At 42.1% G+C, this 53,801-nt stretch overlaps 1 protein-coding gene across 1 annotated transcript; it reads right to left on the bottom strand.

The window, feature by feature from the left end:
• Nucleotides 1–10,443: 10,443 nt before the first annotated feature.
• On the bottom strand, nucleotides 10,444–50,469 carry SLC5A4 (solute carrier family 5 member 4). The gene is made up of 15 exons (XM_003944893.3): nucleotides 50,335–50,469; nucleotides 49,590–49,661; nucleotides 47,531–47,635; nucleotides 44,939–44,998; nucleotides 43,616–43,720; nucleotides 36,489–36,594; nucleotides 34,864–34,944; nucleotides 32,515–32,735; nucleotides 26,582–26,717; nucleotides 24,226–24,333; nucleotides 22,601–22,751; nucleotides 18,792–18,960; nucleotides 17,402–17,617; nucleotides 13,819–13,921; nucleotides 10,444–10,803 (listed from the first exon to the last, which is right to left on the bottom strand). The coding sequence occupies exons 1-15, from the start codon at nucleotides 50,467–50,469 to the stop codon at nucleotides 10,592–10,594; spliced, it is 1,980 nt and encodes a 659-aa protein (XP_003944942.1). The 3' UTR covers nucleotides 10,444–10,591.
• Nucleotides 50,470–53,801: the final 3,332 nt, after the last annotated feature.

Below are 53,801 nucleotides of genomic sequence, written 5' to 3'. Positions count from 1 at the left end.
TAATTTATAAAGTCCACTCCTTTTCTGTAAGAAAAAAAGTAGAATTTCCTTTTGAAATCGCTGAATTATGTAGTCATTACAGTACAGATACAGCGTATTTCCACCTCCCCCCCCCCATTTCTTCATGCTTTTTTAGTAGTCAAAGCCTGTCTGTAACCCAGCCGTGGAAACCACTGATCTCTTTTTGATCCTATAGTTTTTCTTTATCCATAATAGTATAGAAGTACAATCGTAAAGTATATAACCTTTCTTTAAAAAGTTAATCTTGTATTTTGAGATAATTGTAGCCTTCCCATGCAGTCGTGATAATACAGAGGGATCCTTGGTGCTCCAGCCAGTTTCCTCAAGGGTAACACCTTGCAGCACTATAATAACAGATCACAGCCAGGATATTGACATTAATACAGTAAGGACCAGAACATTTCCCTCTCAAACTTCCCTCATGTTGCCCTTTTACAGAAACACTCAAGGCCCAAACCCTTCCTTAACCCCTGGCAACTAATCATTTGGTCTCCACATGTATGATTTTGTCCAGAGTGTTACATGGATGAATCATAAAGTAAGTAACCTCTGGGGACGGGCTTCCTCCCACTGGGCACATTTCTCTGGATGTTCTTCCAGGTGGCTGGTTACATCGTAGTTTCTTTCTTTTTATTGTTGACTAGGACTATAAGTAAGTAGACTTTTGAGTCTGGCTTCTTGAATTCAGTGTAACAATGTTAGCGATTCACCGAAGTTGTCTTATTTATCAATAGTTTGTTGTCTTTTATTGCTGAGTAGGATTCCATCTGTGGAGGCCTCAGTTTGTTTCTAGGATTGTGTCCGTTTAGTACACATTTAAAATATATTGGCATAAAGTTATTTGTAAGATCTGCTTACCCATCACTGCTGCTTTTGTAGATGTGTTCTCTTTTTAATTTTTAGTTTAATCTTCTTTTAAACTTTCATTTTAGTTTCAGGGATACACCTGCCGATTTGTTCTGTAGATAAATTGCATGTCCTGGGGGTCTGATGTACACATTACTTTGTCACAAGGTAATAAGCATAGTACCCGATAGGTAGCTTTTGTTTTATCCTCACCCTCCTTCCACCTTCCACCCTCCACCCTCCACCCTCAAGTCATCACCTGTTGTTCCCTTCTTTGTGTCCATGTGTACACAAAGTTAACTTCCATTTATAACTGAGAACCTGTGGTGTGTGTTCTTGTGTTTCTGTGTCTGCATGAGCTCACTTAGAATAATGGCCTCCAGCTCCGTTGTTGTTGCTATGAAGGACATTAACTCATTCTTTTTTATGGCTGAGTAGTATTCCATGGTATGTATATACACCGTATTTTCTTTATCCAGTCTAGTGTTGATGGGCATTTAGGTTAATTCCATGTCTTTGCTGTTGTGAATAATGCTGCAGTGAAGATGCATGTACATGTCTTTATGGTAAAACAATTTCAATTCCTTTGGGTATATAGCCAAGAATGGGATTGCTGAGTTGAATGGTAGTTCTGCCTTAAATTCTTTGAAGAAAACTCCAAACTGCATTTCACAGTGGTCGAAATAATGTATTTCCCAACCAGTGGTATGCCCACAAGCAGTGTGTTTCATATTCTCCAGTCTTGCCAGCCTCTGTCATTTTTTTGAATTTTTAGTTATAGCCATTCTAAGTGGTGTGAGATACTAACTTATTGTGTTTTTTACTTGGATTTCTCTAATAATTAGTGATGATGAGTGTTTCTTCATATGCTTATTGGCTGCATATATGTCTTCTTTTGAAAGGTATCTGCTCATGTCCTTTGCCCACTTTTTAATTGGGTTATTCATTTTTTCCCTGTTAATTTAAGCTCCTTAGAGATGCTGGATATTAGACCTTTGTCAGAGGTATAGATTATAATTATTTTCTCCTATTCCGTGAGCTGTATTTAATGTGTTGAAAGTTTCCTTTGCTGTACAGAAGTTTTTTAATTCGATCCCATTTGTCAATTTTTGGTTTTGTTGCAATTGCTTGCTTTAGGCATCTTTGTCAAAAATCTTTGCCAGTGCCTCTGTCTAGAATGGTACGTCTGTGTTTTCTCCCAGGGTTTTTATAGTTTGAGTTGATTTTTTTTTTTTTTTTTTTTTTTTTGAGGCGGAGTTTCACTCTTGTTACCCAGGCTGGAGTGCAATGGCGCGATCTTGGCTCACCGCAACCTCCGCCTCCTGGGTTCAGGCAATTCTCCTGCCTCAGCCTCCTGAGTAGCTGGGATTACAGGCACGTGCCACCACGCCCAGCTAATTTTTAGTATTTTTAGTAGAGACGGGGTTTCACCATGTTGACCAGGCTGGTCTCGATCTCTTGACCTCGTGATCCACCCGCCTCGGCCTCCCAAAGTGCTGGGATTACAGGCTTGAGCCACCGCGCCTGGCTATTTTTATTTTTTTTTTATAAGAAAAAGAATAAAGAGGAAGAGGGAGAGAGGATGGGGGTATTCCTTTATTGCCCGGGCTAGAATGCAATCTAAATATGGGTATGCCTACAATTGTCATTAATAATAAAGATATAAAAGAAAATGAGGGAAGAGAATAACAAACAAGGAGCCAACCAAGATTTCGTTTAAACTTCTAAGTTGATATGATGTGGTACTGATAAGAGTATATATTTTGTATATTTAAAGTGGAGAGTTCTATAAATGTTAATACATTTACTTGTTCCAGATCTGAGTTCAAGTCCTGGATATAGTTGTTAATTTTCTGTCTCACTGATTTGTCTAATATTAATGTTGAAGTCTCCCACTATTATTATGTGGGAGTCTAAGTCTCTTTATAAGTCTTGTATGTCTGCGTATTCCTGTATTGGGTGCGTATATATTTAGGATCTTTAGCTCTTCTTGTTGTTGCATTGATCCTTTTATCATTATATAATGTCCTTCTTTGCTTCTTTTAATCTGTGTTGCTTAATTGTAACTTCTGCTTTTTATTTATGTATTTTAGCTCTCTGTTTGGTTGGTAAACCCTTCTCCATCCCTTGTTTTGAGTCTTTGTGTATCCTCGAATGTGAGATGGGTCTGGATGCAGCATACTGATGGGTTTTAGTTTTTTATTCAAATTGCCTGTCTGTCTTTGGATTGGGGGATTTAGTCAATTTAAATTTAGAATTAATAATGATATATGTGAGTTTAATACTGCCATTTAATATTAGCTGGCTCTTTTGCCCATTAGTTTATGTAAATTCTTCATTATATTGATGCTCTTTTTGATAATTTTTTTAGAAAGGCTGATACTGTTTGTTCCTTTCTATGTGTAGTGCTTCTTTCAGAAGCTCTTGTAAAGCAGGCCTGGTGGTGATGAAATCTCTGAATGCTTGCTTATTCACAAAAAACTTTATTTTTCCTTCACTTGTGAAGCTTAGTTTGGCTGGATGTGAAATTCTGGGTTGAAAGTTCTTTTCTTTAAGGATGTTGAATATTGGCCCCCACTCTCTTCTGGCTTGTAGGGTTTCTGCTGAGAGATCTGCTCTAAGTCTGATAGGCTTCCCTTTGTGGGTAACCTGACCTTTCTCTCTGGCTGCCCTTAGTATTTTCTCCTTCATTTCAACCCTGGTGAATCTGACGATTATGTGCGTTGGAGTTGCTCTTCTTGAGGAATATCTCTGTGGTGTTCTCTGTATTACCTGGAGTTGAATATTATCCTGCCTTACTAGGTTGGGAAAATTTTCCTGAATAATGTCCTGAAGCGTATTTTCCAGCTTGGATTCATTCTCTTTGTCACATTCAGGTACACCTATCAAGCGTAGATTAGGTCTTTTCACATAGTCCCATATTTCTTGGAGACTTTGCTCCTTCCTTTTCATCCTTTTTTCTCTAATTTTGTCTTCTTGTTTTATTTCATTGAGTTGGTCTTTGACCTCTGATATCCTTTCTTCTGCTTGATCAATTCGACTGTTAAAACTTGTGCATACTTCACAAAGTTCTCGTATTGTGTTTTTCAGCTCCATCAATTCACTTATATTCCTCTCTAAATTGTGTGTTCTTGTTAACGTTTCATGAAATCTTTTTTCAAAGTTCTTAGTTACTTTAGATTGGGTTAAAACAAGTTCTTTTAATTCACAGAAGTTTCTTATTATCCACATTTTGAAGCCTGCTTCTGTAATTGGAACACACTCGTTCTCCATCAGGCCTTGTTTCGTTGCTGATGAGGAACTGTGATCCCCTGCTGAGGGAGAGACGTTCTGATCTTGGGTATTCTCAGCCTTTTTTGACCGTTTTCTTCCCTTTGTTATAAATTTATCCATCTGTGGTCTTTGTATTTACCGTCTTTGTAATTGGGTTTCTGAGTGGACGTCCAACTTATTGATTCTTAGCGCCGAAATCTGAGCAACCCACTGCGCTGACTAAATCAGCAGCGTTAAGATTGATGGTGCTTTTCTGACTCTGCACCAAGAACCGACGCTCCGAGCTGCCGGCAAAACCGCCTCGCCGGTCACAAGAGTCGCGCTGGCGACCCGTGGGGCTCCTCCGCTGGGAATCTCCTGGTGCGTGAGCAACAAGAATTCATGTGACGGTGTGGCGTCCTCTCGTTCTTTGTGCTTTCACTGGGAGCTACAATCCTGAGCTGCTAGTGATCAGCCATCTTGTATCTCTCTCCCGAGTTGATCTTTTTGTGTGGTGTAAGGAAGGGGGAAACTTTCAGTCTTCTGCGTATGAGTAAGTAACCAGAAATCCAGGCATCATTAACTAGGGAATCCTTTCCCCATTGCTTTTTTTGGTCAACTTTGTGAAAGATCAGATGGTTGAGTGTACAGCTTTATTTCTGGGTTCTCTACTTCATTCCATTGGTCTACGTGTTTGTTTTTATATCAGTCGGATGTTATTTTGGTTACTGTGGTCTTATTGTACAGTTTGAAATCAGGTAATGTGATGCCTTCAGCTTTATTCCTTTGGCTTAGAATTGCTTTGGCTATTTAGGCTGTTTTTCAATTCCATTTGAATTTTGGAATAGTTTTTCTAATTCTGTGAAGAATATCATTGGTAGTTTGAGAAGAATAACCCTGAGAGAGGCTGCAGGAGATGGGCCTGATGCTCTACCAGTGCTGTTCAGGAAGGAGTGACTGTGGCGCTGAGAGAAGAGAGAAGGTGCTGTCATGGTAAGGAGGTGTCAGTCTGTGGTCAGTCATGGAGGCTGGGGCCCCCAGCTCCCACCCTACCCTGCTGCAAAGGCCAAGCAGGCGGTATCCGAAGAATCTGGGGGTTTCCCTCTGCTCTTGCCTCACCTGGCTGGTCAGACTGGACAGTACTGCCCAGAGCCCTGGTGCCTGCTGCACAGGTTGGGAAGAGCACCCCACATCCTCTTACGCATCTGCTCAGCTGGAGACTCCAGGCTCCATGTGCCAGCAAGGCAGGCAGGGCAGCTAGACGGAGCAGGCCCAGTGCCCACACTGGCAAGGACGTCTTCCTCTGGAGGAGCTGGAGGAACTATATCATCCGGGGCACCCTTCCCTGACTCTCCATTGCTGGGAAGGCCCTGTCCAAGCTTCTGCTCTCCTGCTGTCTCAGCTCAGGGGTGAGTGGCATCCAACAGTCCCACAGAGACAGCTCCAGGGCCACTGTGGGCTGCAGTAATCACCAGAGCCCCATGAGCTCTTGGTGGGGCGCCTCCTTTAGGAAGACACGTCAGCAGGTGAGGGTTGATGTGGGCCGGGAAGACCCAGGCCCGTCAGTTGATGTGATGAGCCCCAGCAGTTTGAGGCCCCTGGGAAAGTGCTCGCAGCTTCTGGAAACTGACATCAGGGAAGCCGATTAATCAGAAGATCCCTGCCCACAGCTGGTGCTTCACTCAAGGCTTGGGCGCTATCCCAACCAGCGGTCAGAAGGAGGCCTTATTCCCAGGGACCTCAGATTAGCATTCCCACGAAAGGAATCTGGGGTCACAGGGGGTCATGTCTTGGGCAGCCAGCTTGACATATCCAGCTTCGTGCCCCTTGGCTACTTTCCTGCCACAGTCCCTCAGGGAGAGCTCAGCAGGAAGAGCTCTTTCATTACTTTCTGTTTTCATTTGTGTTCCCTTCCATTTGCATTATTTGGGTTTGTTCTGTTGCGGGTTTTTCCATCTTTTTTTTTTTTTTGAAATGGGGTCTCATTTTTAAAAATTGGATTATTTTTCTGTGTCTTGACTAACTGAAGATCCTTGCATATTTGAACTATTAGAAATTGGTCAGATGCGTAGTGTGGGAACTTTCTCTCCCATCACGTGGGCTGTGTGTTTACTGTGTTGGCAGTTTCTTTCTGTGCCCCAGCTCCGTGGATTATTAGGCCACCTTGCATGTTTCCATGTTTCTTGTAATTGATTTTGGGGGCTCAGCCATATAAATACTTCGGGAAAGCCCATATGGAGAAGGTTATTTTCCAGGTTTTCTTGTAGGATTTTTATAGTTTGAGGTCTTCATTGAAATCTTTCATCCATCTTGAGTTAATTTTTGTATAGTGACAGGTAGGGCTCCAGTGTTATTTGAGGTGCTTTAGGTAACCAGGGATGTGGAGAACCGATTCTTTTACCTGTTAGTCAGTTTTATTTGTCCTTACCCAAAGTGACGTTTAAGGTTCTTTGCCCAATTTTGATTGGATTATTTGTTTTGTGTGTGTGTGTTTTCTTACTTGGTAGTCTTTGTTTCTGGTAAATATTCATTATGAACCTACCTCAGATATGTGATCACTATCATTTTCTCCCAGTTCATAGGAAGCTGCTGTTTTACTCCCTGTTACAGAAATTCTTGTGAAGAAGCTCCTCAGTCTTTTGTGTTCCAACAAGTTTAGTTTTCTTTCTGTTGGTAGTCATGTTTTGTCCAATCAAGAGAAAAATTAATTTCTGATTGATTCCTGCGACAGTGAATGTTTTTGTTCTATGTTTCATCTTCCTTTCTATTTGCACCTGTGAGCATAGGTTCAGATTTTCCAAAAGTAATGCTCACTGTAAGTTTTCTCATGGAATTTTCATACTTGCAAGGTCCTGTTTTGATTTTGAAATAATTTTGAATGGGATTTTTGTGTAGCATGAAACACAAAGGGTTTATTTCATTCTTTTGTCATGTGGATTTCTAGTTTTCTCAGAATCCTTTACTGGATGGCCTAGCCATCTCCCATTTTGTGTTTTGGGGGCTCTTTTGAGAAATGTGTTGACTATACATTCAGCTTCATTCCTTGGCTGCCTAATTGTGTCCATCAGCGTATGGTTCTGTTTTTATGACTCTCCTGTATTATTGAGATAACTATAGCTTTTCAGTGTAATTTGAGATTGGGAAGAGTGAGGCCTCCAGCTGCATTTCTATTTCTGGAACTGCTTTGGCTCTTCAGCATCTTGTATGGTTCTATGTGTATTTTAGTATCGCTTGTTTATAGGTTTAAAATTTGTTTTGCAATACATATCCAAAATTAGCCTAGAGTGCTGGAGACCCGGTCACACCGCTGGTCTAGCCAGAGTCATGCTGCTGTAGCCCTCTAGGTGGATATAGGGCGATGTCACTGAGGCTCTAGGGATGTGGGGATTCAGGGCTGTTGGGCCCCTCGGCAGGAGACAGACCTCCTGAGGCTGGGCTCTCAAAATGGCACTGTGTGCAGCTGGTTGGGTCTCAAGTGTGCGTGTGGGACTAGCATGAACTCCGTATCTGGAGCAGTGTCATTGCATGGACAAGTATAGGCAGCTCCCTGTGCTGTCTCAGGGCCCACGAGGGTTGAGGGGTTCTCCCATGGCTAGGATTGCAGAAATCTGTGGTGGGAACATGGACTCCTGGGGATCTCTCACTTACCTTTTCCCCTGCACGGGGGAGCCCATCTGGTCTTGGTTTTCTCCTCTTCTGTACCTCAGATGTTTCCTGTCACTTCCCTGCTGAATGCCAGTGTTCTCTCTTAGATGCCCTATTTGATGTGTGATTATCTACCATATTTGCTGTTTTGCTCCTTCTTTGTGGAGGAAACAAATGTCAGGTACCTCTGGTCAGCCACCTTGAAGCTCTCCTCCAAATGTTATTTTTTTCTCTTTCGCGTTTTAAAATTGGGCTGTTGTTCTTTTTATTCTGGATAGAACTCCTTTGTGAGATGTGCATACTGTAAGTTATTTCTGTTATTTTATGGGTTGTTTGGTCATTTCCTTAAAGTAGGCTTTTGCTAGCTAGTAATTTTTGATTTTGATGTAGTCCAGTATATTACTTTTTTCTCCTATGATTAGTAATTTTTGTGTCCTCTCTATGAGGACATTGTGTATTCCAAGGACACACACTGAGGTGGAGGTTGCTTCATAGGAAAAGTCACTGTTGTGTAGATGAGGAGGTTACTAGGTGAGGCAGAGTTGGAAGAGGCATTCTTTTCAAATGGAAATTTCTGGAAACTTCAGAAAGCAAGTATGTGGTAGGGCAATTTGCCTGGTGTATTAGCCTGTTCTCACACTGCTAATAAAGACATACCCAAGACTGTATAATTTATAAAGGAAATAGGTTTAATTGACTCACAGTTCAGCATGGCTGGGAAGGCCTCAAAAAAGAAACAATTATGGTGGAAAGGGAAACAAATACATCCTTTTTCACAGGCAGCAGCAAGGAAAAGTGCAGAGTGAAGGTGGTGGGGGGAAGCCCCTTATTAAAACCACCTGATCCCGGCCGGGTGAGGTGGCTCACGCCTATAATCCCAGCACTTTGGGAGGCCAAGGCGGGCAGATCACAACAAGGTCAGCAGTTCAAGACCAGCGTGACCAACATGGTGAAACCTTGTCTCTACTAAAAATATAAAAATTAGCCAGGCGTGGTGGCAGGTGCCTGCTACTCAGGAGGCTGAGGCAGGAGAATCACTTGAACCTGGGAGGTGGAAGTTGTGGTGAGCTAAGAGTGCGCCATTGCACTCCAGCCTGAGCAACAGAGCAACACTTCGTCTAAGGAAAAAAAAGATCAGATCCCATGATACCTCAGTATCATGAGAACACTGCTCCCATGATTCAATTACTTCCCACTGGGTCTCTCCCTCAAAAAATGGCAATTATGGAACTACGATTCAAAATGAGATTTGGGTGGGGATACAGCCAAACCGTATAATTCCACACCTGGGCCCTCCCAAATCTCACATCCTCACATTTAGAAACATGCCCTTCCAACAGTCCCGCAAAGAACACATTCCAGCATTATCTCAAAAGTCCAAATCCAAAGTCTCATCTGAGATGAGGCAAGTCCCTTCTGCCTATGAGCCTGTAAAATCAAAAGCAAATTAGTTACTTTCTAGATACAATGGGAGAACAGGCAATGGGTAAATATACCCATTCCAAACGAGACAAATTGGCCAAAATAAAGGAACTACAGGCCCCACGCAAGTCTGAAATTCAGCAGGGCAGTCATTAAACCTTGAGGTTCCAAAACGATCTTCTTTGACTCCATGTCTCAGATCCAGGTCACACTGATGCAAGAGGTAGATTCCCATGGTCTTGGGTAGCTCCTGTGGCTTTTGTGGGGTACAGCCCCGCTCCTGGCTGCTTTCATGGGCTAGTGTTGAGTGTCTTAAGCTTTTCCAGGTGCACGATGCAAGCTGTTGGTGGATCTACCATTCTGGGCTCTGGAGGATGGTGGCCCTCTTCTCACCTCCACCAGGCAGTGCCCCAGTGTGGGCTCCCACCTCACATTTCCCCTTCACACGGTCCTAGCAGAGGTTTTCCATGAGGGCTCTGCCCCTGCCGCACACCAGGTTAAAAACAAATAATCAGGTCATTCTGTTTTTAAGGCTTCACATATATGTGAGATCCTATAGCATTTCACTTAGCGTAATGTCCTGCAGGTTCATTCACATTGTTGCAAGTGACAGGATTTCCTTCTTTATTATGGCTGAATAGTATTCCATTATATATATATATATATATATATATATATATATATATATATATATATCACATTTTCATTATCGTTCATCCATCACAGCACACTAAGGTTGTTTCAGTATTTTAGCTATTGTGAATAGTGCTGCAATGGAAAGTGGAACTCATAGAAGCAGAGGGTAGATGATGGCTGCCTGGGGTATAGGGGTGGGGTAAGTAGAGACGTATTAGTCAAAGAGTACAAACTTTCACTCATAAGATGAATATATTCTGAGGGTCTAAAGGGCAGCATGGTGACTACAGATAATAATACTGTATTGTGTGCTTGAAAGTTGCTGAGAGTCTGTCAGTTCTCACCACACAAACAGGAAAGGTAACCATGTGAGGTGACAGATGTGTTAGTTAACTCAATTGTGGTTATTGTTTCAGAATGTATGCATACATCAAATCATCACGTTGTACATCCTAAATATAAACAATTTTCATTTGTTAACTATACTTCGATAAAGCCGGAAAAATAAAATTTAGACCTGTGTGTCTTGTTTACACACTTACGGGTCACTTTATAGTTTTATAAATTATCAACTCTTTGTAATGACACAAAGGAAGAACAAAAGCAAAATATCAAGTCTGTAGTCATCTCGTTGGATAAAATTACCAACTGCTCATTTTTTTTTTTGCCACACACATACTATAAAATGAAAATTATCCTTTGCTTCACTAAAATTATCCTTTGCTTCATTACTAAGAATTATTCACTATTCCAGTGGCTTGGATAGAGTTCAGGCATAGTAGCCGTGAATAAAGACCACCACAGCTAGAAGGAGGATGGCGTTGACATTTACTACTGTCCTCCACAAGGGCCTCTCAGACGTGTCTGTGAGCTTCTTGTTCAGGGCTTCCTCCTCCTCCTTGGTTAGCTTGGGTCCCTTCTGCAAACCACAGAACAAGTCATAAGCCTTCTTGAGGCATCCACGTGATTGCTCAGGATAATCTGGAACAAAGATAAGCAAATCATCACATAAGATCTAGATCTCAAAGGAACTAGAAATCCTTGTCATTGTAATACAGATGACTGTAAAAAAATTATTACAATCACCTGGGAGTGTTAGGAGAATCCCTGAGAAAATGTAGATAAATTTAATTATGTAAAACAGGCAAATTTTTATGGCATAAAGTTCAGTAAGCAAAGTAAAAACAAATGACAAAATGGGGGAAACATTTGCAAATTCTATTACAAAGGGTTTAATATAGGCATCCCCAAACTTTTTACACAGGGGACCAGTTCACTGTCCCTCAGACCATTGGAGGGCCGCCACATACTGTGTTCCTCTCACTGACCACCAATGAAAGAGGTGCCCCTTCCTGAAGTATGGTGGCGGGCTGGATAAATGGCCTCAGGGGGCCGCAGTTTGGGGATGCCTGGTTAATTATCTCTAATATATAGTGGGTTTCTAAAAATAGATAAGAAAGGCTATCAACACCCCATGTCAACATATTAAAGAGCTGAATAAACAGTTGAAAGAAAAAAGACACATGGTTCTCAAACTCAATCAAAAAGAGAAATTTAAACTTCTACTATCTCTCAGTGGCAATAATTCAGAGGTTTCACAACATATTACATTAGTGAGTTTGCTTGGAAACAGGCACTCTTCTATATTGTTGCTAGGCAAGCAAATTCCCTATGGAGGGGAATTAATGTATTGCAAAATTGTATAGGCATGAACCCTTTTACCATCAACCAAACTCCACAAAATCTTTCCCCAACTTATACTGGCAAAAATACAAGGAGACTCATGTATATCACTATCTGTTACAGCGCTGGAAAATTTAATATGCCTAAAATCAAATGTTTATAAAAATTATAAAGATACTTAAAAATAAATGATTACGGGCCGGGCGCGGTGGCTCAAGCCTGTAATCCCAGCACTTTGGGAGACCGAGGCGGGGGGATCACGAGGTCAAGAGATCGAGACCATCCTGGTCAACATGGTGAAACCCCATCTCTAATAAAAGTACAAAAAATTAGCTGAGCATGGTGGCGCGTGCCTGTAATCCCGGCTACTCAGGAGGCTGAGGCAGGAGAATTGCCTGAACCCAGGAGGCGGAGGTTGCGGTGAGCCGAGATCGCGCCATTGCACTCCAGCCTGGGTAACAAAAGTGAAACTCCGTCTCAAAAAAAAATAAAATAAAAAAAAAAATGATAAAATTATACAAATTAAAAGCTGCAAGATTCAAAACAGTATTACTTTGAGGGAAATGTACGTGGCCATAGTTATTTATATTAGAAAAGAACAATTAAAGAAAAAAATCAAATTTCCAGATTTCCTGGAAATGAATGAGTTAATATCCAACTTAATAAATTAAGAGAATAAACCCAAATAATATAAATGGAAGGGAATACAAATGAAAACAGAAGGGATGAAATAGAAAAGAAGAATAGAGAGAAATGACAAAGTCAGAAGTTGCTTCTTTTTTTTTTTTTTTTTTTTTTTTTTTTTGAGACGGAGTTTCGCTCTTGTTACCCAGGCTGGAGTGCAACGGCACGATCTCGGCTCACCGCAACCTCCGCCTCCTGGGTTCAAGCAATTCTCCTGCCTCAGCCTCCTGAGTAGCTGGGATTACAGGCACACACCACCATGCCCAGCTAATTTTTTGTATTTTTAGTAGAGACGGGGTTTCACCGTGTTGACCAGGATGGTCTCGATCTCTTGACCTCGTGATCCACCCGCCTTGGCCTCCCAAAGTGCTGGGATTACAGGCTTGAGCCACCGCGCCCGGCCAGAAGTTGCTTCTTTGAGAAAAGTAAACTAGACAAATCTTTAGTAAGATTTATTAAGAAAAAAGAGAAATCACAAAAATACACTAGGGATTAAAAGGATAACACAACTATAGAAGCAGCATAGATGGGTAAGTGAGCACTATGAATAACTTTATGCCAATATATTTAAAATGTGCACTAGATGGACACAATCGTAGAATAATATATAATCTTCCAAAACCAGTTAATGAAGAAATGAAAACTCTAAATAGTTCTATAAATTTGATAATTAAGAAGTATGCCCCCCATACTCACTCTCTCTCTCTCTCTCTCTCTCTCTCTCTCTCTCTCTCTCTCTCTCTCACATACACACACACAGAGAGAGAGAGAGAGAGAGCGCCCTAATGGTCTTATTGGCAAAATACCAAAATACAATGGCAACATTATTTCAATCTTATTGAAATATTTTCATGAAATTGAAAAATGGGCTAATTGCTGATTCATTCTGTGATAATTCTGATCTTAATACCAAAACCAAAGACTTAGTACAAAACCAGAAAATGATAGATCAGTCATACTCGGGAACGCTAATATAAAAAATCAGAAGGAACAGAAGGCACTGACTCTTCCTTCGCTTTGAAGAAATCAAACCAAAACATACAAAAGAATTATTGTTTAGTTTAAAACAATGTATTGTGAAGTGCTAACCCTTCTCTGTGGTTTAAAAATACTAGGTAATCAGAGTCATCAGGATGAATGATGGAGAAATTTTCATGAAGGAAGTGAGAATAGAACTTAGTTTTTAAAAATAAGCATTTTTTCTTCTCTTGGAAAGGAGATAGAAATATTCTAGGAAGGTTGGCGCATGTGGGGAAAAGTGAAGAAACCTGCCTGCCTGGAATGGAGGGTATGTTAGAGAAAATACTGAGAAATAAAGTTGGAGAGAAGGTGGTTAGTTACGGCCAATCAAGATTGAACACTTAATGTAACTAGAACAGGTGAGTTTGTAACTGATTGTCATCTCAGTAACTATGGATAGATGATGGGTGGACAGACAGACCAATGGCGAGGCAGATGAATAGATGGATTTAATATGCTATTTTGGTTGTTAGAACGGTAAAAATTTAAAGTTTCAGTTTGTCATAAATCTAACAGCTTTTTCAGAAGCTAAATTTAATGACAGTAAAAGAAAACCATTAAGCATGTGCAGAGTTCCTGCATGAAAACCAAATGTAAACCAAATACTACCTTCATCAACACCATCCTCTGTTTCTTTCTGACTTTTCTCTTCTGCATCTATATCGACTCGTTCCTCTGTACTGTTGCGAAGAGCCCAGCACAGGCGGTACAGCTGAACAGAAACCATACAAAAGTACATTAGTAATAGGCAGATGTTTGCAGTAATATTCTGGAATGGTATCTCTGTCTATTGTCTGGTTTTTAAAAAAATCAAAACACACAGGAGAATATAGATCACAAAGAAAAGGCTGCCTACCACACTCACTCACCAAAACACGCTAACCATTTTAAATTATTTCTGTTTTTTATTCTGGTTGCTATTCAGAACCTCAAATGATATACTTAAAAATACCTACTTCTGGATTTGTAATTTCAACAAAATTGAAGATTTAGCAAACCTATACTATACCCCAGCTTCATTCATTGTCCTTAACGTCCAACTGTTACTAGCTACATCATTATTTCCTTCAGTTTATCTAGTGGTTGCTTTTATGACTTTCAAACTATCTGTTTAAGTTCTTCTTCTGGATCAATCATATTTGGCTAGTATCTATATACTATTCTTGAATTCCAGATGGAATTAGTACCCCTACACGCCCCTTTTCCTAACCCGCCTCCAAACTTCTGTCAGCTATACCATTATTTTTAATTATTATGCTCATATAAATTTTATTATTTTCTGTAAATATATTAAGATTTCCATGCCCAATCTATATGTTGATTAAAAAATTTGAAAATAGGCCAGGCGTGGTGACTCATGCCTGTAATCCCAGCACTTTGGGAGGCTGAGGCAGGCAGATCACGAGGTCAAGAGACTAAGACCATCCTGGCCAACATAGTGAAACACCGTCTCCACTGAAATAAAAAAATTAGCTGGGTGTGGTGGTATGCACCTGTAGTCCCAGCTGCTCAGAAGGCTGAGGCAGGAGAATTGCTTGAACTTGGGAGGTGGAGGTTGCAGTGAGCCGAGATCAGACCACTGCACTCCAGCCTGGCGCCTGGCGACAGAGCAAGACTCTTGTCTCAAAATTTTTGAAAATTGAATTGATGCTGTATGTAACGATTGGACACAAGTAAATACCAGCCCTGGGTCATTCTAAGGAAATTGCTGCAAGTCTCTTTTTTGAAACGGAGTTTCTATCTTGTTGCCCAGCTGGAGTGCAATGGTGTGATCTCAGCTCACTGCAACCTCCGCCTCCTGGGCTCAAGCAATTCTCCTGCCTCAGCCTCCCAAGCAGATGGGATTACAGGTGACTGCCACCACACCCGGCTAATTTTTTATTTCTAGTAGAGTCAGGGTTTCACTGTGTTGGCCAGGCTGGTCTCGAACTCCTGACCTCAGGTGATCCACCAGCCTCAGCCTCCCAAAGTGCTGGGATGACTGGTGTGAGCCACTGCACCTGGCCTGTTCAATGGGTTTTAAACATTTAGAATATCATTCTAATTTATGCCTCACTTTAATTTGGCTCGTGACTTTCTTGTACAAATTTACCAGAATTTGTAATTGGTTTTATTGACATAACATGTGCCTTCACCTCCTCACTAAGATTCCTAATCATATCTTCATAAGCTCTTATTCAAAGGATTTCTTGTATTAGATCCACTTTCTTTGTTAAAAACTCTATTCTTGGAAGTCTTTCAATTTCTGTTTAACTTGCATTGAGTAATTTCTAGTTTTGCTTAAAGACTATCATCCTGGGATATCTCATTTCTGCACTTTTAGGCTAGGTTCACAACACTCTTCATGACTTTTTCTGAAATAACCATGATATTTACCAGTCCATTCTGAAAGTTACACCTCACAGCATGTTAATGAAACATAAACATAAATTACAAAATGGTCTCATTGGTCCTTCAGACAATATTTGTTTCCTAAAAATTAGTAATGAAATTGGCTATTTCCATTGGCAAATAAGAATTTAACCTATATATTTATTTTAAAACTATGCTGTGTTTTCTAGTGTTCTTTCATCTGACTCAATATTCAGTGTAAATATTTAGGAATTCCTGTGACGTGTCCTTGGTGAAACATTTTGAACTGTGCTGTATTTCAGGTTTCCCATCCACACATAATCCACTGGCCACTTCTCAAGAAAATATATAAACAAGCATTGCTTCTAAAATTATGAGTGATAAATACAAAATACATAAAGCTACACACGTTTAGTCATAAATTCAAACAACTTAAACAATATTAGCATATAAGTAGTATTTATATTTTTTAAATAATTAATATTTGCTGAGCCCCTATAGTGGCTCCACACTCGCTGAGATGCCTCTTGTTGAAAATCTTAGGTGAGTATGCTCTAAGATTTTTTTTTCTATGCTTCGACAAACATGTATATGCCTACATGTGTTTTATTTCAGAAAGTGCTAATATTCGTTATTATTATGCATATTTTTTTCCACTTAACCATATTATGAACATTTTTTTCAAGGCAAATAGTAGAGCTCCCTCGTGTTTCTAAACAGTTGCACAACATTCAATTGATTGTGATTATGTACTCATTCCCTTCATGATGAAATTTGGATTTTCTCCCAGTTATTTCCTGTTTGAAAACTTCTGCAGAGAAAATCCTTATACACATATTTTTCCTACTTGCACAAGTATTTGTATACAATAAGCTCCTAAAACTGGGATTGTTGATTCATAAGGTATAATAATTTAAAAATGGATAAATACTGCCCAATTGCTCTACTATAAATTATAAAATCTATGTACTCTCCAACAGTTGTGGACTGTGGGAATTTTCCCACAACATTAATGTTAAGCTCTAACAACATTAAATATTCACATTAAACATTTTTGCCAAGGTGAAAGGCAGAAGTGCATCTCATTATCTGTCCTTTCTTTTCCTGCTCCCTGGTGCCATGTACTTTCCCTCCATCTCTGTGCTAATCAGTGTTCATGCTGTATATGAAATCCCATTGGCCCAAACAGGCACAGCCCAGATGACAGCTGTGCTGTGAAGTCTTTCCCCGTATCTTAGGAAACACTAATTATTCTCTTCCTAGTGTCCTATGACAATATCGTAGATTTACTTCCCAACTACACTGTAAAGTTTACAAAATATAGTGTCCGTTGTCTAATTTCTGTTTAATTCACTGGTGCTTTGCACATACTAGGTGCAAATTGTTCTTTATTTAAATGACAGAATGATAATCTCTTAGGGTTCATCTAGTTCTAGAGGTGCAACGAAAACATTTCCTGGAACTCATACACTCATAAAATAAAAGCCAAAGAACTCATTATTATTATTATTGTTATTATTTGAGGCGGAGTCTTGCCCTGTTGCCCAGGCTGGAGTGCAATGGTGCAATCTCAGCTCACTGCAACCTCCGCCTCCTGGGTTCAAGTGATTCCCCTGCCTTGGTCTCCCGAGTAGCTGGGATTACAGACATACGCCACCATGCCTGAATAATTTTTTGTATCTTTAGAGACAAGTCTTCATCATGTTGGCCAGGCTGGTCTTGGACTCCTGAGCTTGTGATCTGCCCGCCTCAGCCTCCCAAAGTGTGGGATTACAGGTGCAAGCCACCGTGTCCAGCCAGAACTCTTAAAATGAGCTTATATCCATTACTCGTCACTCACATGTACATCAGGAATGGGTTTTGTTAAGAGGGAAATTCCCAGAATGACCAGCATGGACCCAAAGAAGAGAATGATGGAAAAGTACAGGTAGTGCACTCCACAGATAATCTTGGGACAGTTACTGGCAGCCAAGCAACTCCCTGTTCCATAAGCAAATTCTGTGATCATACGAATGAGGCCCATCACAAGTCCAACCATTAGACCCCAGAATGCTCCCTGCAAAAGAAGCAAGAAGAAAATCAGAGTGTTTAGAAACTATGAGAAGCTCATTCAAGTAAGTCATAATTATAGTCCTGCCTGCTTTCTCAGCTAAGGACCAGCAAATGGCTAACCTTGGGCACAAGGTTACCAAAGTCGAGAAAGTTGCAAATACACATGCTACCTAGTTGGATGCTGCTTTCCATGGTCCTGAACGGCACATACCACTGCACCATTGTTGATTCCCCAATACCAGGACACTACAGTCTACAATGACCCAAGCTGAAGTTTTCCTTGTCTTTTGTTTTATAGTTAGATCAAAACACTTGTGATTTATTTGATAAAATAAGAAGGATCAATTATGTTACACAGTTTCCAAAGCTGATATTAGGTAGTTTTGAGAGTTCTATGAAGTGCTTGATAATATTTCTGTAAGAAGTTGATGTGGATGGAAACATGTGTCCCTGTTCCTCTGTTCAGGATGTTATGCTTTAGAAAAGCAGTACTGCAGGGAGATTAATGGTATGAGCTTTGTATGGAGGAAAATCTAAGCCTGAATCCCAAGATCCCACTAAGTAACATGTGTAAAACACATAGATACTAATCCCTCTTCACCTTTTCCTCATCTAAAAATCATAATAGTAAGGCTAGTACTAAGGAACAATGAAAAGATTAAGGGTGCATGATCCACAATAATCAATTAATTACATATATCACAATAGCAGTGAACACATTTTGAATTCTTACTAGTGTGGTAGGTTTTCTTCTGAGAATTTAACATATTTTATTTCACTTAATCCTCACAACAATCTAACAGGATAGGTGCTATCATTATCTTCATTTTAGGGAGACTCAAGTAATTTGAGTCTCAATTCAAGTAATTTGCTTATGATTACAATACTATCAGGTGGTATAACCATGATTGGGCCCTTGCAGTCTGTCTCCCAAACATGTTCCTCAATTCTGCACCATGTGTGTATATAATATTTTGTAAGAAACATAAAAAGACTGTACTATGAATGTGTGCCCTATTCTTATATTTTAGTAAGGATCAGGAATTGTGGCTGATCTCAACTGAAATTAAGATGGGTCATGACTTGTATAAATAGGGTAGAAAGAATGTATTTTGATACCCCAGAGAAACAATTTTTTTCTCACTCCAGCAGGGAAAATTTTTTCGGTGTTCACTTACCTGTTCATTGACTCTTTTACAGAAGATGGCAAGCACATAGACAGCTGCAACTGGAGGCCCAAGGTAGCTAGAAATTGATTCTGTGTAATGGATTAGTTGTCCGTTTTGAGATACTTGTACCAGTGGGACCCACACAATGCTCACAACACTTAACAGAAGAAGGAATAGCCTGGGAAGAAAACAACGTAATTTAAACATTAAACAAAAGCATTATGTGCACTTTCATTGTGCTTTAGCTCTAGAGTTCACTCTTATTGCCCTTCATTGATTTTCCAAACAAAATCAAGGTCCTTCACCGTACATAAACCCATGCTGTGCTTAATGGTGATCTTTTAGTAAAATGCCAATAAAGCAATTACTTATCTATAATTAATCATAATAGCATCACCTATGAGATTAAATATCTATTCATAAAGTAGTTAAAATATCAGCAAGTGATTAATGACTCCAATGTACCACATGTAGTATATCAATCAGAAATAAATACCACACTATTTCTATTAACCAGCAATTATTTGTATGATAAAGCAGACTTCCATTGCTGTTCCTTTCCTAGCTTGCAGGGAGCAAAGTTGGTTTGCATAGTCTATCTCAGAATGCTGAGTGAATTGGCAAGAAATGCTAACTTGTACATTTTGCTGCTTGAGTACTACAGCAGGTAAAAAGCGTATTAAAGGCTCCTGTTGTCCAGAGAGCATGACTTCTTCACCTTTCTAAATTCCAGGGTTGTCTGTGCCTGTTGTGTGAATAAATGAACCAACATAATTTAGTAGACTGTGCCTAAAGGGCCATTGGTCTCTTGCTGCTCACACGAAACAGAGAAGCAGTTGTGGGATGAAGGAGTTCTGACGCCCAAATGTCTCACTTAAATGAGTCTGAAACACAAATGTCTCATTTAAATAGTACAAAATCATTCATCCTTGCAACAACTGGATGTAATAAAACATGGGAAGTCTTAGCATAATGCCTAAACCATAGTAAGGATTCGATAAATTACACTTACTCTTGTTAGTTTTTATTGCCATTGGAAAAGCAAATCACATGCTCCCCAACGCACCCAGTTCCAGTTGTTTCCTATCACATATAGAATAAAATTCGAAGTCTCTTTATGACTTAAATGGTCCTGCATGACCTCCCCTTGCCTCCAGGCACCTCTGACCCTGTTCTGTACTCTCCTGTTGGCTTCTTATGGACGGACCTCACTCCTGGTCGTCCTCAGACATATCACAAACATTACTATGGGAGGGATGCAGCCCTCACTGTTCCTTCCCCAGAGCACTATGGGCCTCCCTCCCACACTTCCTGCAGGCTCTGCTCAAATGCCACCTCCCCAGAGAGGACTCCCTGATTACCTGGATTTGGTTGCTTCAGTCCTTTCTTCCTGCTCTAATTGTCTTTCTGTCATTTCTGGTCACCTGAGGTGGCATACCTTTATTAATTGTCCATCTTCCTTACAAAGGTACATTCCATGAGGCAGGAATTTTAAAAACATACATGTTTTTTATGGAAAAGTCATTACTTTATCATTTAAGGAGGACGTGTGTCCAAGACCATATACCTATCAGTGGCACGACTGCATCTTGGGCCTCCTGAACACCAACCAGTACTTTTTCTACTGCGGGTACACTCCTGCCTTCCTGTACGCCCTCTCCTGCAGCGTTGGTCCAGAGTCAAGCTCTGGGCTAAGTGAGGCCCTTGGGTTTTTCCCCAAGTGTTTAATTTACTAAAGCTATTGTTACTGTCACCAACAAAGCACATTCTTTTAAATAGTTGGTCAGCTTCTCTTGATGTCAGTTTCTTTAGACACATTCTGATACCTTACTACAGTGGAACACCACAGAGAAATAAAATGATTACACTACAGCTACACATAGCAACACGGCTGAATGTTGCAAACATAACTTGAGCAAAAGAAGCCATATTTTGGTCAACTGTGGTGGCTCACGCCTATAATCCCAGCACTTCGGGAGGCTGAGGCAGGGCGGACCACGAGATTAAGAGATCGAAACCATCCTGGCAAACATGGTGAAACCCCCTCTCTACTAAAAATACAAAAATTAGCTGGGTGTGGTGGCGCATGCCCGTAATCCCAGCTATTGGGGAGGCTGAGGCAGGAGAATCGCTTGAACCCAGGAGGCAGGGGTTGCAGTAAGCCGAGATTGTGCCACTGCACTCCAGCCTGGCAACAGAGCAAGACTGCATCCAAAAAAAAAAAAAAAAGCAAACCATATTTCAAGGCAGGTGTCCCCAAACTATGGCCTGCAGGCCGCATGCGGCCCCCTGAGGCCATTAATCTGGCCCCCCGCCGCACTTCAGGAAGGGGCACCTCTTTCATTGGTGGTCAGTGAGAGGAGCACAGTATGTGGCGGCCCTCCAACGGTCTGAGGGCCAGTGAACTGGCCCCCTGTGTAAAAAGTTTGGGAACGCCTCTTTCAAGGGATACAGATTGACTTATTCTATATATAATAGCCTGAAGTTGGAAAAGACTAAACTATAGCATCACCAGTCACAGTACTTAGCTTTAAATTGATGTGGCCCAGGAGGAACTTCTGGGTGCTAGTAATTTTCATGTCTTGACTTGATTGATGGTTACATGAGTCCTCATTTTGCAACACCTCTCTGAGCTGTGCATCCATGTGTTAACTGTTTTCTGTATGTATGCTGTACTTTGATTTTTAAGAACATTTTACAAAATGCTATGGTGGGCCAGGTGTGGTGGCTCATGCCTGTAAACTTTGGGAGGCCAAGGTGGATGGATCACCTAAGGTCAGGAATTTGAAACCAGCCTGGCCAACATGGTGAAACCCTGTCTTTACTAAAAATGCAAAAAAATTAGCTAGGTGTGGTGGCAGGCGTCTGTAATCCCAGTTACTCAGGAGGCTGAGGCAGGAGATTCACTTGAACCTGGGAGGTGGAGGTTGCAGTGAGCTGGGAGCAAGCCATTGCACTCCAGCCTGGGCAACAAGAGTGAAACTTTGTCTCAAAAAACAAAAAAATGCTATAACAATATAGGGTCTACCCGAAAATTGTGAAAAGGAAAAAGGAGACTCTGGTACCCATTTTTCCTCTTGTTTTCTTCCATCTAACTGCCACTGTCTTCAAGGCCCCCAGGCTGCTCAGGATCCCTTGGTTTGACTTAACTCTCTTAAGTATCCTCTTGGAATGAGTTCCTTCCCTGTTCCTTTGTAACACAGCCCAGTCGTTAATGAATGCGACTGATAAACTCCTCTTTGTTCATGTGTGGAGGACGTAATCCATGACCTCCATGTGATATACATGGAAACTGCTAGAGACAATGCGTTTACCTATCAGAGTAGGTGGGAATTTTACAACCCATTAAAACACTGGTGGAGTTTTGTGAAGATGTTGATTCAGGGGGTCATGTGAGGAGAGGAAGAAATAAGGGCCCATGAAAAGCATTTGAAAGACTGAAAAATTATTTCATTTAAAGGAATGATCATTTCATTTAAACTGGTAGAGACAGTGCATTTACCTTTCAGAGTAGGTGGGAATTTTACACCCCATTAAAACACTGGTGGGGTTTTTTGAAGATGTTGATCGGGGGGTTATGTCAGGCGGGGAAGAAATAAGGACCCATGAAAAGCATTTGAAAGACTGAAAAATTAATTATTTCATTTAAAGGAATGGTCCAGATTTTCGTGTCTGGAAAGTGCTCACTTGAATTCAGTGTACTCCAATGTCTCTTCTCCCCAAGACACTATGATTACTTTCACCAAAGGCAAGGGAACTCTAGCTTACTTCTGCATACTTCTTCAGAGGATTCTAGATGGGAACCAGGGTTCACTCACCGTCCAACTATCAGGAGCTCTTTCTCTGATGCTTGCTTCCGCACCTTGGTGTAGAGGTCAATGGTGAAGAGGGTGCTGGCGCTGTTGAAGATGGAGGTCAGGGAGCTCATGAGAGAGGCCAGCATGACTGAAAGCATCAGGCCTCGCAGTCCTGGAGCCAGGAGAGAGTACAAGCACTGGTTAGCAGCTGGACACTGCCTTGCTAAACCAGAGAGTGTTCAAAGATAAAAGCATCATCTGGAACATAGGTTAACTGATGTCCTTCTCAATACTCATCAGCATGTGGAGTTTCCTGCATGTTTCCTGGTTACCTGAGAATAATCCAGTATAATTAAGTCAGGCACAGAAAGACAAACATTATATGTTCTCATTTACTTATGCCATCTAAAAATCAAAAACAAACTCGTGGATATAGAGAGTAGAAGGATAGTTACTAGAGGCTGGGAAGGGTAGTGGGAGACTAGAGGTGGCAGTGGGGATGGTTAATGGGTACAAATAAAAGAGAGTAAGACCTGCTATTTGATAGCACAACTGGGTGACTATAATCAATAATGACTTAATTGTACATTCTAAAATAAAGAGTGTAATTGAATCGTTTGCAACTCAAAAAATAAATGCTTGAGGGGATGGATCGAAGCAAAAATAATTTTAGTCCCAAATGTGAACTTAGAGATCATCTTCTGGAACCTAGTTTTAGAAGAGAAGAATCAACATCACACCATCTTTCTTAGGGTAGGGAATCTTGGCCTCCTGAAAACTTAAGAGAACTGGAGAGGAAGAAATCCAGTAGGTGGTTTTGCTAAAGAAGTCTTTGGAGTGGCGAAGCCAAGAGTTTTCAGCCATGATGGGAACTTCATCCTCCAGTTCCCTCTGCCCATCAGTAATGGCCCTAAGCCTCCCAGGACAGAGTGTAAATGGGGAGTATGTGGTATCATGCTTGTGGGCCCTGGTCCCTCCCTCCCTCCCTCCCATGTGTCATGGTTGAGGAAGGTAGCAGAAGCGTAGCCAGCTCTTGATGAGCCTAAGGTACGAGACCACCTGGTCAAGTCCTGAGCTCTGTACCCTGTTCCATTTCTGTTCACCATAGCAATGATCGCCTTCTGGCATCCTAATTATTTGCATATTGTATATGTGTGATTTGTTTTCTATCTCACACTAGTAGATTGTGAGTTCCAAGAGGCAGGGGACTTTGTGCCTACTCCACTAATGTTTTATTAGCACCAAAGCATTTCCTGGCACTTAATAGGCACTCAATCAATAGTTGCAGGTTATAGATTGAGATCTATTATTTGATTATCACTAGCCCCCGAAAAAGCAGGATAAATAGTTTACCTCTAGGCCTTGTGTTTATAAGTTTATGACTTAGGCAATTCTTTTATTGACAAATGGATTATTTAACTGTTCTTTGTTGCCTCAGAAGACAATCTTGAATCTGAAGGAGTAAGAATTTTTATAACAGTAATTGTACCTGTTTCATCTCTGAAATTTTCAGGCCTAGCGCAGGGCTGGTAGCCTATGGAAGGTGCTCAAGAAAGAGTCTGATGAGTTGGATTGAATTAATGGAAGGTGGAAGAATTGTACCACAACCCTTCCTCGGGGCTGTCCCAGAAGGGACATTTTCCTACCTTGGGGCATCAGTTCCAGCACCATTGTTGCGTATGCGTAGTTAGTGCAGCCGACCTCAACACCACAGTATTTCACGCATTCGGAAGGTACCACACATGCTACCTTATCTGAGGAAGGGATTCAGAAGCAAGTCCAGTGAGACCCAAATAGGCACAACCAATAAAAGTTATAAGATCATAAGGAAGAAAAGACATTTGCCTGGAAACTGGAGATTCAACTTTGAACTCCATACCATAGATCCGGTACCTCTATAGAACACAACCCTAAGTATCTCATCCCTGTAGCCTCTTGCACTGACCCATGGGACAGGGGCCCCCTTGGAATGTGGCCTAGCAAGAGCAGTTGAGCAAAGAGAGGGAGTGGACTCCAACCTCCGGGAAAACAGCAAAAGAAGAAATTCTTACAGAAACACACAACTCTAGAGATTGGCAACAACAGGAAGTTAGGTCCTGTGTGCAGTCACATTTAGCCTAGTATCTTTCACCTGCATCTAAGAAGAGGCATCGCTTGTGACAGTCAGTTGGGTGACTGTACCATGTGTGTTGATGCCTCACCTCTGTGGCAGTTGCACAATACCTTGATGATTTTTTATTTTTGCTTAAACAACATTACGACAACAGACAGGAAGAATTGATAAAGAATCACCCAGAATAGTAACATCTCAGCATGGTAGCTTCTTTTCATTCCTTCCTAATCCTTTTCCATAGAGAAATATCTTTTTTGTATAACTATTGTAGTTGTTGAGACATTATTTTGCAAGTTTCTTTTTATATTTAATATCATAACCTCAGTATTTTCCCAAGTTTTGAGATACTCTTCAGTCTCCTGTTTCCATAACGGAGGTGCACGGTAAAATTTCTTTGGCCATTCCCCACTAATGAGATACTTAGACTTTTTTAAGAGATGGGGTCTTGCTCTGTCACCCAAGCTGTAGTGAAATGGTGCAATCATAGTTCACTGTAGCCTTGAACTCCTGGGCTCAAGCAATCCTCCTGCCTCAGCCTCCCAAACAGCTAGGACTACAGGAACACATCACTATGCTTAGATATTTTATTTTTTATTTTTATTTTTTTAGAGATGGGATCTTGCTGTATTGCTCAAGCTAGTCTCAAAATCCTGGCCTCAAGCGATTCTCCTGCCTCAGCCTATGTTTATAAGAGTAAAGAGGAGCCAACCCAAATGCCCATCAATGATAGACTGGACAGGGAAAATGTGGCACATATACACCATGAAATATTATGCAGCCATCAAAAATGCTGAGTTCATGTCCTTTGTAGGGACATAGATGAACCTGGAAACCATCATTCTCAGCAAACTGACACAAGAACAGAAAATCAAACACTGCATGTTCTCACTCATAGGCAAGTGTTGAACAATGAGAACACATGGACACCAGGAGGGGAGCATCACACACTGGGGTCTGTCGGAGAAATAGGGGAGGGACAGCAGCGTGTGGGGAGTTGGGGAGAGAGAGCATGGGGAGAAATGCCAGATACAGGTGATGGCGGGGAGGAAGGCAGCAAATCACACTGCCGTGTGTGTACCAATGCAACAATCTTGCATGTTCTTCACATGTACCCCAAAACCTAAAATGCAGTAAAAAAAATTTAAAAAATAAAAAAGAATGCTCACACCTCAGCCAGGTGAGAGCATTCTTTACTCATAAACATTACAAAGCTGCGATAAGAGGTGATGTTCACTTGACAAGATTTCAGGGAAATCAACTGATGTCTAGTTCAGAAAACATGAAGTGGATTCAGTATTATCTGATGGATTACCCCAATAAAAATGAGTCCTCGATTAGCCAAGAAAGATTTGGTTATATTTCCTTAGTTTTCATAATAAAAAAAAGGAAGTTGAATTTTTTAAAGGAAGATTTTCAACACTAGCGGTTATTCTCAGCTGAGTCAGAAATTTACATATCCTCAACCTGATTCCAAAGCAGTGAAAATTGATTCAGTTCTCCAGTTTTCTCAGAAAGACAAAGACATCAGAGATGTCACCAGATTCAGCCAGTACAACTCACTTGACTCAAATTAACCCAGTTCTACCTCATCCTGCAGTGTCGTTTTGCCATATTCGCTGGGCTTCCTTAAATCTAAGCATCTCATGAAAACAGAACTCATAGACTCACATGTCTACCAGACAGGCAGACGGTATGAAAAGAATAAAGGAATAGAATGTCCAATGTGCCAAATTGTCCTGCCTCCAGCTGCTAAGAAAGCTGTTCCCTTCACCTGGAATTCTGCTTTTCCTCCCATCCAGAATGGATTTTCTCAATGTTCTATGACATTTTAAAAAGACTTCTCAGAATTCAAGCATAAAAAAGAGAGAATATACAGATTCAGGGCTCACCTGTGTACAGAATGCGGCTGATCATCCCTGGCATCACCATGAGGAACAAGGGCAGCAGCTTCAGGTAAGCGCACACGATACAAGCAGCCTTCACATGAGACATGTCCTTGCCACACAGGCAGCGCTGCACAATGACCTGCCAGGAAAACGTGACACATTCATGAAACAACCCCGGGATGATTTCAAAGGTAGTGAGCCTTGGAATCATTCACCCTTTCCAGTGTTTGTTTCAGTAAGAAATGATGTGGATCAGTATACCAAAGAGCTGTTTGCACTCCTGTGTTCATTGCAGCACTACTCACAACAGCCAACATATGGAATCAACCTGAGAGTCCATCAGCAGATGAAGGGATAAAGAAAATGTGCATAAAACGCAATGCAAAACCATTCAGCCATATGTAACAATGAAGTCCTGTCATTTGCAGTAGCATGGATGGAGCTGGAGGTCATTACATTAAGTGAAAAATAAGCCAGGCACAGAAAGACAAATATCACACATTCTCCCTGATATGTGGGAGCTAAACAAGTAGATCTTATGGAGGTAGAGAATATAATGGTGGTTGCCAGAGGCTGGGAAAGGGAGGCAGGGCATAAGGAGAAGTTGGTTCACTGGTACAAACATATAGTTAGAAGAAGTGCTCTCTAGTGTTTCATAGTAAAATAGTGTGACTACAGTTAATGATAATTGATTAAATATTTCAAAATAGCTGGAAGAGAAGAACTGTAATGTTAACACAATGAAAAGATTAAGAGTTGAGGTAATGAACATCCCAATAACCCTGATTTGATAATTATACATTGTATACATGCATTCTGTTGTATACCTGATCTTGGAATCAGGTTGTTTGAGAATATGTGAATTTCTGAATCAGCTGAGAGTAACTGCATGAATACTTGCATGAAAATATCACATGTACCCCGCAAAATATTATATATAAACCACCATAATATATATGTATATGATACATATGTAACTATATATAGATATGTATCTATGTATGATACATATACAACTGTGATATATGTGTATATATAGATCTTTATTATATATATCATGGTTGTTTATCATATTTTGGTGGTACATGTGGTATTTTAATACATGTATACAATGTGTAATGATCAGTGTCTAATAATGTGCTTTGAAGTTATGATCAGGGTTTGAATCTTCATTCCTTTTGCATAGTATTTGAGCTCTGTGAGTCTCAGGTTTGTCATCTCGAAAATACGGTTATCTGTTCAGGACTTTGTTAATATTTAGTGTGATGTATGTAAGACCCTTGGTACACAGAAATCGATACACATTAGCTACTATTAAAATATATCCACACTTCACAGGCTGCAATGCAACAACAGTAGTGAAACCATGCCCCAAAGAATTAAAGAAACAGTGACTAAATTCTTAAGCCTACAGGATAGCCGATAACAACAGCAACAACAACAACAACAAAACCAACTTGGCTGGGTACAGAGGCTCACGCCTGCAATCTCAGCACTTTGGGAGGCTGAGGTGAGTGGATCACCTGAGGTCAGGAGTTCAAGACAAGCCTGGCCAACATGGGGAAACCCCGTTTCTACTGAAAATACAAAAACTAGCCAGGTGTGGTGATGCACACCTATAATTCCAGCTACTCGGGAGGCTGAGGCAGGAGAATCACTTGAACCAGGAAGGTGGAGGCTGCAGTAAGCCGAGATTGCACCACTGTACTCCAGCCTGGGTGACAGAGCAAAAGACTCTGTCTCAAAAAAAGAAAAGAAAAAAAAAAGGAAACAACTTATAGAAACACTGAAACTCATCCACTTGTGAGATCAAGAAAAAAATGGCTGAAATCGGCTGGGACTAAAATGGCCAACTGAAGTCTGTGCAGAGCAAGGTTGCCGAAGTAACAGCCTGAATTTCCACTGCATGTTTCATATGAACTCCTCCTGAATTTGCATATGCAACCCACAAGGTAGCATGAAAAGATAACTGGACATGCCCAAGGTCTTTCCAGACCTTCCCTTTCCTTCCACCAATCACCTGCTGATCTCAGAATCCACCCTTTGAACCTTTTTAAATAAAAATAATACCTTGAAGCCAGCAGGAGACAGATTTGAGCTCGACTGCTGTCTGCTTGTAAGTCTACTTGTGATAAAAAGCTTTACTTTAATCAAAAACACAGTGTTACAGTACTGGCTTCTAGTGCATCAGGCAGTGAGTTCCTTTTGCTTGATAACAGCAAGTGATGTGCCAGGTACAAAGCTGTCACTACTGACACCACCATAACTTGTGGTTTAATTCATGTCTTTCATATCATAGGCATCATTAGTATCTCCCTATTGTTATGGGGCAATTAACTCCTTGGCAAGTCAAGTTAGTTGTCAGGAAACACCAGGGTCAAGTGGCCATTGGAAGAAAACACTGAGACACTGATTCCTAGATGTCTTCAGAGTATTCTGAACCTTCACCTGGTTATTAATCCAATATAAGAGTCCTGGAAAAAATAATGCAGAGAACTTCAGAATTCCTACTTATGTTATGCAATCTCTTAACTAAGAATCTGGTAGCAAAGTAGGATGTCTACCCATAATGTCATAACTTGGTATTTTTTCTGACTTCTCAAGGATTGTCAGAAAATAGAGATGCCTTTTTCTGCATAATTCTCTTTGGAGAAGCAATCCATTAAGGATAGCAGTGGTGTCATTCGGTGCTGGGGGAGCAGACAGCATTTTTAGACAAAGGTGCTAGAGGTACAGCACAAATCACAGGTGAGCAGGAGAACCCTGTCAGCAGTTGAGCAGGACCAGCATCAGATCTAAGGGGAAGGTGAGGCCACTTGCAGGAGGCAAGCTAGGGAGTCAGAGAGGAAATATACATGATAAAGATGGTTCCACGTGTGAATGATGACGTTATGCATTCTTTGGTAGATATTTTGGTAAACCTATTACACAGAGAAAAATAAAACTCTGACCACTGATTCACACCAGGCTAAAAATTGTGAAATTATGAGCTTGACATTGACAGAGATTCTTCAGGAAGAAGGAAACTTCAAAAAACAAAAACTTAGGTGATATGAAAAATAATACTCAGAAAACAGACAAAATAAGATAGCATCGTTGAAGTTGTAAACACAAAGGCAGAAAAAGTCCAGGAAAAAGTGGAGAAAGTCTTCTAGAAGATAGAGCAGAAAGACCAAGAGATGGAAAATAGGAAGAAAAGGTGAGAACGGCAGAGAACCAGCTGAGGAAGGCCGACACCCAAACAAAGAAGGTCTCAAAAGGAAAAAAAAAAAGGAAGAAATCATAGAATACCCTCAAATGTATCTAAGACATACATTAACAGACTAAGCAAGCTCACAATTATAGATCCACACAATAGAGCATTGTGGAGAAATTTCAGAATACTGAGGACTGAGGAACTGCCAGCTTCCAGAGAGAAAGACACAGTCATATCCAAAGGATCAAGAATGACTTCAGAGCCAGGCACGGTGGCTTATGCCTGTAATCCCAGCACTTTGGGAAGCTGAGGCAGGAGGATCGCTTGAGGTCAGGAGCTTAAGACCAGCCTGGTCAACACTGTGAAATGTCATCTCTACTAAAAAATATAGAAATTGGCTGGGCGCAGTGGCTCATGCCTGTAATCCCAGCACTTTGGGAGGCTGAGGCAGGCAGAATCAGGAGGTCAAGAGATTGAGATGATCCTGGCCAATATGATGGAACCCCATTCCTACTAAAAAATACAAAAATTAGCTGAGTGTGGTGGTGCACACCTGTAGTCCCAGCTACTCGGGAGGCTGAGGCAGGAGAATTGCCTGAACCCGGGAGGCAGAGGTTGCAGTGAGCTGAGATCATGCCACTGCACTCCAGCCTGGCACCTGGCAACAGAGCAAGACTGTGTCTCAAAAAAAATTTTTTTTTAATTAAATTTAGGGTTGGGTGGTGGCATGCACCTGAAGTCCCAGCTACAGAGGAGGTTGAAGCAAAAAGAATCTCTTGAACCTGGGAGGCAGAGGTTACAGTAAGCCAAGATTGTGTCATTGCACTCCAGCCTGGGTGACAGAGCAAGACTCATCTCAAAAAAATAAATAAATAAAAATAAAAAGACTTGAAGCTTCTCCACAGTGATGGTGAAATCCAGAAGACAGTGAGTCTATGACTCTGAGAAACTATTTCCAGCATAGGACTGAATACATGAACAAACGATCGATCAAGGAAAGGTTAGAGTGAAGACAATTTCAAATATGCTAATTCACAATATTTACCTCCTAGGAGGCCTAGCTCAGGAAGATACTAAAGGTTCTGATTTGCCCTGAAAGACAGAATAAACTAAGAAGACAGCAGGCGATACTGGAAAAAGAAATAAGCTGAGTAAGGCAAAAATGAATTCCCAAAGATGGTAGTGAAGGGCTCAGTGGATAAGGTTGGACACCAAACAGAAGGAGCGCTGGCAGACTGAGAGGGCAGGCTCCAAGAGAACCTTTCATTCAATGAGTAATAAGTAGCAAGAAAATTCAAAATGAAAAATTAAGAATTGGCCAGATGCGGTGGCTCACACCTGTAATCTCAGCACGTTGGGAGGCCAAGACAGAAGGATTGCCTGAGTTCAGGAGTTTGAGACCAGCCTAGGCAACATAGTAAGAGCCTGTCTCTATTTGGAAAATAATATTTTTAAAAAAGAAAGAAAAGAAAGACAAATTAAAATTATTCCAGGAACAAGAAAAAGCTAAGGCAAAATCGGGCACTGTTCATCACGTGGTTCAGCTGTGAATTACATTTAGGTAGTCACAGAAATGGTGGCACTGAATGCTGATCTCTTCAAAATTGTTATTGACAGCTATTGGGAGGATGGGGAAATAGGTGTGCTTGCATGGGATTAAGAAGGGAAGGTTGAAGCCGGGCGCGGTGGCTCAAGCCTGTAATCCCAGCACTTTGGGAGGCTGAGGCGGGTGGATCACGAGGTCAGGAGATCGAGACCATCCTGGTCAACACGGTGAAACCCCGTCTCTACTTAAAATACAAAAAATTAGCTGGGCATGGTGGCGCGTGCCTGTAATCCCAGCTACTGAGGAGGCTGAGGCAGGAGAATTGCCTGAACCCAGGAGGCGGAGGTTGCGGTGAGCCGAGATCGCGCCATTGCACTCCAGCCTGGGTAACAAAAGCGAAACTCCGTCTCAAAAAAAAAAAAAAAAAAAGAAGGGAAGGTTGAAGGACAGCTAAACTCATCCTTCATCATAGGGAAGCCACCGATAAAATCCTAAAACCAAGAGGGAGCAACATAAACATTTATCTGAATCACTTGGGGATCAAGTTAATAAGCAGACTCCAATTCAAAGGTCTAGATAGGGTTGTAGTTAGTTTATTCCTAGTGAGCTCCAAGGTGATGTCCATGCTGATGGCTCACAGACTGCACATTGAGCACAAGGATCTAGGAAACAGAAATAAATGCCAAAACACTCACTTTAAAAACCTGAAAGCATTTGCCTCTAAAGTATAAGAAATAGGGTAGAAAACAGGGAGCCATGCAGCTATTTTTAAATAGGCTTTGTAGAAGTGTTTGACTCTTTAAGCTGGGCATGGGGCTCACCCCTGTAATCCCCAGCACCAAGGTCAGGTAGGTGTTCAAAACCAGCCTGGCCAACATGGTGAAACCCCATCTCTACTGGAAATAAAAAAATTAGCCGGGTGTGGTGGCTCATGCCTGTAATCCCAGATACTTGGGAGGCTGAGGCGGAAGAATTGCTTGAAGCTGGGAGGCAGAGGTTGCAGTGAGCTGTGGTCATGCCACTGCACTCCAGCCTGGGTGACAGAGTGAGTGAGACTTCATCTCAAAAAACAACGAAGAATTGTTTGACTCTTTAAATGATATGTGTGCAAAATAGAAACTAGATATGTTTCTATGAGACAAGAAAGAACAAGAAACACATAAACACATGCCCACACAAACACATACACTTCACCTGATTTGTGCACCAGTACCACAAAGCTGTAATGGGCGTTCCAAATACAATTCCTGGCCATGGAATATCCCCAGTGACAGGATCTCGGAAGATGTGGAAGGAGTCCTCCCGAGGTGTGTAGCACCTGGCATTGATTGTCAAGTTGTCCCCCTTGACTACGGACGGGATGGCATTCATGTACTTCTCGGTAAAGCTTTCGTAACCTCCAACTTCGTTAAATGCTGAAAAGGTGTCAGAGTAAAATGAGATGTCTTACTGAAATCTAAGACGTCCAATGTTTATGGTGACTATTTTTTGGTGAAAGTACACAAGCACCTCCTATCAGCCCAGTCGAATCCTCAGTGGTCTTCTCTCAGGTCCATGTCTTTCTGGTACCGCCACTGGCATTGGCCATGCTATCAGATTGACTTTCACAAAGTACACAAAGCAAATAACTATGACTTGTCTTCCTATATTGCTCTTTGAAGTTTTGAGTTAGTGTCTCTTTTAAGATAAAAATGAAGCTGTTATCCAACAGGCTGACCCTGATGTATCCCAACCATTTAAGAGCGTAAGCAAACTGGAAGGGTGAGCTAAGAAGGTGAGCCTCATAGAATCAGCCATCAGAAAGCCCCAGCTCCTCCGAAAAGAGCAGGAGCCAAAGGCCTCTCTTCTTGACCCAGAGTTTGGCTCTTCTGATCTTAACATGCAATCTCGTTTTCTGATGCAACACAAATTTTGCCTGTTACAATAAAAAATTAGAAAGATAATGAGCAGAAATTGGGGGTGACAGGTTAGACATGAAAAGTGAAAATGATGAGACTCAGCCTGTTTGCATCTAGAAAGGCTAATCAGGTGCAGAAGAGAATAGTATTTGCTCTTAGAAAGCTGAGCTCAGGCATCTGGGGTCCCTTAGTATAGCTTTAAGTGATGAAAAATTCATCAGGGGATTATACAGTTGCAGGGTTGAGTTAACATTAATTTGCTTGATTATTTAGCTAAAGGCCTACTATATGAAAAACACTGTGCTGGGATCATGTGCAAAATAAATGTGCAAGGCAGGAACTTAGCCGAGTGGAGGGTACAGACAATACAAGGAAGTTGCTTTGATTAGATAAATATGGTTTGCAACAAAAATACATAGGAGACCCTAGGAGATGAGAGTCTCCCTCTTCATCCTAAAGATGGGAGAATTGAGGCCTAGAGACCATGATCCCAGGGAGTGCATCACTGAGGCCAGAAACCAAAGCACCGTGAATAAGACCAGCACAGAAGTTCTGGGAAACTGAATAGAAAGTACACAAAGAATTGATGCTAACAACCTCTGGAGTAGCACTGTGCAGTGATAGAACTGTCCTGTATTTATGCCGTCCTGTATGGTAGCCACTAGCCATATTGTACACCTGAAATAGGGCTAGGGAAATAAGCAACAGTTTTTAGTTTTCAGTAGCCATATGTAGCTAGAGGCATTTATATTGGTTTAAAAACACCAACTGTCATTGCATATTTATTGTCTTTGTAGTTCTTTGAGTTTTTGCTACATGTACCTACAAGCTGTGTGATTAGATACATGCACATTCAGGATCATTGCATTCAGTGTAGCTTGAGTGGGCAGAGCATGCTGACAGGACAGGGAAGAGACAGTTACTTTCACCCTATATCCTTTTTACTGTGTTCATGGATTTCCTATGCAAAGATAGATACCATAGTAAGAGAAAACAAAAATTGGCAAGCTGTAAATAAATCAATATTGTTTGATGGCAATGAACTGATACTATAAAATGAGCATTATGAAGAAAAAGCCAACCTATATTTATGTACTGTAATAATGTATTATAATAGATTTTCATACAGAATAGTCACAATGAGGTTATGAATGTTTTGGATAAAAATCCACTACAATACATTGTTGGAATACACAGACATAGGTTGTGTATTATTCAGTTGAACTAATATTCAGTTCTCAGATTTTTTCCTACTGTTAAATCCTTCATTTCATAAAAATTCTATGTAAATGAAAGGTTTCCAGACTTTGAATCTAATGCACAAATGCTTCTGTAAAATTATCAACCCAGTGGTACTGATTTTGTCTGTCCTTAACACAGAGAAATTAAGGTTAAATGAGATACCTTATCTAAGCGATGATTTTTAAAAGAAAGTAATGTTCTCCTCCTCCCCTACCCATTTCCTCATGCTGAGATAATAAAGAAAGAAGTCAGGCAGGGATTTCAGTGATGGGGATTATATAAACGACTGGAAAATGTGCCCAGATGGCACTGGAAGGCATCCCAATAAAGAGCAGACAGACCGAACAGAAACAAGTCCCATGATTTCCAGGCCCTGGGCACTGCACACAGGGTTCTCACTTACCAAACGCCATGAGAATAAAAGAGCCAATCAGCATGATGATAGTCTGGAGGGTGTCTGTGTAAATCACCGAGGCCAAGCCCCCTGGTGAGAGAAAAGAACCAGGACATTTTATCCGTGTGTCCTCATGTATTTACTACCTTCACCACTAGGTTCTTCTCCACCCAGAACCCTGAAAATGACGCAGCAGAAGATATCTAAATCTCCTGGGTGAGCCACAAGCTTGTCCTGGCATCATGATCTCCTCAGCATTGGTTCTACTTCTCATGCCTTGCTCTGATTAAGTTTCTGTGAATTACTGTGAAATTTCATCTTTGTGTGAGTTTTGGATATTAAGTAGGGGAAAAGGCAGCACTTTAATACCATGAAGGTTTCTCTTAACAATCCCTCAGTTGACCCCCATTCAGCACAGTGCACCTCTTCTAAAATATCCAGCAAAACCACTTTGGCTCTAGTGCCGGAACATAACATTGTTTCATTAATTCAATACCAGATACAGTTTCTGTGTTTTGTTTTTTGCTATAGTGAAAAAAAAAAAAAAAACAAACAAAACCAAAACTCTTTTCCAATTCTAGACTAAGTAGGCTGTCGGTCAACAAGATATTCCCTTTATGAGAGTGTCATGGGAAAACAAGATGACTCCTGAAAACTCACGCCTTTATCTCTCCCTTATTCTGAAACATGCTCTGTGAAAGTTTTCTATTCCAGAATAGAGACACTTATGCCAAACCCTAATGAAATGGGGCTGGGAGGCCATGTAGGTAGGCCCTCATACACCTATGCCTGTAACAGGAACTGTTGCAAGACATAATCCCAGCTAGAACTTTTTGGTTAAGCCACTTCTGTGAAGACTGTCTCCTAGCAACAGCCAATGCCACCAATGAACAAATACCACCTCCTGCAATAAGCAGGTGAAACGATCACCTTTATTTCAGAACAGCTTATGTGCATTCTCCCTCTCTGTCTTTATGAGTCTCCCCTTGCCCCAACCCCCTTGGAAGTGCCTATGGTCTGCCATAGCACATGTATCCTGGTTTGCAAACCCTCACTATTCCTGAAGAAACACCTCATTTTGGAGAGTTGCTTATTTTAGGTTGACAGTTCAAATGCACCAAAATGGCCCCAAAATTGTCCTAGCTGGTATTTTTCCTTAGGTTTTCCAACTCAGCTGGTATTGTTTAATTTTTATAAGTTAATATACATGAGAAGCATATCAACATACCTGGTTCATGAGGGCCTGCTTTGACTATTACCACCCACCATCTCCTGCCAGCAATCCAGTGCCCCAGATTTCCTCTTTCAACTATGCCATTCACGGCCATGGCCATGCCCTGGCATCCTAGTGTTCATTTGAACCTCACCTTGCATTTGCCAGTCTCCTATCTGAGCTGCTGTTTCCTTGTGGATGATACACTGAATTCTAAGTGCCAATCTGGGTACCAAACTCATAGTTGAACCAAATTACCTGTTTTATATGCTCTAGTTGTGTTTCTGGTGCTGTGCTTGACTCACATAGTGGGAATGAAATGGTGTCTTTACCTCGGCATTGACACAGCTAACGCCGAGAATGCTGTGGGTTGGGCTCAGCAGAAGACACCCTGAGTGAACAAAATATCCAACATACTCACCGGTGATGGTATAAACAGCAGTGATAGCCAAGAGGATGAAGATTGCCAGGTAAAGGTCCAATCCCAAGGCCAGCTGGATGAATATGGCTCCAGAAAATATATCTGACTAAAAAGGGAACAGTCAGGATGAGAAGGAATCATGCATTTCAGGCCACTGGTTCCTCTGCTCCAGTGTCCACTCTTCTCAACCCTTCTTTTCCTGGTAGACTCCTACTTATCTTTCAGGAATCCACTGAGACGGCCCCAGAGTAATACCTTTCATAAAGCCTCAAAAAACAATTTTCACTATCTTAACTCTCTTCTATATTCTCATAGAAGTTAGTTCATTGCTCAGTTGAGGTGCTTTTTAAATGAGGTGACATGTCCTGAGAACTTTTTCTGTATCGTGAGGCTTAGAGAAGCTGAGTAATTGCTTATAGAAAGCCCCTCGACTGTGATGGAGGATATATTCTATTGTGTGTGTTTCACATACTATAAAATTTATTAATGGCAAAAACTGCAATTACTTTTGCAACAACCTAATATATTGGATAGAAAATATATACAAAAATAGCCTGGGTGTGGTGACTCACGCCTGTAGTCCCAGCACTTTGGGAGGCCGAGGGAGCCGGATCACAAGGTCAAGAGATTGAGACCATCCTAGCCAACATGGTAAACCTCTGTCTCTACTAAAAATACAAAAATTAATTTGGTGGCGTGTGCCTGTAGCTACTCGAGAGGCTGAGGCAGGAGAATCACTTGAACCTGGGAAGTGGAGGTTGCTATGAGCTGAGATCACTCCATTGCCCTCCAGCCTGGCTACAGAGTGAGACTCTATCTCACACACACAAAAAAGATAGTGTGTACAAAAATAGAAAGCAACCAAAGAACATTGTTTCATATATATTCCAGATAGATATATGGAACAATGATTTATAATTGTTTGAATTGGGGAGTTATGATTATTTATGAAATTGAGGGGGAAGTGCAGAATTAATTTAGATTATGCAGACTATGCTGTAAATGCATGATGTTGGTTGGAATTCAATTAAATACATGTGTCTCTGACCCTCCTAGGGGCCCTTAGGTCTAACCATTAAAAAAAAGGAGACTAATCAGCTTAGAAATCTCTCTAAGGCAAACATATTTCAGTAGGAAGGACATTTTTCTATCTACAGTGTTTGGCTCAGCATGATTAACATGAATAATTCAGGACAATTTCTTGCTAGCTGTTACATATGTATATATATGTATATATATACACATACATACATATGATTAGTTATATATGTTAGTATACATATGTAACAGCTAGCAGGAAATTGTTAAAATTAGTATTCTTGTTTGCCAATGATAATTTTTAAAATTATCTGTTTGTTTTAACTTTCCTAAAATTATAAACAGAACCGTTTTAAGAGATGAATTGGGTAACATATTTTGTCTCTTCTGGAAAAACTTAAGTTGCCAAGGGATTATCTCTTCCTTGAAACCTTGAGAGAATTCACCCCCTACCCTTCTCCATGTCCCCAAACTACCTGTCAGGTAGGTATTATCATCATTTTACATCTGAGGAAATTGAGGCTTAGGGAATTTGTCCTGGATGACGTGGATAGAAAGTGGTAAGCTCAGGATTTAAACCTGTGTATTGTGACTCAGAAGCTTATATGGTTAAACATATTGTTAATACTGTTATCATGGGATTTTACTTAATGAAATATGTGGGGGAACACTTAGAATAGATAAAACATTCTAGAAAAAGGGTGAATGTGGCAGCATAGTTTGTGAACTTCCATGAATCTCTGCATTAGACAGTGCAAGTATATTGCAAAACCCACAAAATTAGATGATGGGGTATTTCCACGAGGCTCAAAAGGCAAGAAGGCAGGTGCAAATCAACCTTAGCCACAAAACCTACATGGCAGCAAGATCTGGGAGGAGGCAGAGAGAAACAGCAGCTTATCTGCAGAAACTTAGAGTTAGACATCCCCACATAGCCACCAGGTGACCACTGGAAAGCACGGTGGGACAACTGCAGGACTACAGCAGAGCATGGAAGGGGTTTTGCAACTCTAAGGGCTCCTTGGTAAGTTTTGAAAGAGGTCAGAGTAGTCCAGTTCAAACAAGCTCTCAAAACTAATGGCCCAAGCTCCCTTTCAGAACAGGGACCTACACTGAGGAGAAACTTCTATTAAGTGGCAACAAAATTTGGCAAAATGAGGAACACCATGTTTACTGATGCACTAGTTTTGTGATGGGGATGGAGGAGAACTGCAAAAAAGTTCTGAATTCATTTTTAGTTTGTTCTTTGTAGCAGTATGGGTGAGGCAATTCTGAAATCGTTTTCTTTTTAAAAGTATTTACTTATTTTTGTTTCGGCCAGGCACAGTGGCTCATGCCTATAATCCCAGCACTTTGGGTGGCCAAGGTGGGTGGATCAGTTGAGGCCATTTGTCAACTTATGCTTTTATTATCTGTGGTTTTGAGGTCTTAGCAAAAAAAATCTTTGCCCAGACCAATGTCCTGAAGATTTCTGAAACCATTTTTGATGCATTATAGGATGGAGCAAACAAATTGTGTGTGTGTGCATGTGTGTGTGTGTTGATGACGTGGAGAGTCAGGATTCTCAATTGTGGAAGAAGGAACATATGAATATAGAATGGCAGAAGGCAATAAAATACTCTGTAGAGCTGGATTGGAATTGGAGGTATTAGTGTGAACTCATGATTTGTAAACTATGTATATGTATGTGTATAGTTGCCCAGAAACTATATGTATGTGTGTATATGAATGTATGTATTTACATGATGTGCATTTATATGGGTGTATGTATGCATTTATTTCCTAATTCTGTCAGCTAATAGGGTCAAGAAAAAAAGTCAATAAGCACACTTAGCACTTAGATTTTGGTTTCTAAAACCCTTCCCCACTAAAGGAGCCAGGGATGTCCCAGAAAAATAGGTGATTCCAGGGCTGGAGGAGGGCTGGTACAAGATGAGTCTGAAACATTTTGTTATGCCAGAATTTAAGAAATTGCTCAATAAAATGATGGGATTATGCCCTATCCTTTACACAGAATCCAGTTTGGGGAGCTCTCACTGGCCAAATATGGCATGAGTGTCAAAATAACTACATATAATAATATTTGTAAACCAATGACAAACAGGGATGTATCAGTCCACATCAGTAATAGCTAAATAGAGAAGGGAAAACTCTTGCCCTCAGTAGCCTGCTGAATGCTGGATGGGAACTATGGAAGGAGTGCTAGAGTTGGAAAATAATTTGTCAACCATCCTAGTAAAGATTGGATCTGATAAGATCATTTATCAATGCTGGATCTATTGGAAAATTTTGAAGAGGAACTGAATATTTAAGTGGTTTAAAGTATCTAGCACAGATCCTTTTCATTACAGGGGAAAATAAATCACTAATGCTTATTTGTTGCAGGGGAAAATAAAACAATAATTCTATATTGGAGAAGTTGGGCAACGCTTCAATCAGGTGATCAAAATTAACATCGCCATTAAGGAACAGATGGATATTGAATGCTTCTAGATAGGATACTTTAGGTAGGACACATCACTTATGCAGTATTCCAGCCAAGAACAATGCATAACCTGAATCCAATGATGAAAAATATCAGGCAAGTCCAAAATAAAGATTGTCATATTAAGAAGAGTGGAGGAGGGATGCTATCCTTCAAAAATGTCAGTGTCATCAAAGACAGAAAAGGCGTACATAGAAATGTTCCAGATGAAAGCAGGCTGAAGACATTTGGCAACTGAATGTGTAATACCTGACTCTAGACCACATCCTGTACTGGAGAAGAAAGGATGATAAATAGGATTACTTCAGAGTCAGTTGACAAAGTTGGAATTTAAATGGTAGATAACTCTATCCATGTTATGTTTGCTTGAGTTGATAATTCTGCTGTGGTTTTGCAAAAAATTATCCCTGCTTCTAGGATTAATAATATACAGGAATACTCAGTTTAGAAATCTATCATTTTACAACTGCCACAGTAAAGACTGATCAGGTAAAAATCATTGGATCAGGTAGAATCATCAGTGAATGTTAAATCTAGGGGAAATTTACACTGAAATTTTTAAGATTAAAGGGCAATGATGTATGTAACAATCTCAAATAGTTAGACATGTGAGAAACACTTTGGGAGGCCCAGGTGGGTGGATCATTTGATGTTAGGTGTTTGAGACCAGCTTGGCCAACATGGTGAAACCCCATCTCTACTAAAAATATAAAAAAAAATAGCCAGACATGGTGGTACATGCCTGTAATCCTGGCTACTGGGGAGGCTGAGGCAGGAGAATCTTTTGAAACAGCGGCAGAGGTTACAGTGAGCCAAGGTTGCACCACTACACTCCAGCCTGGGAGATAGAGCAAGACTCTGTTTCTTTGTAGAACTTGGGGCTGGAAACAGGTGTAGCAGGAGATGGTTGTATTTTTCTCTAAGATTTGAAATAAAACCTAACGTTTTATCATCCCACCTGACTCTATTGCACATTGGGGTTTTTCAGGAATACCAACTAGTATTGAGGGAAGATTTCACTTTTAAAAAAATGTTCACCATTTCAGAAAAAGAGTGTTGCCTGTGGTGGTGCCCCTCGTGCATATCTGCCTCTGTCTGCATTTGTAGCTATTTTCATTCATACTGATTTTATACTCATCCACAGAGGGGCGATTATTACACCACAGCACTTTGATTTTTTGTGTAGTTCTACTTAATCATTTCCATGTTAAAACACAATTTTATCTTATGAATTCCTTGACCTTTTTCTATTATATACTACTATCAAATAATTAAATTCATGGTTTTGAAATTACATGTAAGTAGTTGACAGTATCAATGAATTTTTTTTAAAGAGATAGGCACTACTCCAGATCACTCAAGCTGGGGTGCAGTAGCATGATCTTAGCTCACTGTAATTCAACTCCTGGGCTCAAGTGAGCCACCATACCTGGCTAAATATAAATTTTGGGGCGGGGTGGGGGAGAGACAAGGGTCTCACTGTTTAGCCCAGGCAGGTCTGGAACATCTGGCCTCAAGTGATCCTCCTGCCTCAGCCTCCAGAAGTGCTGGGATTATAGGCAGAAGTCACTAGGCTCAGTCACCAATGACATTTTTTTTAATTGTGGTGAAACATATATGACATAAAATTTATTTTAACCATTTAAGTATATAATTCAGTGGCATTAATTACACTAACAATGATTATAAATTATTTTTCATAGTAAAGAGGAATTGCAGTGATTCTTTTGCTATAAAGGACTGTGTTAAAAACAATAGTAAATATCTGAATAAAGGCTGTAGATTAGATAATAGTTTGTATCAAAGCTCAATGCACATGTTACTGCAGGTTGAGAACCAGTGAACAGGATGACCTTTTTCCAATCTGGGCAGAGGAGACCTATGAAAACTGTCCTGTCCTAACCTCTCATAATTATCTGTTTAATAAGTAACAAGGACACAATCTGTTATCAGAGTCTAAGAGTATACAGAAGGTCATGTCTAAGATTAATCATGATTAATGTCACTTAAAACATAAACCTGCAGGTAAGAATGGACTCCTGCTAAGGTGTCTTTTCAGCCAACCATGGACTCTGCACAGCCACAGACACACAAATGGCTTCCCTGCACCCACACCCAGCTCACCAACACTCTGTCCCTCCCCATCCACCAGTAACCCTCCAACCTGGGTATTTGCATCCCTTGAGGGCTCTTTCGCTGTGCATTGTCCTCTGTTCTCTGCCTTCATGCCTGCTTCTCCTCCTCCAAACCATACAGCTGTAGATGTCAGCACCACAGGAGAACTGGGAGATTAGCAAGTCCAACAATTTGAGGAATGTGTGAACCCTAAGCCCCTGACACCTGTGAGCTCCTCTGCTTCCCTCTGCCTCGCCTAACCTTCCCATCTTACTGCCTTAGCCAAATGGTGAACTCAGGAATCTTTACTACACCAACACAAAGCTCAATAATATGCAGTCATTGCTGGGCAATGCTCACATTGCATCGGGAAGGCTCATGCCATCTAATCTAAACAGCTGGTTCACTTCCAACAATGACTCAGTTTGACAGGAGCAATAGGAAAGGTCAGCTTTTCTCTCAGAAACTGAGACACCTGCCTAGATTGTAAACTTGAGATGATTTCATTAGTGACTGACACATGAGGAGCAAATAAGTTAGCCTTTGTTTTTTACATGTGCTGCTGAATCTCTAGATTCCTTCCATCTTTCCTCACTGATTATCTTCAAAAAATGTAACTTCTGTTGTTGTTTTTGAAATGGCATCTCGTGTCTCCCAGACTGGAGTGCAGTGGTGTGATCTCGGCTCACTGCAACCTCTGCTTCCTGGGTTCAAGCTGTTCTCCTGCCTCAGCCTCCCAAGTAGCTGAAATTACAGGTGTGCACCACCATGCCTGGCTAATTTTTGTATTTTAAGTAGAGATGGGGTTTTACCATGTTGGCCAGGCTGGTCTCAAACTCCTGACCTCAAGTGATTCACCTTTCTCAGCCTCCCAAAGTGCTGGGATTACAGGCATGCACCACCACACCTGGCCCCAAAATTGTAACTTTATAAAAGAGTACTTAAAAAGTACTTTAATTTTTTTTAACACTTATTTGTGACATGTGTCTTACCATGGTGGTCTTAGATAAAGTAGAATGAATTTAAGAAAAATCAGTATAATAATACAAAGTACTTTCCTTGTGGCTTAATCAAACTGAAAATGAAAATGTAAACTTGGACATGCTCTGAGAAAAAATGTAAAGGTTATCTTGAGTTGGAAAAAGCAGGAGGCCAGAGAAGTCTTCCCTTTACTAAAGAGCTATGTGACTTGAACAAGACATTTTGTTCTTTTTGTACATTCATTTTTTCATATCCTTGATGAGAGGGCAGATTTATACCCTGGAGTCTCTCATGACTTAAAAGTCTACCACTCTATGAACACAGGGTCTTTGAAGCTCCCTTTTTCCCCATAAGACTTGGAAGAGACACCCCTGAGACTTTAAGACATCCGTATGGCTTGACCCTTGAAAGGCTGTTGACAGTGTACACATCCAGCTCTCTCATGTCAGCCCTCTGGCGCCATCTGACAACCTCTTGAAGCTAAAATGTCAGGAGGCTCTAAACTCACAGAGATTGACAAAGTCACACAGATGAAGAGGGAGAGGATGGAGAGGTAGACCTGGAGTCGCTCCCCGCCAAACCGCTTCTTGAGATATTCTGGCATGGTCATCACCTGCAGAGACAGACATTGACAGGAACTTACCCTTAAGTCCCTGTGTGTTCAGATTATTCAGCATTTCCTAAGCACCTGTAAGTGAAAGTGCTGTGTATGGCCCCTTCCTTGTGATGAAACCATGGCTTCTTATCCATAGAGGTAGACCTGATACCTTGCACAGTGACTGGCAGAAAGTGGATTCTTAAACCATGCTTCTGAAGAGAAGGGCACGCCCATTGATAACTCCAGCCAAAGTCTCTCTCCTGACCTATCTGTAGATCTCACTTTCCCAGTGCCAGTTGGGTGTCTCCACCTTAGTGTCCAGAATGCACCAAACACTTACCCTGTTGCAAAGTGAAATCATCACTCTCCTTTTCATCCATCATTTACCTCTAATCTGGAATCCCTGGCTCCATTAATGGTGGCCTCAAGCACCCCAGCCCTCAAGCTGATCATAATCCTCCCCCTCCACTGCCTTCATCTTTACTCTGCCATCAAACCTGTCATCTCTGCTCCAGGGTCATTATGCAGGGACACCACTGATTTCCCAACTGGTTGTGGCCACATTCTATACTGGAAACATCTCTAGGCAAGAAATTTGATTTTTGTCTTCTGTATGTTACTAGCAATAGGCCAGGTGAATGACAGAAACCCAGGTTTCATGATTGAAGAGAAAGAGTGAATGAATGAATGCCTGAAAGATACACCTTTCAGGTTTACCCAGAATACCTATGGATATGGAACTGGCCCAATCATCCCATAGAATTGGTATCTGTGGTTTCTTTGAATAAGCATAGAAACTGATCCTCCCAGTCTTGGAGAAAGTTAGGTTTGTCTTATCTCAGTTCCTTTCAGAAAAATCAATAATCAGGCCTCCTGGATTGGGTCAAAGAGCTGAAACTCACGAGATCACCACACGTGAACAATGAGAAGCCAGACCCCTCACCTTTTATAATTGTCTAACCCACTATCTGCCTCCTGTTGACTGACTGCTCTTTCTTATCCGTCCCCTCATCCCTGTTTCCCACACGTGGTTACATATCTTCCCTGCTATATAAACCCCTTATTTTAGTCTATCAGGAAGACGGATTTGAGACTGAGCTCCCATCTCTTTGGCTGCAGCACCCCAAAAAGCCTTTTATCCTGGCAATATTCATTGTCTCAGTGATTGACTTTCTGTGCAGCGAGCAGCAGCGCCTAAAACTGAACTCTGGCCTTTTGGTAACAGATACTCACCCCTGCCTTGATATAGATGGGGACAAAGATCCATCCAAGAATCGGCAACATTATTGAGGACTATGAGGAACCAAAATAAGAGAGTGAGATGTTAAAGAGGCTTGGCTTGTGGAGCTTGTCCTTATATGACCTCTGAGTCTGAAAATTAAAAAAAAAAAAAAAAAAAAAAAAAAAGTTGGCTTAATCCTATCCCATTCAAACAATTATCCTGAGATAACTGTGAGTTCCTTTTTTTCTGTTTCTATAACTCAGGGGCCACCATTTTCTGGGGCTTAAGTTGCCACAAAGTATGTGTGGTGAAAAAGGGAAAAAATATAAGGGATCTGATCCCAGTGGAACCCCTACAAGGTCATATAATCTTTGCCAAAGGATTGCATAAATGATAGAGTAACAGAGCAATGAGAAAGGAATCTGGAAATAGAATATCCCTAGTGCTCCCCAAGTCTTGCCACATCCAATGATGGTAATAATATAATCTAGCATAAATGTGCAATTTTTACAAAGAGTCTTTTCATATATCACTTATGCTGCTCTCAAGTCTAAGTGAGGCAGATGTGAGCAGCACAGTTATGCTTATCTTACAGAGGGGAAACTTGAGCCTTACAGAGATTAAGGGAGCCCAAGATCATAGTCACAGGAGTTGTCTGAGTTCTCTGCAGCCTGCTTGTCACACCCACTTGGTCCATAGGTCATTCTGGCCGTGACTCTGGAGACTGACTTCATTCTAGTGTCCATGGCACTATTAAAACAAAGCTTCAGCCATAGGGCATATCTGGAGGCTGGATCCATCCTGGACTCCCAGATATTACTAAAGTAAAAGTAGGGGCAGAATCTTCAACAGGGGAGGGGCACAGGCATTTGTGATTACTCAAGGTCACTTTGAGTGCAACCTAGGATAGTCTGTTTAAACTTTCACTATGATCCAACTTTCCTTTACACAGGCATCCTCTTCTGCCCATTGTGCACATGCACGTATGTGAAAACATCAGAAAGAGTAACATAAAAGAACAGAAAGACTCAGGCAACTCAAGAACTATTGGCGGCACATCCATCACATGTCCAGCCATGTGCTAGAGCAGACTTGTCCATCCTGTGGTCCAAGCTGGCATTGAATGCAGCCCAACACAAATTTGTAAACTTTCTTAAAACATTATAGGTTTTGGCCACACGTGGTGGCTCACACCTGTAATCCCAGCAGTTTAGGAGGCTGAGGTGAGTGGATCACAAGGTCAAGAGATTGATGCCATCCTGGCCAATATGGTGAAACCTCATCTCTACTAAAAAACAAAAATACAAATATTGGGCTGGGCATGGGGGCTCACACCTGTAATCCCAGCACTTTGGGAGGCCGAGACAGGGGGATCACAAGGTCAAGAGATCAAGACCATCTTGGCCAACATGGTGAAACCTCGTTTCTACTAAAATACAAAAATTAGCTGGACGTGGTGGCGCGTGCCTATAGTCCCAGCTACTCAGGAGGTTGAGGCAGGAGCATCTCTTGAACCCAGGAGGAGGAGGTTTCAGTGAGCTGAGATCGCGCAACTGCACTCCAGCCTGGCGCCTGGTGGCACAGTGAGACTCTGTCTCAAAAAAAAAAAAAGAAAAAAAGAAAAAAAATTAGCTGGGTATGGTGGCGCTCGCCTATCGGTGACAAGGATGAAGGTGGAAGCCATCATTCTCGGTAAACTAACACAGGAACAGAAATCAAACACCACCTGTTCTCACTTACAAGTGGGAGTTGAACAATGAGAACACATGGATACAGGGAGGGGAACATCACACCCTGGGGCCTGTCAGCGGATGGGAGGTAAGGGGAGGACAAATGCCTAATGCACGTGGGGCGTAAAACCAGATGGCATGTTGCTAGGTGCAGCAAACCACCATGGCACATGTATACCTAGGTAACCTGTATGTTCTGCACATATATCCCAGAACTTAAATTGGCAAAGAAAAAGATAACAAATAAGAAAATAAAAACCCAAGAAGTGAACTAGAAGAAAGACAGAAAATGAAAGAGGAAAACATTCTGTACAGATTTCCAGAAAAACATGGGATATGACTTTCATTAATATACCTGGATGCTTTGGTTTCAGTGTGTCTCACCAAGTTCGTGTGTTGGAAACTTAATCCTCGGTGTAACAGTATTGAGAGGTCAGACCATTGAGGAGTGATTAGGTCATGAGGGCTCTTCCCTCATGAATAGATGGATGTTGTTAGCACAGATGGATGTCGTTATCGAGGCAGTGATCAGTTATAGTAGGAGGGGGTTTCTGATTTTTCAAATGAGTTTCACTCTCTTCCCTTTTCTCCTCTTCTTCTCTCTCTCGCTTTCTCTCTCTCGCTTTCTTTTACTCTCCCTCTCTCTCATACCCCAGTACCCTTCCACCTTCTATCATAGGATGACAAAACAAGAAGACCCTTGCCAGATGTGTGTCCCTCAGCCCTTGCCCCTCCCAGCCTTCAGAGCTGTAAGAGACATTTCTGTTCTTTATAAATTACCCAGCCGGTGATATCCTGTCAGAGCAGCATGAAACATACTAAGACACTGGATATGGTTTTGATTCAAAGGAAAAAGCCTATGATGTCACTTACAGTCCATTCAAATGTTACAGTGGCGACTCCTGAAGCTGCTCCTGTCCCAGCCAGCCCCACAAAGTGGCCACTGCCGATGTTACTGGCAAAGAGAGAGGCGCCCATCTGTAATGCAAGATAACAAACTAGGATTGGAGTTAAAAGACCCAAATCAGACTTTTTGAAAACAGGCAGATGCTGAGATGTTTTGGTCACTACTCCTTAGAGCAGGAGTCAAGCAAATGTCTGCCCCCAAGCTAATCCAGCCCATAGTCAGTTTCTACGTGGCCCATGAGCCAAGACTGTTTTGTCCCATCTTTGCGTTATTAAATAATGGTTAACAATCTAAATAAGCATAATATTTTGTAAGATGGAAACTAAAAATGAAATTATATGATTTAAATTTCAGTGTCTGGAACACAGCCACACTCATTGGTTTTCCATATGGACTGGGGCTGGTTTTTGTCCTACAATGGCAAGGTTGCGTGGCTGCAGCAGACTATATGGCTTGAAAACCCTAAAATAGGTCTAATCTGGCCTTTTACAGAAAAGCTTGTTGGCCCCTGCCTTGGGGGGAGCATTGGTCAATCTACTGAAATGCTCTGGGTTGAGCCTGTCCTTGGCCAAGCACTGCCAGACCTCCCATCAGCTCTTGTCCCTTTAGTCAGCTGCAGGGACCCCAAAGCTGCCTAGCAGGAAATTTCTCTCCATCCTTCCAGCCATGAGACCCTCTTATTCATTCCCTCACCATCACAGCACCTGCTGTTCTTTGGACCCAGAGATCAAGTGTGGTCTCTTGAGTGGGCATGGGTCAGCACCAGTTCCAGCAGAAGAGAAATGGGGTGTGGGACCCTGCAGTGCTGCTGCTTTCCCCACTTTTTAAGGGCTCTGTAAAATCACTTTTTCTACTCGGCTCCATGGGGCCAGAGGATGGGGTTAGCTGGTTTGTGGCTTCAAGATCGCTTGAGCCTTATATGTTTCATTAATAGTCCTAAAAAGGACTGATTGGATGCCCCAAATAAAATTCATTTTAAACTTCCAGTTGTTCTGCCTCAATCACCCCAGCTAGAACATTTCCCCATCTCTACTTCCCTTCATACCATTTAGAAAATGAGTCAGATCTGTGAAGAAAGCATTTGCTAAGCACCCACTGTATAATGCGATGCCGAGGTGACACTCTGCAGGTGGACAGGGGAAGATGCAGCCTCTCCTGCAGTGGGACCCTGGCTGTGGGGGCCGCATATCAAAACCCCACAAGAACACCCACTGGGCAAGAATCAAGAGGCATCAGCATTAGCACCATCACAGGGGACACAGCCAATAACTGCATGGGACATGAAGACCCATGGAGAGAGCTGGGAGGCTCCTCAGATGAGGAAGGGGTGGGGTGGGGCATTGAAGGAGGGGAGCAGAGGTTGGGAGGCCAATCCTAACAAGACGGCCAGCATCAGCTCTGGACTGGGAGCAAAGCAGGAGTGTGCAGAGCTTGTAAGAAGCCAGGAGACGATGCTTGATAGGAGCAGGAGAAAAGAATATGAAGTAGGGCTGAACTGGGGTCCTTCAATGCCAGAGTGGACCTGCTGTCATAATAGGCGACGTATTGTAATGTCCTGGAATTACAGGAAGGAGCCATGATGTCAGGGATTTAGGAATGGAGCCCCAGTGAGTAGGCAACCAGTGTACATCAGAAATAGTCAACATTCTAAATGTTTTTACATTCACTTTTTTTTTATTTTTGGCAATGGAGTTTTACTCTTGTTGCTCAGGCTGGAGTGCAGTGGCGCGATCTTGGCTCACTGTAACCTTTGCCTTCTAGGTTCAAGCGATTCTCCTGCCTCAGCCTCCTGAGTCGCTGGGATTACAGGCATGCACAACCACACCCAGCTAATTTTTGTATTTTTAGTAGATACGGGGTTTCACCATGTTGTCCAGGCTGATCTCAAACTCCTGATCTCAGATGATCCGCCAGCCTCGGCCTCCCAAAGTGCTGGGATTACAGGTGTGAGCCACCGTGCCCGGCCTACGTTCACTTTTAAGCACACACCCAGGAAATTTATCTCCAGGAAACTGGTCCACTTACCGGCCACCAGGCCACATCACGACCAGCAAGGAAGAAGCCTCCTATAGTGCCTCGGTTGGTCCTCAGCATTGCCTGAATGGAAGGGAAGATAGGTGAGGGTCAAGCAGCAGCAGGCACACCCAGACATCCCAGAGGCTCTGGCCAGGGTGCCGAGAGGGGTGACTTCAGCACTCCTACAGAAACATTTTCCTGGAAACTGTTCTGTAGCATCAGATTTTAGAGGACTTGAAAAGCAATCCCTTCATAAAAACCCAGAGCTGGAAGGACTTTAAAAAGACGTAATCCTTAACTTCTGTCTTAACGGCTCTGATTATTCTCACGAAAATCATGTGAGGTATCACTAAGCCATGCTTGCAAGAAAATTTGCAGCCTCAAACTCATGATTAAAAAGAAAAATCAACATAAACGAATTAAGAGTCCAACTCACTAAGTCAGAAAATGAACAAACAAAAGACAGTCAAAGAAATGCAATAATAAAAATAACATCTTTGTTCATTATACCAGGTACTGGGGATGCAAAGTAAATCTGAAGGTCCCGGTGCTGGCTCTGTGCACACAGTGGGATTGTTAGGAGAGTAAGTTAGCTCATTTTAGGAATTATTTATGCAACACACAAGAAAATGACTCTGATAATAACACAGTGACATCTGTGAAAAACTTTGTCACAACCACACCCCTTCCTCCTCTTAAGATACCCCCTCCCAAACCTTGTGCCCACCCTAAAAGCCACTGGGATTCCACTTACCCACAGCCCAACAGCCATCACCACCAGAAAATAGATGACAATGACTGAGATGTCGGCAGCATTTTGGATTCGATCAGACAATGGAGGTGGCTCTGGGGTCCCAGCCATGGTGCTGGGGCTAACCGTGCTGGCCATGGCTGCAGCAGCGCTATACCATTCCAGGCAGGACCCATCTTTATATAAGTTCTGGGTTAATGATCAGCCTTAGGCGGGTGGGGTGAGATATCAGAGCCGGCTCCTGGATATGGAGACCTTTAAACCTCTTCTCCAAAGCGGTGACACCCCAGCGCTCCACTAGCAAGTGCTAGTCTAGGTAGAGTGAGAATGAGGGATGCAGGGCCAGAAGTGCGGGGAGAGTTTGAGGTAGAGCATGGGGTGTTCTCTGAGGGCAAAGACAGGGTCTTTAAGGAGACCTGATCAGGTGGTGGGGGGATTTGAGAGAAATGAAGACACAGCAGGGGGGGGCTGGAAGTCAGCCAGGAGGGGCTGAATGCAATGGTTCCTCAGAGAACAGATACAATTTCTGACCAGTGAGCTGTATCCCTTGACAGAGAAGTGAATTATGCCTTTCATGGATTCCAAAGTTTCACATTTATCTGAAGTGGGTCTCACATGCCACAGAAAGATATTGGTGGCCTCTGTAGGAAAGGAAGTGGCTCAACAAACACCCTATGTGGAGAGTTGCGGACATAGCTGTGGAGAGCGCTGGGTCAGAGGGTTGTACGAGGAGTGAGTCAACCTGGAAGCATGTGATGGGGATCGTCAGGACTCAGAAAACAAGACCCCTGGACCACAGCCAAGAAGAAGTTAGACGTAAAGCCTATGTGGTGGCTCAGGCCTATAATCCCAGCACTTTCGGAGGCAAAGGAGAGAACGTCACTTGAGACTAGGAGTTCGAGACCAGCTTGGGCAATGTAAGGGGTCTCTGTCTCTACAAATATTAGCTGAGTGTGGTGATATACGCATGTGGTCCCAGCTACCTGGGAGACTGAAGAGGGAGGATCACCCGTGATTGGGATGTCAAGACGATAGTGAGCCATGATCATGCCGCTGCACTCCAGCCTGGGCAACCGAGCAAGATCTCTCTTTTTAAAAAAAAAAAAAAAAAAAAAAAATCCCAGCACTTTGGGAACCCAAGGCGGGTGGATCACCTGACGTTGGGAGTTTGAGACCAGCCTGACCAACATAGAGAAACTCCATCTCTACTACAAATACAAAATTAGCTGGATGTGGTGGCACATGCCTGTAATCCCAGCTACTCAGGAAGCTGACGCAGGATAATCGCTTGAACCCGAGAGGCCGAGGCTATAGTAAGCCAATGTCACGCCATTGCATTCCAGCCTGGGCAACAAGAACAAAACTCTGTCAAAAAAAAATGAATGGGCCAGGCCCAGTGACTCACACTTGTAATTGCAGCACCTTGGGAGGCTGAGAGGGGAGGATAACTTGAGCCCAGGAGTTCAAGACCAGCCTGGGCAACATAGTGAGACCCCATCTCTACAGAAAAAAAAAAGTATCCAGGCATGATAGTGAGTGCCTATAGTCCTAGCTATTCAGAAGGCTGAGGTGGAAGGACTGCATGAGCCCAAGAGGTCAAGTGTGCAGTGAACCATGGTCACACCACTGTACTCCAGCCTTGGTGACAGAGTGAGACCCTGTCACAAATGAATGAAAAATTCTCCAGTTTTGTTTCAGGCAAAGAGGACCAAGGCACCCCATCCTCTCTGGGTCCTCTGACCCTCCCACTCTCAGATAGAGGCAACTAGCACATTCATTCATTCATTCAACAAGTGATTTGAGACAGGAGCGTGCTGGAGTGAAGATGGCTCCACTTCCAGTTCCGGTTGAGATTCAGAGCCGAACGGTCCAACAGGGGCTGGACCAGACCCTTTCCCCGAGAAGGTCGGGGAATCAGGGAAGTGTTGCCTGGAGCAGGGATCGAGGAGAATTAGGAGGATGGTTAAGAATGTGGACTTTGGCTGGGTGCAGTGGCTCATGCCCATAATTTCACCACTTTGGGAGGCCGAGGCGGGCAGATCACTTGAGGTCAGGCGTTCGAGACCAGCCTGGCCAACATGGTGAATCCCTGTCTCCACTAAAAATACAAAAAAAAAAAAAATTAGCCAAGCACTGTGGCACGTGCCTGTAATCCCAGCTACTCAGGATGCTGAGTCAGGAGAATTGCTTGAACCTGAGGTGGAGGTTGCAGTCAGCCAGGATTGTGCCACTACACTCCAACCTGCGCAACAGAGTGAGACTCTGTCTCAAAAAAAAAAAAAAAAAGTGTGGACTTTAGACAGTCTTGGGTTCAAATCCTGCCTCTGTCCCCTACCAGCCAAGTGACTCCAAAGAGATTGTAGGTGGGAAGCACCTGGCTGGGGCATGTGGCATCAGCTTGAAGGTGCTAAGGGTGAAGATTAGACTGCCATGGCTGATACCAGAAGAGCAAAGGTGCAGGACAGTTGGCAAACGACAGTGTCATGGTCCCCTGGGAGCTCAGGGTGGACAGCAGCTCTGGAGCCTCCAAGGACGGGACTGATGTTGAGGACCTGGTCCCAGGGCGTCCCCACCCCTGGAGGCAGAGCGGGATTCAAACTGGGCCTTGCAGAGGGGACCGAGAGCATTTGGTGAGGGGCACAGAGGAAGCTCCTGTGGGCAGAGGCTGCTGGCCAGGTGAGGGGAGAATGTCTGGCAGGGAGCTGAGCAGGCTGCTTTCTGAGCACCTGGCTGTCCTATGATGCAGCTGTGGCCATCTGGCTCCTCTACGGGATGACCTGAATCTGCCTGGAGCCCTGGACCCCCTGCAGCATATCACCTCCTGGTACCACAAGGACTTACCCAGAGGGCATGGAATCAGATGAACTGGGTTCAAATCCCAGTCACAGATAATGCTGCATTTGATGTGGAGCAATGCTTGATGACTGCGGTGTGCTCTTTGTGCACCAGGCATGGTTCGTTGCCTCCTTTGGACCGTACGGCAGCCCTTAGGGGAAGTGGGCATCAGAGGAGACAGTGGCACAGAAAGGGCAAGTGACTTGCTCAGGGTCACACGGCTAGAAACAGCAGAACATGGGTCCCGACCCAGATCCATGTGACTCTGGGATGGGGTCCTCCTTCCCTCCCAGCTCAGCTCCTTTCCAACTGCGCACGGCTCGCATGCCCTCAACTATGAAAATGGGGTTAACAATCGAGCCTGCCACATGGGAATATTGGGATATTGTGCAGATTAAGGGAGCCAGTCAAATTTAATAATTTTTGCATCAAGTCTGGCACATGGTGAGTTTTTGGCAAATGTCATCACCATCATCGTCACCATCATCACCATTATTACAAGTTCTAGCTGGAAGCCAAATGAATGATCATCCAGTCCCCTTGTTGTATGGATGGGGAAACTGAGGCCTGAACTGGGGTCAGTGGATCACTGTTGGTAATTAGCAAAAGAGTAACAGTTCTTTCTGAGGCTGAGG

The sequence above is a fragment of the Saimiri boliviensis genome, chromosome 21 (genome assembly GCF_048565385.1).
Source record: "Saimiri boliviensis isolate mSaiBol1 chromosome 21, mSaiBol1.pri, whole genome shotgun sequence".
Taxonomy (NCBI): Eukaryota; Metazoa; Chordata; class Mammalia; order Primates; family Cebidae; genus Saimiri; species Saimiri boliviensis.
This window is presented reverse-complemented; position numbering and strand designations above follow the sequence as displayed.

What these genes read in the sequence shown, in the direction of transcription:
- SLC5A4 (XM_003944893.3), bottom strand. Translation starts at nt 50,469, where the DNA reads ATGGCCAGCACGGTTAGCCCCAGCACCATGGCTGGGACCCCAGAGCCA. An exon ending in TTTTATTCTCATGGCGTTTG is followed by an intron (nt 32,736 to 34,863) that starts GTAAGTGAGAAC and finishes ACACCTTTTCAG; the next exon opens with CATTTAACGAAGTTGGAGGT. An exon ending in GTAAAAGAGTCAATGAACAG is followed by an intron (nt 17,618 to 18,791) that starts GTAAGTGAACAC and finishes CTTCTTTTGCAG; the next exon opens with GGAGCATTCTGGGGTCTAAT.